The 72,089-nt window shown below is 45.8% G+C and overlaps 3 protein-coding genes and 1 pseudogene across 3 annotated transcripts; 2 read left to right on the forward strand and 2 right to left on the reverse strand.

Moving 5' to 3' along the window:
* Positions 1–887: 887 nt before the first annotated feature.
* On the reverse strand, positions 888–17,724 carry LOC147967901 (uncharacterized; annotated as a pseudogene).
* Positions 17,725–39,612: 21,888 nt separating this feature from the next.
* On the reverse strand, positions 39,613–40,758 carry LOC147967902 (uncharacterized). The gene has a single exon (XM_087523306.1). The coding sequence runs from the start codon at positions 40,756–40,758 to the stop codon at positions 39,613–39,615; it is 1,146 nt and encodes a 381-aa protein (XP_087379432.1).
* Positions 40,759–65,477: 24,719 nt separating this feature from the next.
* LOC125507721 (protein NRT1/ PTR FAMILY 2.11) lies at positions 65,478–71,362 on the forward strand. Its single transcript, XM_048672213.2, has 2 exons — positions 65,478–65,835; positions 69,416–71,362. The coding sequence occupies exons 1-2, from the start codon at positions 65,649–65,651 to the stop codon at positions 71,077–71,079; spliced, it is 1,851 nt and encodes a 616-aa protein (XP_048528170.2). The 5' UTR covers positions 65,478–65,648; the 3' UTR covers positions 71,080–71,362.
* On the forward strand, positions 65,843–68,657 carry LOC125507723 (uncharacterized). Its single transcript, XM_048672214.2, is given in 2 exon segments — positions 65,843–68,379; positions 68,382–68,657. Coding segments are annotated over 2 exon segments (774 nt in total). The 5' UTR covers positions 65,843–67,881.
* Positions 71,363–72,089: the final 727 nt, after the last annotated feature.

Below are 72,089 nucleotides of genomic sequence, written 5' to 3' on the forward strand. Positions count from 1 at the left end.
GCCATCTACAACAGGAAATGTGTCGGGCGTGCGAAGGAAGAAAGATGCCGCCTCCTCCGGTGGCGGCCTGGCCCACGCCTCGGGCCGCGCGCAGCAGAGGCTGTCGGACGAGGAGCGGCAGCGCTCGTCGCCTCACCTAGTGGCGGCCGGGCCCACCGCTCCTGGCCCGTTCCATCCCAACTGCTGCATTGTGCAAGAACCCGTTGTGCCCCGCGCGGCCGCCTCCTGCGGTGGTGGCAGGGCCCGCCGCCTCCTAGCGTGGCGGCAGGTGCCACGTGTCGCCTGCCGTGCCTGCCGCCACTAGTGAGGGGGTCCTTTTTGACGTTTTTATCTGCAGATAGTCCTTTTTGGCAATAGCGTTCGGCAGGGGGTCCTTTTGAACAAAAATCTCATTCCCATCGAGCACCTGAAGCAGTCAAGTAATCTCTAATTTTCTGGGTGGGCTTCCTGATTCTTTGGGAAACACCAGTTGGCCTTGGAGGCAAGAAAGATGCCCTTGCTCCCTTTGCAGCAGCTGAAGATCTAGTTACTGTTGTTTTACCCTTTGCAGCAGATGATGAACTACCAGCAGCTGTCCTCTGTGGTGGTGTAGCAGAAGTGGCCCTCTTATTTGGTGGTCCAGGTGCTGTTGCAGAAGCAGAAGATGCCCTCTTCTTTGGTGGTCCAGGTGTTGTTACAGAAGTAGAAGAGGCCCTCTTCTTTGCTGGTCCAGGTGCTGTAGCAGAAGAAGAAGATGCCCTCTATGCTGGTGATGGTGTAGTAGCAGCAGCACCAGCAGCAGAAGATGCCCTCTGTGCTGGTGATGGTGCAGTAGCAGCAGCACCAGCAGCAGAAGAGGCCCTCCTTGCTGGTGTGGCTGCATCAAGTTCATAGGAGCTGTTGCTTGGCTACAAAAAGATCAAATAGTGCAAGAACAGGAAGATGAATTCAAAGCAGCAGCAAATAGTCAATATTAGGACATTGGTTACCTCATGCCTGTTCTTTCTCATTGCCAGTGATGGATTCAAAGCAACATTACAATTGGTGTATCTATGGCCAACCTTTTTGCAATTATAGCAGGTAATTGAGGCCATTCTTGAGGTGTCTTTGGGAGCTGGCTTCTCATATTGGCCCTTTCTCCTCTTAGTCTGTGCCCTTCCCTTGTGTTCTTTGAAAACTGGAGCCTCAATGTCCATACTGTCTGTCCTTGGCCACATATCAGGTCCAGATACAGGATATACAATGGGACTGTAAGCTGCCAGGTACATCTTTTTTTTAAGAAATCATGAACAAAGTCCTCTGGCTGAAGCTTAGCCTTGTGTATGGCAGAAACATCATGATTGCAAGGAACTGTTGTCATATCCCACTTCTAGCACCCACAAGTCCTATGTTGTAGGTTCACAGCATAAGTTCTCTCCCCACTAGTGACTTGGTAAAGATTGGGCCCAGCCATCAAAGCATGACAGTTCCTTGCAAACTTCTTTGCTTCCTCTAATTTCTCTGCATATGTTGGGCAAATTTCCCATCTTACAGTCTCAGTCTTTGTTCTATTTGCATTGAACTTGACCATTAACTTTGTCCTAATTCCATCCACCATGGTCCTAATTGGTTTAGCCCTGACATCTAGAATCCACTTGTTGAAAACCTCACTTAGATTGTTAACAACTAAGTCTGTTTTGCAGTTCATATCCATTGCATGTCTGGCCCAAGTGTGTTTAGCTATTTTTCTTAGCCATTCCCAAGTAGCCTCACTCTCATTCTTTAATGCAGCCATTGCAGTTTTAAAACCATGTTCACTGTATGAATAACTAGCTGCATCCATGTATTTCTTTAATTTAGGCCCTCTATACCCAGCATTTTGAAAGTTCTGGTAGATATGTCTAAGGCAAAACCTTTGGGGACAATTGGGAAACACTCTGGTAATGGCTTTTAAAAGGCCCTATGTGTACAATAAGTAAATACAAGAAAGTATATACAAGAGAGTAAATAAAGAAAGTAATTACAACTGATTACCTTCTGCCTATCTGAAATTATTGTGTAGTTCCCAAACTTTCCAGATTCTCCACCTAATGCTTGTCTCAACTGGTATAAAAACCAGGTCTAGGAGTTAGTGTCCTCCTTATCAACAATTCCAAAAACAATGGGAAAAATATTATTGTTCCCATCTCTTCCAGTTGCAGCTAGAATTTGTTGACCAGTAGTGAGCTTGATGAAACAACCATCCAGACCTACAACAAATAAATGAAATCACAATTGATTAGCACATGAAATCAAATTTTAGTAGCACTTAGCACAAATATTATTAACTTACCTATGAATGGTCTGCAGCCATTGAGAAACCCTTCTTTGCATCCATTCAAGCATATGAACAGTGCATGAAACCTAGGGTTAGTGCTTGGATGCTCCTTCAGATATCTTGTTGTCACAATGCATCTTGAACCTGGATTTGTATCCAACACAGCCTGTAAATAATCCCTAATCCTGGTGTACTGGGCTGTCTGGTCTCCTAACACAACAGCCTTTGCTGCCCTCTTTGCCCTATATGCCATGTGTGTTGATATGTCCACACCATACTTGCTCTTTGCAATATTAATAATACTTGTTGTCGTGGAATTGTCACGGCAGATGTCCTCTTGCAAGGACTTGATCGTGGAGCCATCGCAACTAGGAAGCTTAAAGGGGTTAATCGAGACAAAGGACACGCGAGGTTTATACTAGTTTAGCCCCTTACGATGAAGGAAGGCCTACATCTAGTTGGGTTGGAATTGCTTGAGGTTTCGATGACCAGGGAGCGAGATACGCTATGCCCGGTTCTCGATCTCTCGTTTCTTGTCCCTAAGCCGCCAGCGGGTCGTCCCCTTATATACACGGGTTGACGCCCTATGGCTTATAGAGTCCCGGCCGGCTCATAAACAGTGTCCGGCTCGGTGACTAGTTATTTCTACCTTACAATACAAGTTGCGCCCTCATGGTGGCTTATCACCATGGGCCCTAAATCGTCTATGGGCCTTTAGACCCTTTACTGAACCGCCATCTTCACATCTTGGTCTTGGGCTTCAGATGGGCTTCTCTTTGCGTAACCCGGCCCCTCCTGGCCGGCTTACGTACATAATTATATCCCCAACATTAGGCCCCAGATTGATTTGAACCGGTTCATGTCAATCTTAAAAAACCTTATAAACTAGCCCTTAGTCCTCTGTTTTGTGCGGAAATTCTAACCCGCCATGACGTCATCATCTGGATCCGGGTCAAATCTCTGTGACGTCATCTTCAATAAATTTCATATTTTAATCCATCATGTCCTCCAACGAATCTTTGCCTTTACTGACCATCCCGAGAATCGAGGCGTCGGGGCCGCTGGATAATGATGCTTTGGTCTCCTCGTTTTTTGCGCCATCTTGGTCGGTCCTTCCTTATAAATAGGCGCGACCTAGGTCCTTTCCCATTCTCCTTCTTCAGTCGTCTTCTTCCTCGCACCTCCTTTCTTCGCTGCTCAAGCTCTGCCGCCACCGCCATCGAACCCCTCGTCTTCATCGACTCAGGCCGCTGCATCACCCTGATTCGGACCAGAAAACAACGGCAACCCTCCGCAGCTCGTCCGCATCTCTGAGTTCTTTTTATCCCCTTTCTTAGATCTGCATTGGTACTGTTTTTAGTTCATCGACATTCACCGCCGCCCGATGCAAACCTCCATTAGCTCTCACCTCTAATCCCTTGCTCAGATTGTAAAAGTAACATAGAACTGCCGCGGAGGATGTTTTGTGCTTATTCTGTATGAAAACGGATCTCATTTCCTTGTTTTTGGAAGCCCTCCTCGAGTATATGAACTTCCCTGTACTGCTTTAGGTCTAGAATTTTTTTTCTTTCCAGAGCATCGTTTGATCCAAAAAAATGATTGCAACTTGTGAAACCTGTTTGTTCCACACTTAACCAAAAACTGCGTCTGTTGACTCTGTTTCAGCCATAGTAGTTCATGTGACCGGTTTAAGATAATACTGACTGTCAGCACTGCCTGCTTTTGGCGACTTAAGACAATTTTCATCATCTTTAATACCTGCAGTTGTTTAAACATTATCACATAACCACCTATATGTCATTAGGCCCCTACTTAAGCTGCCATCTCAGACAACCCAATAATGCTTATTCTCCGGGTTATAATAAACCGAAAAATTTCCTTTATCTTGTTGTAGGCTTCATTTACTCAATGGCACCCAAAGTTGTTAAACCTCCGATTACCTGCAACTGGGTCCCATCCATTGTTACGGAGAGCAAACTGTCAGAGTTTGTAAAGTCCGGCCATCTGCCCAAGAAGGACGTCATGTCTTATCGTGCTCCTGACCCGTCTGAAGAGAAACCTCAACCCAAGGAAAGGGAGGTGATCATTTTTACCGATCACATGAGCCGGGGATTTGCTCCTCCCGGTTCAAAATTCTTTAGAGACGTTTTGCACTTCTTTGACTTAAGACCTCATGACATCGGGCCCAACTCCGTGTCAAATATCTGCAACTTTCAAGTTTTCTGTGAGGTCTACCTTGGAGAAGAACCCAGCCTACTTCTATTCAGGGAATTATTCTATTTGAACCGGCAGAATGAACGGGCCAACGGGCCCAGTCTGGAGCTTGGTGGCATATCAATTCAAAGGCGGAGAGACTGCCTGTTCCCTTATGCTGAATTGCCGAGTCATCCAAAGGACTGGAACTAGACATGGTTCTACTACCAAGATACTTCTCCGGCTGGCGAAAATCCACTGCCCGGCTTCCGCGCATTGCGCCTTGAACCTACTCACCCGCTGCCGGATAAGTTGACAGCTATTGAACGCCTGCCACTCACCCCCAAAATCAAGAGGATTAAAGCTCTTTTAGGGAATAGCTTAGATGGCATTGACTTGGTCCGAGTCTGGATTGCTTGGAGAATAATTCCGTTAAGCCGCCGCCCCGGCTTAATGTGTAATTATTCAGGCGAGAAGGATGACCCTCAACGTCATAACCCTGACGACTTACCAGATGACATAGTGGAAGCTACAACTCAGTCCTTGTTGAAAGAGGGCACAATGAATAGTAACGCCTTCGGCTTACTACCTTTTTGCCAGAAGAACCCGGCCCCTGCAGTAAGTTTCCAGCCATCGGGTTATGTTTCATCATGTTAGGCTGTATTCTTACGCATAACTAGTTATAACCTTTTACAGACAAATGGTAGCTTCTGGAACACGCAATATGATCATGAGGCAGCCAAGAAAGCCAGGGCGGCCAAGAGAGCCGAAAAGTAAACCACCAGGCCCACCACCTCAAGGAAAAGGAAGCCAAGCGCCTCTGAGCTATTTCAGCTTGATGATACTCATGATAATGAGGAAGAGGTAACCTTTGAATTTCCCTTTCTCCTTTATTTCTACCTTACTGATGTTAACCTTCTTTCAGGAAGACATGGGCAACAGCCAACCCGTCGAGGAAGAGGTAATTGTAATCTCCTCCTACTCCGAGCTTCGGCCGCGTCAGAAAATTCGAAGGGTAACCCGGAAAGTAAGATTTTCACATCCTTTGGCTTACCAAGATCCTGACTTTCTTTTGAAGCGACAGATTTATGAGAGCCGGAGGCAGACCCGGACCAGCAAAGACGCGGAACTCTCCTTCGGCTTACCTGATGTGACCAGGAAACGCCCTACTGAGGTTATCTCCAATTTACACCTTCTTTTTCCTTTGGCGGGTTTCATTTGTTAGCCTCTCAATTATTCTGACTCCAACTATCAGGATATTTCACCTTCCTCCAGTGAGTCTATGCAGTCCAACATGCCAGCCTTCAAAACTGCTCCCGGGTAATATAAACTTGTTGTACCTTATGCTTTATTTTACTCATATTTGCTGTATTTAACCTGTCTACCTTTTCCACAGTGTGCAAGTAAAGCCCAGCAAAAGGGCAAAAAAGAATAAGCCGCCCCAAGAGCTGGTTGTGACTGAACCAGAGCTGGGCACAGCTGCTCCTGATGCCTCTGCTCACGAGCCGCCGCCTCAACCGTCTCATGATGTTCCTATATCTTCCTCTGACCCGCCTACTGAACAAACCTTCAACGATTTCGGTAACCCGGAGGCTCTTAGCCCCGCCAAGGAAAATGATCAGGAAGTTGAAATTCTCAAGACTCAGTTTGTTGAGCCGGCACAGCCGTCTGTACTTGCCAAGTGTTCTAAAGAGGAATTGGTGGAACGCCGGAAGGCCAAGCTGGACATCGCTGACTATACCCATTTGAGTATTGAAGAGATTGTCTCCGGCTATATCAATCAAGTATAAAGCAGCCGTGACCTGGAAATTGACATGGTGAAGCAGATACAACAAAAATCTGAGGTATGACTTATGCTAGCTTACTTTCAATCACACTTACTGTACCAGCCCCCAAGTCTATTGCTTATGAATAAATATGCTGTAGACTTAGAAAAATTGTTAGAGCTACTTGCCCGGCTTAAAGAAAAAATAATTAAACCGGATGTAACACAATACCTTTAACTTGCGATATACATTAGCCCCCAAGTGCCAAAAATCTTTGCTTGCAAGGTATTTGGGACTTAATATTCAGGACCGGCTTAATAATTTAGAAAGCTTCGGTATACATTAGCCCCCAAGTGTCAAGTATCTTTGCTTGCAAAGTGCTCGGGACTTAATAGTACTTGCCGTAACTTTTACTACTATCCGGTGCAATGCAGGCCACCATAAGTAAATTTGAATCGGAGATTGCTAATTTGAAGAATCGCCTGGCAACCCAGGAAAGTGAAATTGAGAAGGCCAACTCCAAATTTGAATTCAGCGTCTCTAAACAAGAGAAGTTGAAGCAAAATTTTGAATCGGAGAAGAAAATTTGGGCTGATGAAAAGGCTGCACTGGTGACCCGGGCCGAGACAGCAGAGGCATCGCTTGCGGAAGCAACGACCGAACTATCCGACTTAAAGCGCCAGATATCTCGAATGGTTTCAGCAATCTTCGGTGAGTGACTTACTCAAACTTTAAACACTGCAAAACTCCTTAAATGACCATTTCAGTTGTCTCCTCTGACTCACCTTATGCTTAATAACGCAGGCCCCAGGAGCACAAATCTTAAGCAGAACATGGTGATCAAGCTGAAGGCGGTTTATACTCTGGTGGAACAACTCTACACCGGGTCACAACGTGCTCTGGCCGTTGTGGCTTTATCAAACAATGTTCCTCATCTCCTGCAAGATGTGTTGAAGCGGCTTGCTGTGCTACCTCAGCGAATCCAAGAGTTAAGACGAGCATCTGCAAGAGCCGGAGCTATAGCCGCATTGAGCCAGGCCAAGGCGTGGCTTTCAGAACTAGACCCCGCTGATATTGCTCTTTGGTATCCAAGTTTAAAGGAAGATGGCACCGTGTTTAATGATAAGGATTTCACCGCCTGTGTGAAGGATATACGTCCGGTGGCTACTCTTATTGGGAATGATACTGACCTCACCAAGTGTCAGCCGGGTTATGACAAGGAGAATCGGAGAATCCCCATGCCGCATTACGACGATGTCAACTTGATCCCTCCAACCCGTAAGCACACCTTTGCTCCTGAAGTCGACCCAACCGGTTTAATAGATGATGAAGCTGAGTTTGAAGCCTTGAGTGGCATTGACTGTGCCTCATCATCCTTCCAGGACAAAGCAGCCGGCGGAGAGACGGAGAAGGATAACCCGGGGGCTTCAAGACAACCCCAAGAGTAGCTTGTCAGGCGCCACCTGCTTATGTCATCATAGAAAACAATGCATCATTCAGACTCGGGGAGTCTTGTAACAAAGTAGAAGATACCTTGAGTTTTGCTATGCCTTTGCGCATGCTTATGGCCCTTAATACTTGCATAAGCCGCCGCCATTATTCTCTTTGTAGTTTGTATGAATCTGTTATGTCCTTTGCAAAAATACCTTGCATTGCCCTATAGTGCTCACAGCTGTTTTTTCCGGCTTATATAAACCAACCCCTGAGGGTAAACTTAACTCCTGAAAATTGGCACATATAAGTTCACCTGGTTCTTAACAACCTGATGTAACTAACATTAATTCTAGAAGATTGTAATGTATTCCATTGTATCTTCAAGAGGGTCACAAGATACCTAATGTTGGCACTTGTAAAATATGATGAACAAAATTCAAGGGTTTCTGATTCGAATACGATCAGTGACCCGTTCCAAAGGGGTTGAGCTAAGATTCGGATACGATCTGTTAGCCCCCAGTGGCTGTGGCGATGCCAATCAAGTGGGTATCGACAGCTATGTTCTCTTTGGTTTGAATACGACCTATGTTTGAACAGGAAGCCCCCAAGTGACCATAAGAGTTGTTTAATGACGCTGATTCGAATACGATCCACGTCAGACCCAAAAGGAGTTAAGCTATGATTCAGATATGATCAAGAAGCCCCCAAGTGGGTTTGGCAGTATGCCGATCAAGCGGGTATCGACAGCTATGTTCTCTTTGGTTTGAATACGACCTATGTTTGAACAGGAAGCCCCCAAGTGATCAACGGCTAGATTCAGATATGATCATAAGCCGGACCAAAGGAAAGCCGGATTCAGATATAATCCGCTTCCCCTAGGTTATCTCCACCACCTGATAAGGAAAAACATATAAACCTTTTTGGGAGTGGAAAAAAGGACAGAAGTCCTGCTTTATTGCTTTATATAATATACATAGTATAAGTATATACACATTAGAGCCGACTGCTCAAGTATAATAAGGCCAAAGATGAGCGATATTCCATGGCCGACGGGTCTCCTCCTCCGACTTACGTGAGTCTTTGTGCTCTCGAACGTCGATAAGGTAGTATGATCCATTGTTCAGATTCTTGCTGACCACAAAGGGTCGTTCCCAAGGAGGGGATAGCTTGTGCATGTTAGATTAATCCTGGATGAGTCGGAGCACTAAGTCGCCTTCCTGAAAGGTTCTGGACTTAACCCGGCGGCTGTGGTAGCGACGCAGGTCTTGCTGGTAAATCACTGAGCGGGCTGTTGCCAAGTCTCGCTCTTCATCCAACAGGTCAAGTGCATCTTGCCGAGCTTTTTCATTGTCTTCCTCAACATAAGCCACCACACGGGGTGAATCGTGACGAATGTCACTTGGCAGGACCGCCTTTGCTCCATACACCATAAAGAAAGGTGTGTAACCCGTAGATCTGTTAGGTGTAGTATTGATGCTCCAGAGTACAGAAGGTAACTCCTCCACCCAACAACCCGGCGTCCGCTGTAAAGGGACCAAGAGCCGGGGCTTGATACCCTTCAAGATTTCTTGATTGGCTCGTTCTGCTTGACCATTTGATTGAGGGTGAGCTACAGCTGAAACGTCAAGCCGGATATGCTCTCGTTGACAGAACTCTTCCATAGCTCCTTTGGAAAGGTTAGTACCATTATCAGTTATGATGCTATGTGGAAAACCAAAGCGAAAAATCACCTTTTTCATAAACTGGACTGCTGTGGCTGCATCACACTTACTGACTGGCTCCGCCTCCACCCACTTTGTGAACTTGTCAACTGCCACCAAGAGGTGAGTCTTTTTATCCTTAGATCTCTTGAAAGGCCCAACCATATCAAGCCCCCAGACTGCAAACGGCCAGGTAATTGGAATCATCCTCAATTCTTGAGCCAGCACATGGGCTCGTCGTGAGAATTTCTGACATCCGTCACATTTACTGACCAGGTCTTCCGCATCAGCATGAGCCGTCAGCCAATAAAACCCATGACGGAAGGCTTTGGCCACAAGAGATTTTGAGCCGGCGTGATGACCACAATCACCTTCATGAATTTCACGAAGGATCTCCTGACCCTCTACAGGTGACACGCAACGTTGAATCACTCCATGACGCTGTAATGATGTAACTCGCCATTGACAATTGTCATGGACTTGGACCGGCGGACCATTTGTCTTGCCAAGGTCTCGTCCTCCGGCAACTCTCCCCGGGTCATGTAAGCCAAATAAGGCACTGCCCAATCCGGGGTAACGTGGAGAGCCGCCACCAGCTGTGCCTCCGGGTCTGGTATTGCCAGATCTTCTTCTGTAGGTAACTTAACAGAAGGATTATGCAAAACATCAAGAAAGGTGTTAGGCGGCACCGGCTTACGCTGAGACCCCAGCCGGCTTAAGGCATCTGCCGCCTCATTCTTCCTTCGATCAATGTGTTCCACTACGTAACCCTTGAAATATCCAGCCACATCATCGACTTCACGACGGTAAGCCGCCATGAGGGGAACTTTAGAGTCCCACTTGCCTGACACCTGTTGAGCCACAAGGTCTGAGTCTCCTAAGCATCTTACCCGGCTCAAGTTCATCTCTTTGGCCATCCGGAGACCATGGAGCAGGGCCTCATACTCAGCTGCATTGTTAGTGTAAGGAAACATAAGCCGGAGCACATAACAAAATTTGTCACCTCGAGGGGAAGTTAATACAACTCCAGCCCCCGAGCCTTCCAACTGTCTGGACCCATAAAAGTGAATAATCCAATAAGTGTTATCGGGCTTCTCCTCAGGTGCCTGTAGCTTTGTCCAGTCGTTGATGAAATCCACCAAAACTTGAGACTTAATGGCAGTGCGCGGCGCGTACTTCAGACCATGAGGCCCGAGCTCGATGGCCCATTTGGCGACTCGTCCTGTAGCCTCTCTGTTCTGAATAATGTCTCCCAAGGGGGCAGAACTTACCACAGTGATAGGGTGACCTTGGAAGTATTGCTTCAGCTTCCGGCTTGCCATGAACACCCCGTAAACAAGTTTCTGCCAATGAGGATATCTTTGCTTTGACTCGATGAGTACCTCACTGACATAATAAACCGGCTGTTGAACCGGATGTTCCTTACCAGCCTCCTTGCGCTCTACCACAATCGCCACACTGACGACTCGTGAATTAGCAGCCACATATAACAGCAAAGGCTCTTTGTCAATGGGAGCCGCAAGAACCGGCGGCTCAGATAACTGCCTCTTCAAATCCTCAAAAGCAGCATTAGCGGCATCACTCCAGACAAAGGTGTCTGCCTTCTCTTCATTAATTGGTACAGCGGTAGGGCCTTCTCACCTAACCGGCTTATGAACCGGCTCAAAGCGGCAACACGACCCGCCAATCGCTGAACATCATTAATACATGCCGGTTTAGCCAAAGAAGTGATTGCCTTAATCTTCTCCGGATTAGCCTCGATGCCCCTATTTGAGACCAAGAATCCCAAAAGCTTGCCCGCGGGCACACCAAATACACACTTCTCCGGGTTAAGCATCATTTTGTAAACCCGGAGATTGTCAAAGGTTTCTCTGAGATCAGATATCAAGGTTTCCGCCTCTCTGGATTTCACTACTATGTCGTCCACATAAGCATGAACATTGCGCCCAATCTGATCGTGAAGACAATTTTGTACACACCGTTGATAAGTTGCCTGGGCACTCTTGAGCCCAAACGGCATAGACACATAGCAGAGGGCTCCGAATGGGGTGATGAAAGCCGTTTTCTCCTGGTCCTTAACTGCCGTCTTGATCTGATGATAGCCAGAATAAGCATCCAAAAAACTCAAACGTGCACAACCTGCCGTAGCATCAATGATTTGATCAATACGGGGGAGAGCAAAAGGATCAGCCGGACAAGCCTTATTTAGGTCCGTGTAATCCACACACATCCGCCAGGTGCCATTTTTCTTGAGTACGAGCATCGGGTTAGCCAACCATTCTGGGTGAAAAACTTCAACAATAAAACCAGCCGCCAAGAGCCGGGCGACCTCTTCTCCTATAGCTTTTCGTCGCTCTTCATTGAATCGCCGCAGAAATTGCCTGACCGGCTTATAGTTCGGATCAATCTTAAGAGTGTGCTCAGCGAGTTCTCTCGGTACACCCGGCATGTCAGAAGGTTTCCATGCAAAGATGTCCCGTTTCTCACGGATGAACTCGATGAGCGCGCTTTCCTATTTAGGATCCAAGTTGGCACTGATGCTGAATTGCTTAGATGAATCGCCTGGAGTGAAATCAATAAGCTTAGTCTCTGTAGCCGATTTAAACTTCATGGCCGGGTCATGCTCCGTAGTCGGCTTCTTGAGAGAAGTCATATCTGCCGGGTCAACGTTATCTTGATAAAATTTGAGCTCCTCTGCTGCACAGACAGATTCGGCGTAAGCCGCATCACCCTCTTTACACTCCAGGGCCACCTTTCGGCTTCCATGCACAGTGATGGTACCCTTGTAACCCGGCATCTTGAGCTGTAGATACACATAACACGGCCGTGCCATGAATTTGGCATAGGCCGGCCGCCCGAACAAAGCGTGATATGGACTCTTTATTTTGACCACCTCAAAAGTTAACTTTTCCGCCCTAGAATCATGCCCGTCTCCGAAGGCCACCTCTAGCTCAATCTTCCCCGCAGGATACGCCGACTTACCGGGCACCACTCCATGGAAGACGGTGTTGGAAGTCTTTAAATTCTCGTCAGTTAAGCCCATGCGCCGAAAGGTCTCGTAATAGAGGATGTTGATGCTGCTACCTCCATCCATGAGCACTTTAGTAAACTTATAACCACCAACTTGCGGTGCCACCACTAGGGCCAGTTGACCCGGATTATCAACCCGGGGAGGGTGATCTTCCCTGCTCCAGACAATAGGCTGTTCCGACCACCTCAAGTAACGAGGGACTGCTGGTTCAACAGAATTCACAACCCTCTTATGAAATTTCTGATCACGTTTACACAAACTTGTGGTGAACACGTGATACTGCCCACTGCTTAATTGTTTTGGATGGCTCTGATAACCCGACTGCTGCTGCTGCTGACCTCCTTGACCAGACTGCTGTTGATTATAACCACCCTGGTTTCCCTGAAAACCGGATCCTGAACCACTGTCCGGGCCATGAAAGCCACCAGCTCCTGAACCGCCGCCTGGGCCTTGATTGCCATCAAATGTGTTAGAATTCTTGAAAGCCTTCATGATTGCGCAATCCTTCCATAAATGAGTCGCTGGTCGTTCCCGGGTGTCGTGTTTCGGGCAGGGTTCATTGAGTAGTTGCTCGAGAGACGGACCCGACCCACCAAACCGGGGTGGCTTTCCTTTGCGCTTCTGATTTTTACCCTGTGCATTGGCCACAAATTTCGGGTTACTGTCCGCCTTATGCTTATTGCCTCCTTGACTCACCGGGTTATGCTGCTGACCCTTTCCATTGCCGTTCTTCTTTCCCTTCCCTGTCTTTTCCTCATCAGACGCGGGATCCTTGGTACTATCAGAATCGGCATACTTCACTAAAGCCGCCATCAGCGTCCCCATATCATTGCAATCACGCTTAAGGCGCCCCAGCTTCTGTCTCATAGGCTCAAAGCGGCAATTCTTCTCCAGCATGAGAACTGCTGAGCCGGCATCCATCTTGTCAGACGAATGTATTATATCCTTGACCCGGCGCACCCAATGAGTCGTAGATTCACCTTCTTCCTGTTTACAATTTGTCAGATCCACAATTGACATAGACTGCTTGCAAGTATCTTTCAAGTTCTGGATGAAACGGGCTTTTAGCTCCGCCCATGAACTAATGGAATTGGGTGGCAAACCCTTTAACCAAGAACGGGCCGTTCCGTCCAGCATCATGGTGAAATATTTAGCCATCGCCTCATCACTAACCTTTAGCAGCTCCATAGCCATCTCATAACTTTCAATCCATGCCCCAGGCTGTAAATCGGCCGTATAATTCGGCACCTTCCGAGGCCCCTTGAAATCCTTGGGCAGGCGTACATTATGTAGAGCCAGTACCAGACAAGGAACTCCTACGGTTCTAGTAGCAACTCCCGCTTCAACGGAAGTCGTCGGGTAAGCCGGTGAGTTCTATTGGGTTGCTAGTTGAGCCGCCAGCTGAGCCGCCCGCTCGTCCTCCTGACGTATCCGATTCTGAACTGGGTTATACCCGCCGGGCTGGTTCTGGTGCTGAGTGTTACTTGACAAGGCCTCTGACTCCATGTGTCTACTGTAACTCGGGCTCCGATTTTGACGAGGCGGAGCTAACCAGGGCGGAGGAGTCGAGTGAATCCTATCCCGGCTGTAGGAGTAGGTTTCTTGCTGAGCCAGGGCTGTTTGGACAAGTTCTCTGATCTTCCGGGTTTCCACCACTGTCGGATCATCCCCATCTACCGGGAGAGCCGCCAAACGTGCTGATGCTGCGATTAAGTTCTCCATGGGGATGGAGAAGTGACCCTGCGGTATTGGTACGTAATTGGGCGGTGCCATATTACCGTGAGGCGGTGCCATCCCCTAAGGCCGGACTAGACCTCCCGCTCCAGATGTAATAAGCTGATTCGCACCTGGCGGGTTACTTGGGCCGGCCCCGGGTGTAGCAAAGAGATTCCGAGGATCATAATTCTGAGGTAAACGGGACTGAGTTTTCTGATGTCTCCTCCTCATTACCCCATTAGATGCGTTCAGGCTCAACGTGAGCTGCAAGGCCTCTGCCTGAAGTTGCTGCGCCTGTACGTCCAAAGCCGCCCGCTCTGCTGCTAATCTAGCGTCCTCAGCTGCTAAGGTTTCTTTGACCCGGGCGATCTCGTCGCGAACCTGTGCCACCTCAGCCTCATGCTCAGATTGGTTCGCAGGGATGACTGTAACAGTTAACAAAGTCGTAAGCTTATCCATGAGATCCATCAGCACCTGAGCTGGTGAGCGCACAGGGCCTCCTGCCCCGGCTGCTCCTAACCCGGACGTTATCGCTGCTGAAGCCATAGAATTTTGGCCGGGTTGAGTACCAGCCATGAAGACTCCTGCCCGGTTTGGCGACTCTGAGAGGTCCGGAATAGTGCTGCCATCGGAACAGCCCCCAAGCACGCCATCTTAAACTTGATACAGCTAATCTGTTGAGCCGGCGGATGAATCATCGTCAGAGAGGACGGCTGGCTCACCATCACCTTCAGATCCTTCAGGAAGTTCACCTCCATGGATGCAACCCACAAAGGCACGCTTCACGACGGGTTGAGCTCGGGCGGGTTTCGCACGCTGAGCCGTCTCGACGAGGTCGGTGCAGCTGTCCGGCTCTGGGCCCGGCTCACCAATCCGGCCGATGAAGACGTGAATTCCGCCAAAGGGGGCCCGGTAGCCGTACTCAATTGAACCGGCGTCGGGGCCCCGGCCTTCGTCGTCGATGTAGATCTTGCCGCGACGACTCTTGGTCATCCGGCCAACTACGTATCCCTTGAGCCCTTTGAAGCTGCCCTTCAAGAACTCGAATCCGCCGTGCGCTGGCCCCACGGTGGGCGCCAACTGTCGTGGAATTGTCACGGCAGATGTCCTCTTGCAAGGACTTGATCGTGGAGCCATCGCAACTAGGAAGCTTAAAGGGGTTAATCGGGACAAAGGACACGCGAGGTTTATACTATTTCAGCCCCTTACGGTGTAGGAAGGCCTACGTCTAGTTGGGTTGGAATTGCTTGAGGTTTCGATGACCAGGGAGCGAGATACGCTATGCCCGGTTCTCGATCCCTTGTTTCTTGTCCCTAAGCCGCCAGCGGGTCGTCCCCTTATATACACGGGTTGACGCCCTACGGCTTACAGAGTCCCGGCCGGCTCATAAACAGTGTCCGGCTCGGTGACTAGTTATTTCTACCTTACAATACAAGTTGCACCCTCATGATGGCTTATCACCATGGGCCCTAAATCGTCTGTGGGCCTTTAGACCCTTTACTGAACCGCCATCTTCACATCTTGGTCTTGGGCTTCAGATGGGCTTCTCTTTGCGTAACCTGGCCCCTCCTGGCCGGCTTACGTACATAATTATATCCCCAACACTTGTGATTGTTGTGCATGGGTCATTTCTGATAGCCTCCTCATAGAATTTTGAAACCCACTTAGAAGTGACTTTAGTGTTCTCTGACATAGAAGGGCATGTGTGCACTAAATACACCTTCCTAATTGTAGATGACTTCTCATTTGCAATCTGAGAAGCTGCTATATAGAAGGGACATTGCTCATCTATGCACTGTGCTATCACCCTATCATTGCAGTTTCTATGGTAGACAAAGTTCATGTTTTGAGCAATGTGCATGGTTTGAAGTACAGTTCTAAACTGGTACACATTTAAGAAGCAAAGATGCTTCACAAATTGCTCCTCTGGATGAGCTCTGTGCTCATCAAACCATAACCTCTTCTTCATCTTCTTTGCTCTGCTTTTTCTACCATTAGGCAACGCATATGCCAATGCCTCGGCACCATCATCATCTTCCACACCAAGGTCTTGTGGTTTCTTGTCCTCATCAGATGATGGAATCCAGTCCTCCTCAAACATGTGTTCTATACTCCCATGTGAGTTTCTTGTTGGGCCTTTTCTTTGTCTCTTGGCCCTTCTCTTGTTTGGTACATCTTGCCCTAGCTCATCCTCTTGTTCCTCTTCCTCCAATTCCTCTTCCTCTTCCTCCTCTACATCCTATTCTTCACCTTGTGGCACATACAGCTCATCATCCACCTCTGAGTCACACATTTCCTCAACATCTGTGTCCCCTTCAAAATGAAGTTCTGGGTCATTCTTCTGTCTTCTCATCTCCTCAAGCCTAGCTAAGATATCACCATATTCTACCAGATCATCATCATCACTATCCTCTTCATTGTCCATCACTGCTGCTTTCCTGTTCAAACAAGTTTCCTTCACTCTTTCCTTCTTGTTCAAACAAGTCTCCTTCACTCTTTCCTTCTTGTTCTTCCTAAACATTTCAATTTCATTTCTCCTTTTCTCCTCCATTTCTTGCTCTATTAACAGTTGCTCCTCTAAATTGTCAGTCACATGGTATTCTTCCACTACTGCATCACCTAAAGCAGGTTCCAGGCTCACATTTATTCTGCTCTGCTGTGTGTCAAACTGCAAGGGCATTGGCTCTTGTTCTCCTCCTGCATCACAACTCTCAGCTTCTACATGCACATTTTCAGCATTGAACAACACTCCTTCATCATCAATCTGATACAGTTTGGGCTCTCCAATTTGTTCTATTGGGGTCTGCATCTCAATGACATTAACACTGGTATTTATATTGGGAACTTTCTCTGCACTGGCCCTAACTATTGTCACATTCAATATCTTGTTATTCTGCTCTGCTATGTGGTCTAAAATTTCCTCTAACTTTTCATCATCATCTATTTATCCCATTCCTTCAATCCCTAGCCCAGGGTCCCTCACATAATACATATAATCTCTAAAACCATACCCTTCTGTCTCCATTAATGCTACCAAATTGTAATATGTGATGTCTGACATCATCATACTCCTTTCAATAGTATCACTGTCATGAAAATGCACCCTCAATTCCCAAACCTCATCTTCAAGACTGCAAATAATAATACAATAGTGCACTATAAGTACTTAAGGGAAACTGAATCAAGCTAGTGCAGACCAGAGCAGAACATCATTTGAGTGCAACAATTCATATCCTTTTATTTACAGAAACCCTAGTTATAAGCATCTAATTAAACAACTATATCATTCTAATTACAGAACTATAACACACACAAACCCTAGAACTACATTAACCCTAACCCTAGCAACAGAAGGGGAATGTGATTGGGGAGGGGAATGGGACTGGGATCTCACTAGACGCCGCCGAAAGCTGAAGCAATGTGCTGGCTTCCAACTGGATTTGCCTTCACCACCGCGGCGAAAGATCTGGCCGCCCTGAATTCCACCGAGTACTGCGGGTCCTCCTCCTCTTCTTCTGCTGTCGCCTTCGTAGGGTTCGAGCTCCCGCACATCTCGCCAGTGGACGGCTGGGCGCCGCCGCCAGCATCGCTCGACTTCGCCGGACTCATGGCTGCGACGGGGGGCGGGGGCGGTGCGCCGCACGACCGGGAACAGGGGAGAAGAAGGGGGAAACGGGGGAAGAAGACGGGGGAAACGGGGGATAAGAGGAAACAGAACGAACGGCGCCGTCTAACGGCGTCTAACGGCTGTCCGACCAGCTGACAGCGCCACGTCGGCGAAAACCGGGCCCCACCTGTCATAAATCCACTTATCGGTGCCCGATCCGCCGATCAGTGGTATTTGCAAATTGTTTACGAGAGAGTTGGTGTTTTTTGCCAAGAAACTGTAACGTAGTGATTTCTGCTAACCTAGCCCTCAAACTGGTGGTTTTCTGCAATTTACTCGAGTCGGTGAGATTACTCATCGCTCTCGCGGCTCAGGAATCATGGAAAGTACATCACATGGATGTAAACTCCGCGGTTTTGAATGGCGGGATAGAAGGAGATGCTTATGTGAATCAACCATCAGATTTCATCAAAGAGGGAGACGAGCACAAGGTATTGAAGTCACACAAAATCTTGTATGGGCTATGGCAAGGACCTCAGTAGTGGAACATCAAACTTGATCGGACATTGATTTCTCTTGGATTTGAGAAAGCCCCAGTAGAGCATGCAATGTACAAGCAAGGTGAAGGAAGGGATCGTCTACTAGTTGGCATCTATGTCGACGATCTATTAATTACTAGAGCAGATGAAGAGTTGATTGCAAAGTTCAAGGTACAGATGAAAGAGCTTTTCAAGATGGATGATTTTGGTCTTTTGAGCTACTACCCCAGGATAGAGGTACATCAAAAGACGGAAAGGGATCATACTATGCCAGGAGGCATACACAAGGAAGGTACTTGAAAGCCGTGGCATGAAAGTTTGCAATCCAGTTGACGCTTCAATGAAACCTCGTCTTGAGCTAAGCAAGAAGAGCAAAGCACCTGCAGTTGATGCAATAGAGTATATTGCGGCTGCAGCTGCGATGTGTCAAGGTGTGTGGCTAGGGAGGCTATATGGTGATCTCATGGATCAAGATCCGAAACAAGTGGTTCTCAATGTTGATGGAAAGTCTACAACTTTTCTACGCGAAGAACCAGCGGCATGATAGGAGCAAGCACATTGATACAATGTATCATTACATAAAGGACTACGTGGAAGAAGGTAAGATGGAGGTCAACTATGGTTGCACCGATGATCAGTTAGCGGACATCCTAACCAAGACTTTGGATAGAGAGAAGCACTTGAAGATGCGAACAAGGATCGGCGTCGGAGCTATGACATGATGACGTCGTGTAGGACCACATCATGTTTAGGGAGGTGATTGTTAGACTTAAACATGAATTAGTACACAGCAGGTGTACGTGGTCTTGTAGGATTCCTAGTCCAACAAAGATAGGTAGTTCTGACCTATCCGGTCATGTAGGTAGCTAGTCTAGACTAGTAAATATACATGTACCTGGCCCCTGTAATCTAACACATCAAAATCAATACAAAGCAAAGGCACGACATGAGCCTTTTTTGTGCGATACAACTCGGCGTGTCTCTCCTGCTAGTCTCACGTGTATTGTCTTGCAAAGGATCGATTGCTAGCTTGGCTAGCTTTACATTGAGGGTGGATCTATCATAATCCAGCGCTTAGCTTCATCGTTGTTCGTCGTTGGTCATCGTGCGTTGTCGGAAAGTACTCGGCGACGCCGTCTGGGCCAACAAACTCCTAACCACAACCTTCCAAAAATGTTGTTTAAGAGGACTCTACGAAGACAAAGGCTACATCTTTCTCACCATCAGGATAAAAGAGACTGATACGAGGCTTGTGTAAGGTGTTGACAAGTTCCGCGATGCCTTCCATGCCTACCTACGGTGGAACTAATCAAGTAATGCAACTGTACCCTGGAATCAGTGTAGACTAGTCTGGATATCTTTTTTCTATACATCTGGAGAATTCAGATGGAGATGCATTACTGAGAACACAATAGTCCAATGAGACTGGATAGTAGGAGGATATATAGTTCGAGCAGCAGAAGAGCTGATGAAGCTATGAAAGGTTGCACATGTATGAGCAGAAAATACTAATGGTGTGGAATTTATGGCTAGGGTAAAAAATTGTTTCTTTAATTTATGATTAAGTGGTTCGAGCAGAAGTGGTGTCTTTATCCTCTCGAAGTGGCAGCGGTCATCTCCTCCGCTCCATGCTGCGGTGGTGGCCGTCACCATCACAAGAGGAGAAGAGGGACAACCTCTATATAAGGAGCATCACGCAAGGGACTTCATAAAAGAAAGAAATATGTCGAGGTAGAGGGCGCATCGCTGTATAGGTGGAGGTAGTGATGCCGTGAGGGGAGGAGAAGGAGATATCATATGTTAGGATTACTTGATCCGCCTCAAGTTATAGGGTCGAGTGGATCCAGACTGGCCTAGATATTACAATCTAAGTTGGTCATCCTTCTTGGGCCATTCGCGATGAGCTGGTAATTGCAAGCAAATTTGGACGGGCAATGCCAAAAATCATGTTCAAAATATATGCCTTCTACAACTGATCTACCAAAACATGAATTTCTCTACAATGATCTATTGGTGGCTGTTAGTTTCTATCTCTTCTCTAGGTAATGGTAATCGTCCTTTTCTCCATACTGTTAAACAGGCTACTGCACCTGTCACGGCTGTTCAAGGAGATATACGATCGGCTTAGAGATAGACTTGGTAGTTAGCTCTCATATCTATCTATTGTAACCATCTCTATCCCTTTCTCTCCAAGATTGTAATCTCCTGTAATATCTCAACCTCTCTGTATGCGCATCAGGGTTATTGCGCCCCTGCCTATAAACACGAAGCCGTCTCCTCAAACGAAGGTAAGACGTTTCCGCATCTCGCACATGGTATCAGAGCCTTCCTACTTCCCATCTAGCTTCTCCCGATTTCCAATCGTGCCCTACACCATGTCTTCCTCCTCCGGCGCATCTCACCCTAGCCTCAATGGGCAGGTCATTGAGAAACTCTCCCGCACGAACTACGTGCTATGGCGCACACAAATCACGCCGCAGTTGCGTGGCGCCGGTGTCTTCAACTATGTTGACGGCACCTCGCCGGAGCCGGCCAAGCTTCTCGCCGCCAAGGACAAGGACGGCAAGGAGACTTCCGAGCCCAACCTTCTCCACCCAATTTGGGTCAAGGAGGACCAGCAGGTGCTCGGTTATCTGCTGAGCAACCTCTCCAAAGAGGTGCTCGTCACGGTGACCACGGTCACCACGACGCAGGCGCTCTGGACGATGCTGGCGGGCATGTACTCGTCGCAGTCGCTGAGCCGCGTCAACAACATCCGCACCTCCCTCATCAACGCGCAGAAGGGCAACCAGAACGCCGCCGCCTACTTCACCTCCATGTGCGGCCTCGCGGACGAGCTCGCCGCTGCCGGCAAACCGATCCAGGATGACGAGCTCATCTCGTATATCTTGCATGGGCTGGATATGAAGTACCAGCCCCTCATCTCGGCGCTCGACGCGCGCGTCACACCTGCCTCCCTCGACGAAATCTTCTCCATGCTCAGCAACTTTGAGCAGCGCATGGCGCAGTTCCACGGATCGGGCGGTGGTGGCTTCAAGTCTTCAGCAAACGTTGCTACCCGTGGGCGCGGTGGTGGCTCTCGCTATCGCGCTCCTTCCCGTGGCAAGGGGAGGTCAGGAGGTGCACGTCCCACCAGTGGCGGCGGAGGCGGCCGATCTGGCAACAGAGGACGCCGCGGTGGTGGCTCGGGCAAGACCAGTCCCGATGCTCCGCGGTGCCAGATCTGCGGCAAACCTGGTCATACGGCCAGGGACTGCTGGTACCGCTATGACGAGGATGAGGAAGACTCCCAAGATGATGAAAAGGTTGCGGCAGTGGCAGATGGCTCGTACGGCGTCAACACCAACTGGTACCTCGATAGCGGCGCCACCAACCATCTCACTGGAGAGCTGGAAAAAGTGACTCTCCGTGAAAAGTACCACAACAAGGATCAGATTCACACCGCCGACGGTGCAGGTATGAGGATCAGTCATGTTGGTCATTCAGTTATACATACCCCTCATCGCAAAATACACCTTAGGAAAATCTTGCATGTCCCTAGTGCTCATAAGAATCTTCTTTCTGTCCATAAAATTGCCATTGATAACCATGTCTTCCTTGAGTTTCACCCTTTTTTTCTTTTTGATCAAGGATCAGGTCACGAAGAAAGTACTCTATCGAGGTAGATTGTTCGAGGGCTTTACCCGTTGCTTCCGGAGTTTTCAAGATTCAATAAACAAGTCTACAGTGCCATCAAATTATCTTCCACACGATGGCATGATCGCTTAGGACATGCTTCTTTTTCTTTGGTTGAACATTTGCTTAGAAAGAATAAACTTCCGTTTGTTGGAGAGCGTAATGCTGAAACTATTTGTGATTCTTGCCAAAGAGCAAAATGTCATCAATTGCCATACCCTATCTCTACTAGTGTTTCTACTCAACCTTTGCAATTAATCTTCTCAGATGTTTGGGGCCCTGCCCCTAGTTCTGTTGGTAGACACACATATTATGTTAGTTTTATCGATGACTACAGTAAATTCTCTTGGATTTATCTTCTTAAGAAAAGAACCGATGTTTTCCAAGTGTTTCAGAATTTCCAAGCGTTAGTAGAACGCAAGTTTGATCGTAAGATCATTGCTGTCCAATCAGACTGGGGAGGGGAATACGGAAAAGTTGAATTCCTCCTTCCAAACTCTTGGCATTTCACACCACGTGTCATGTCCACACGCTCACCAACAAAACGGTTCGGCCGAGTGCAAGCATCGCCACATTGTTGAAGTTGGTCTTGCTCTTCTAGCCGGTGCTTCTATGCCCCTTAAGTTTTGGGACGAAGCTTTTTTGACTGCCGTGCATATTATCAACATGCTTCCTAGTCGTGTCATACACAACGAAACTCCCATGGAACGACTTCTCAACACTAAGCCAGACTACAAATCCCTTCGCGTCTTTGGCTGTGCGTGCTGGCCGAATCTCCGTCCCTATAACAATAGGAAGCTTATGTTTAGGTCAAAACAGTGTGTATTTCTTGGGTACAGTCCCCAACACAAAGGTGTTAAATGCCTTGACGTTGCCACTGGTCGTGTCTATATATCTCGTGATGTGGTCTTCGACGAAACAAAGTTCCCTTTTTCTGATCTACACCCAAATGCCGGAGCCCTTCTTCGCAAAGAAATCCTTCTCTTATCTCCTCATCTCACCGGCCTTGATCAAGGGGGTAATAACTGTGATGATCAACTATTGACTAATCCCATGTATGAGCCTTGTGATGATGCAGGAGAACATGCAGAAAAAAAACCAGGGCCAAAATAATGAAGAAATCGCCCCAACACAGCCATATCGCATGTGTCCAGGCGCAGGGAACAAATCTTCCCTGGGATCCGTGCCGTCAGATGCGTCAGGTGCATCGTCTTCGGGATCACCGCCTGCAGGCGCGCCAGGCAGGCCAGGGCGATCCGCCTCCGAATCTGCGCCGGCTCCCTCGTCAGATGCGGTTGGGCCCTCGGGCGGGAGCGGCCCCGGCATTGACACCTGGCGGCCCTTGGGTGGCCCCGCTGGGACACGGTTCCCGGTCCAGCCGTTTTGCTACAAGCGGCGCGAAGCGGCCCGCTCGACAGGCGCGGGGACAGGCGCGGGGACAGGCGTGGAACCCCGTGCTGATGCGCCATCATGCGACAATGATGAGGTGCGCAGGGCCGGATCTTCTGTGGACGTTGCACCATGCAAAACTCGTTCGGCTGCCACAAAAAATCAAGCTCAGGTGAATCCGGCTGGCGCTGCGGCAGAAACCACCTCGGGATCAACTGGAACAGCAGATCCGGTGCATGTCACGGGATCTTCTGTGGCACAAGCTTCAGCAACATCGTCCCAACACCGCACACGACTACAAAAAGGGGTAATCCCACCTGTTAATTATAAGCATGTAACAAAATATGGGCTGGTCTGTTCCACAGGTGAACCTGGTGAGTCACACACGCTTGAAGAGGCACTTGGTGATGAAAAATGGATAAAGGCCATGGATGAAGAATACATGGCATTACAGAAAAATAAGACTTGGCATTTGGTTCCTCCACAGCAAGGTAAAAAACTCATTGACTGCAAGTGGGTATTCAGAATTAAAAGAAAATCTGATGGAACTATTGATTGCTATAAGGCAAGACTCGTTGCAAAAGGCTTTAAACAATGCTATGGTATAGACTATGAGGACACCTTTAGTCCGGTTGTAAAAGCTGCCATCATTCGTCTGGTTTTGTCTATTGCTGTTTCCAGGGGCTGGAGTCTCAGACAACTAGATGTACAGAACGCGTTTCTCCATGGTGTTCTGGAAGAGGAAGTGTACATGAAGCAACCACCTGGGTTTGTGAACAAGAATGCACCTTCTCATGTGTGCAAACTTGACAGGTCATTATATGGACTGAAGCAGGCTCCAAGAGCGTGGTACTCTCGTCTCAGTCACCAAATGCAAACTCTTGGCTTTATTCCTTCTAAGTTTGACACCTCATTGTTCATTTACAACAAGTACAACACGCATATATTTGTTCTCATATATGTTGATGACATTATTGTCACAAGCTCTTCAGATGAGGCAATAACAGGACTTTTGAAGGATCTTGGATCAGAATTTGCACTCAAGGATCTTGGAAACTTGCATTACTTTTTAGGAATTGAGGTAAAGAAACATGATGATGGACTTCATCTCTCTCAGGAAAAGTATGCAACAGATCTGGTTAAGAAAGCTGGCCTGCAAGGTTGTAAACCTTCACCTACTCCATTGTCAAGCTCAGAAAAATTGTCTCTTACAGAAGGACAACCCTTAAACCAAGATGACAGCACAAGGTACAGAAGTCTAGTAGGAGCATTGCAATACTTGACACTCACTAGACCAGATATATCTTTTGCTGTTAAAAAAGTTTGCCAGTTTCTTCATGCACCCACTATAGTTCATTGGACTGCTGCAAAACGTATAGTTAGATATGTCAAGAATACTCTCAATCTTGGTCTCAATTTTAGCAAGTCACCATCAACACTTATTAGTGCCTTCTCAGATTCTGATTGGGCAGGATGTCTAGATGATAGACGTTCAACTGGTGGTTTTGCAGTATTCTTTGGTTCTAACTTGATTTCATGGTGTGCAAGAAAATAAGCTATTGTTTCCAGATCCAGTACAGAAGCAGAGTACAAAGCATTGGCTAATGCTACAACTGAGATTATATGGGCACAATCCATGTTGAAGGAACTTGGTGTCAAAAGTACTCGAGCTCCATGTTTGTGGTGTGATAACCTTGGTGCCACTTACCTATATGCTAATCCTGTTTTTCATGCAAGAACCAAGAATATTGAGATAGATTTTCACTTTATAAGAGAAAGAGTTGCCAAAAAGCAACTTGACATTAGGTTTGTGCATTCCAGAGATCAAATTGCAGATGGATTCACAAAACCTTTGCCTACAAGGAGCTTTGAAGACTTCAAACATAATCTCAACTTGATGAAGTTGTGATTAAGGGAGGGTGTTAAACAGGCTACTGCACCTGTCACGGCTGTTCAAGGAGATATACGATCGGCTTAGAGATAGACTTGGTAGTTAGCTCTCATATCTATCTATTGTAACCATCTCTATCCCTTTCTCTCCAAGATTGTAATCTCCTGTAATATCTCAACCTCTCTGTATGCGCATCAGGGTTATTGCGCCCCTGCCTATAAACACGAAGCCGTCTCCTCCAACGAGGGTAAGACGTTTCCGCATCTCGCACACATACGACAGCTGATTATCATTCTCTCCGTTAGGCAGTAATTAGTGGTTTGCAACACGCCGGAACTCACCCTAGAACAAACCAAAATGGATGCACACAGCCATGATGGCAAGGCATTTGTTGTGGCTTTGACAATCTTCAATTTTCGCGACTTCAACATTCTATAGGCGTTGTGTGAATGCGCTCGTATATGTGGCGATTTGCAGTGTATACACGTACACATAATCAATGTTCCAAAAAATACAATTCGGTGTTATTTATAGCCACTTTTATAAGTACATTTTTCTTTTCACCTCACGTACTGAACTAGTGATTTATGTCCCCTCTACCCATGATCGCTTAACTTAATTATTTTTGTAGTAGCATCTTTGCTCACCCACGTTAACTTCTTATATATACATATCACATTTCGCCGGCCTCCCATGGTACTTTCATGCTAGAATAGATGTTGTTCCACAACAACACCCCAGACACGTCCATATGTATGGGCATCTCGTTCCAATTGATTTTTCTAGATTACAATGGGATTTGGGGGTGTCGGCAAGTTTCCAACAGAAGTAAGTTGTGTACCAGTAACATATGCGTTGGTAGTTTGGCATTAAATTGCTATGAGGTCTACCTCTGTTCTAGATTGATTCACAAAGACCTGCCTGCTGCCTTCCTTCCAAAGGGTTTAGTAACAGTATGTGGCAACGGAGCTTTTGTGCTTACTAATCTTGCAGGCCGTGTCGTGCCACCATTCCGTAAAAGAGACGTTGTAGCTGGCAGGAAGGGTCAGAGCAGCTTCAAACTTGTATGTTGCGAAAGTTGTTGCCATGCATGCGTTGTAAATTGCAGAGGAATAAGCATACGAGAAAAATACTGTGAGGATATATATAATCAAAATGGTAAGTGGTGACCAATCAACGGAAATACAAGGAAAATTGGTGGCGACAGATGGGACAAAGTGGCGAGTCTAGAGCCAGGGTCACTAGATCAGCTCTTGTTGCACATAATCAAAATAGTAGTAAGTTTTTACTTAGTGCTTGCAATGGCTTGTAAATTCGACAAACTTCACGCTTGCCTGATCCGTGGAACTGGACTTCGGATGTTTTACTTTTTCATACATAAGGAGGCATCTGCTTCCCGAATCTGGCTCCATAGAAATGGGCAGTTTATGCCAACTCTACGCGGAGCCAGACCACTTACTAACAGGGGTTAAGTCATTGCATTTTTCATATCTTTTTGGAGAATACGTCAGTGCATTTTTTATTTGGGCGAGAAAATTTGTGGCATCGTAAACACCGGGATCTTCTGGCATATCTTGACATCCGTCTCAGGATAGTAGTGTTGGAAACGTATCTGGGCAGCTGGTCACAGGTTAACTTCGCCAAATTCTTTGTGCTGAATGCCAGAGTGCTGGAGTCAAGGACATTTGAATGTTGAGGCCAGCTTGTACGACGAGGAGTTCTTGCCAGAACATCATAGGAAGGTTCAGCTAGGGAACAAGCCTTCATAGAGGTGCTCGGTTTCATTTTACAACTGATACTTCTCTCGAAGCTGTTTGGGAAAGCAAGCATCTCAATGATGTTCCTGTGTAGATGCTGAAAATGGGTTAGGTCATTCAGGAAATTATCCTTGCCTATCTCATGTATATTTACAATCTTGTGTCATTTGTTTTGTAATACACTTGATGGTATATGCACAATCTCACTGAAAAAATTGGGATTCTTCAATGATGTTGCTACAGTATAAGATGGCGGCTTGTTGAGATGCATGTTTTAATCTTCCATTGGAACATCAGTTAAATGACTTTGCCTGCAGTCTCATTCTTCAGTTGTAATGGAAGGTAGGTATTTTTTTTTCTCGAATACCATTGAAGAGAGAAAGAAGATAAATATTGATGAATTGATTACTTTTGTTTATCTAGCTTCTGGATGGTTTAAGGGTACACCATATCTTGCCACGGCCTTGTACAATAGAAACAAATACGAACCCGTTCTGTTTGTTGATACAACTACATTTGGTTATTTTTATAACTACTATTGCATCTAAATTAGCAAGTGCAATTAACCATTACAATTATGTTCAAGTTTTAAATTGTGTTCTATGCACTGGCTTGTGCAATTACAGATTCAGACACAACTACTCTTAGGTTGCTATTTTATTTTACTAGTGAGGTGGAACGGGACATGGCGTTTTGGTGCCGGGACTTAGATGCTCCGAGAATCCTCTCTGTTGCATCTCATCTAGGGCTCGGTGGGATAGGGACGATTGAAGAAGCGTTGCAGGGATAGGGACGACCGGGCGAGGGTTCAGTGGCCGTCGTCAATGATGGACCAGCTAGGCCCAGGAAACTTGCCGAACCGTCTGCTGTTTGGACGGATCGGCACAAGCGTTACGTTGCCTAACATGAATCCTATATATATAAGAAGTTCATCTCCACTGCATGATTTATCTTAGCATACAAGCTGTCCACATCAGCAGATCAGCCACATCATCATTCCATAACCGGCTTACAGATGGGACCGATGAAAAGATCAGCAGGCCATCTCAGCGATCAGTTACCAGTGTTACCGGAGGACCGAAGGGACGCTCACAGCGGTACAGAGAGTACAGAAGGACCTCCCTCCCGAGTCCGACCCACCACGTGCCGTGGTGCGTGAACCCACCAAGTCAAAAAAAAAACCCGACCTCCTCCCTGACGCCATCAATACCTGCAAGATCCGGAGGAGCTCCCTCAAACCGTTGCTGTGCTCCTAGCCCTCATCGCGTCGGCGGCCTCGGACGCGGCTGATGTGGCCATCGTTGCCGCAGCCCCGGTTCTAGCGGGATGAGCTGGGCAAGGAGAGGCTCGCTTCGCCACCGCCATCAAATCCCGCAAGAGCCATCCCAGCGCAGTCGATTCAGCCTATGCGCATGTTGCTGGTCTGCTTGGCGCCCTTGCACAGCCGGACTAGGACGCACCGAACGCGGCCGTCCCCGCCCCAGCGGTGGCCTCCGTTCTAGCGGGATGTCCTCGGGAATGAGAACCTTGCAGGCATCCCCTTGGCTCCTCGGCGTCGCCATCAATGCCCAAGGTACGTGAATCTTACTCTGTTCTTCAGACTTTTTAGACTGCAGTTTTTTATCCCTGACATTTCTTCAGTTTCATCAGACTTCTACTACTCCCTCCGTCACAGTTTATAAGTCCTATGCGTATACCTAGGTTGCCAATTTTATCACCCTAATATAAACTATATAACACAAAAATTATATCTTTTGAAAATAGAACATCTGAAGTTTATATTGATATATTTTTTATAATATATGACTTGTATTAGGTTGGTCAAATTGACAACTTAGGGGTACGCGCATGCCCTATAAACTAAGAGAGAGGGAGTACCTACCGTCAACCATCGTGTGTCACACTTGCAGAGTCCTGAAGTGTAATAATTTCTTGGCGCTTACTGGTAGCTCTGAGGTGCTTTCTAGCTTCAATAGGGCGAGGACGGTGACCTACGGACTGGACTACAGCAACAACGCTTCTGCAATTGAAGCCTTGTTGTCCTTCTATAGATTTTACTTTCCTCACACCAACCGTACACAGTCCACTGCTTCAAGCCCTCTACGGCCCAATTCTAGAATCATCCTACACTGTTTATCTGCTCCGTTGCCATTTGGACCAGGGAAAACCTTTCTGCTGCAGGTAATTAATGCATGACGCTCCACTTCCACTCCCCACTATATATCTCAACAAGAAACTGATGGTGCCCCATATAAAGTGCTTACCCCGCTTTGGTACATCCTCCAGTATAGTTGGATGTTTGCCATGGGCACTCATACTTGCCGCTGGTGAACAACTCCCTCCCCTGTCCTCTACATTCGGACATTCCCGATGACATATTGCCGGTTGAATCACAAATCTGGATTTATTCAGGTACTAGATGACTTGAACGCCCGAGCCATAATCTTAGTTGTTCTTCCCTCGCTGCATACCCAAGCGTGTCAGGTACACATTGTTCCCATCCAGGGCTACTTCTTCATCTTTGTGTACTTGATTAATATTTAAATCTAATTTAGCTTGATCGAATACATAGCCTTGCATACATTGCCTATTCTGGATTTTATTGCTTGATCCAGATCTGAATTTCATTTTGCTTGATTGAAGAATATATCCTGGAATTGTATCTCCTTACCCTATCATGTCCATGGTGCTACTAAGGCCACAAGCTGACTACTATTGCCTTCAGACCCGCATTTCTCCTTTTATCTCATATATGCATGTGCGTGTCATCAAATATTTGGTTCTCCTTTCTGTTTTGCGACTCATTCATATCAACGGTTATCAGTTTGATGCTGAACAATCTATTAATTTGTGATGCTCCTCCTGGCCTATAGGTATTCGACTAAATGTTGTTGCGTAAATTTATCTCGAGGTAATTTGTGTGTCAATCAATTTGATACTTTGTATGCCTCCTGTATTTTTATCGAATCGAAGGTTAACATAGTTTCCTGACTTTTATTTGTTGTTTGTTGTCCCCTTACAGGAATCCTCTCTGTTTTATTGTAGGTTAATTGGCTGCTACCTTCTGACCGACCAACGCTGTTATTGACTAGCCTACAGGTAATAATATCAATGTTGGGTTACAAAGTTTTTTCCTACTAACGTGTCTCTAGACCCCCTGTAGTTCAAATACTCTATTTTTTAGACATTTGTGTTGTATTGTTGAAAGGCAAACTACTTGAGATCATCCCTTGCCTTTCTAAGAGAATTACCGAATGTACAACATGGTTGTTGTACTGTATCAGAAATGCAGATTGTATGTACCAGTTGTTCTACTGATGTGCATGTGATCTCACTTTTAGAATCGTAAATGCAATCATCCTTACATCATTTATGCTATTCGGAAATATACTGGAGGCACTTGCTAATTCGCATGGCAGGCTATTATATGTACCAATGTATTTGCTACACCATCAACTACCTTTTTCCAGTGACTATATATCTATTTTTGAAGGGTTCCCGCAGCAATGCGCGGGGAATCATCTAGTAAATGCAGTGGCCCTATTCCTGTCTTTCCCACGATACGTAAGAGATACACCAAAAAATACGGGACAGTGCAGCAATCACGAGAAGAAAGGATGGCGAGGATTCCGAGAGCATCTGAGCTCGGGATCAGAACCGAATTTTCCGGAGGAACGCTATTTTCCTGTTCTTTGTTTTATGTCGCCTTTAATCTTATTCATTGTTGCCACTGGTTTTTTTTCATAATATCTGCAAAACATTCTGTGAGCAGGGGCTCAGTGATGTACAGCGGTTACCATTCGTATTCTTGGCCCTTGATGATTCAATATTTTCTATGATGCCTTGCTCCAGGGGAGCCGCAAATACTTTGCATGGCTGATTGCTATGTCAGCTAGCAGGCATTATGTGAATTCCAATATTTATCTCATATCGCCATAAGTATTATTTCATATTGTTTCATGAGTCATTGTTTTGCATTTTTGTTGTTGCGGCTGGAATCTCCTCTTATTTTCAATGTTGAGAATATCACTTATCTTTAGTGTTTCGATTGGCTGGGGAGTAGAGATTAATCAAAAATCAGCCAATTAATCAATTTTATCAATCGACTATTAATCAGGCCTTTTTTTGCAAATCTCATGTTCCCATCACTAAAATGTGATATATTCAACACAAAAACAATACTAACAATACATATTACATACCAAGGTCCAACAAACACAAATAAACATAGTTCTTGCGCACATAATGCTAGGAATAGGCTCCATTTATCGGTAGATTCCCGATAAATCGCTTGGCAGAGTGATAACGGCTTAACCGATAAATGGTGATGATATGGCATAATCTTATCGGTCACTCCCCGAGTAGTGATAAATCGGGCGATAAATCATTGAATCGGCCAATTTTTTGAAGAGTGCTTATTTTAACTGAAATTATCATGTGGATGGTGGTTCAGCAACTAATGTAGAGTTAGGCACAGTTCTCAGAAATCTCTGGACTATATGCTATTTGTAGATAATGTTAATACCTTGGATGCTCACTTTCAGGATTCCAACTGTGCCTAACTCTAGCCCCCACCCCCCGCGTCGCTCTCGCGGGCGGCGGCAGGGGAACCCTAGCCCCCACCCCGTGCCCGTCTCCTACACCATCCCCTCCCCTCGCCGCCGCCAGAAGGCGCCGTCGGGCGAAGCCCGGTGCGCGTCCGCGGCGGCGGGGCCCTTCTTCTCCTCCCGGCGTGCGGCTGTAGCGCGAGATGCGGCGGCACGGCCGGGTCTTGCCTGGCGAGGGCGCGTCGTGCTGCGCGGCGGCCAGATAGCGGTGCGAGCGGGTGGCCAGGCCATGGCGGCTGCGCGAGGGGTTGGCTTCGGGGCGGCGGTGCGGTCACGGATCCATCATGGATCTGGTCCTGCGGGCACGGTCTCGGCCTTCCCTGTTCGGCCGGCGGGTCTCGGTGGGGGGACTTCTCTTTGCTGAGATCTGGCAGCGGCGGCCTGGATCATCCAGATCTCGGCAAGGATGGCGGCGGCCCGTGCACGAGAGATGGAGGTCTTCGATCAGATCTGGGTGAAAACCTGCTATTGGCTATTTCTAAGACCGACGATGGCGACGCTGCCCGCGTCGTTCCCTTCCTGAAGGCATCGCCGAGGAGAAGTTCAAGGCCACTCTCTGCTACCTCCGGGGGAAACCCTAGATCAGTAGATCGGATGACGGCGGCTCTCTGGTGTCGTTTCCCCCTTGGGGGCGTCATTTTTGGAGGTGCACACGGGCTCGAGGGACCAGAGGATGGCGTCTTTGGTGGAGCGGTGCTTCATCTTACACATCGATGGTGGCGGAACTTGGCGGCGTGGCGCTGTGGAGATTCGGTGTCTGATGCGTGGAGATGGACTCGCGCAGGAGGAGGAAGTTGTCTGGCGTCATGGTGGCGTTGATGGCAAAGAGGCCTGGCAAGGTCGGTGCTTCAGTTCTGCTCTGAGGATGGACCGAGGGATGATGGAGGTGACGGCCCTTGCAGCGTGCGGTGCTCACTGCGAGTGTGCCAGATCGGCGTGGGACCCAATCCAGGTAGTGGCTTGGATGAGACACCCGGCTTTAGATGTTAGGCTTTGATGCGGTGTCTGTTTGGTATTAGGCCCGGACATTCGGCACGCCTTCATCAAGGGGATAGGAGTAGCAACGATGTTGCCAAGATGGTGGTTTTAGGCTTATTGATGTATTACCTTATATGGTCTTTGTGAATAATTAATAATATGGCTGCATGCATCGTCCAGATGCAGAGGCCGGGGGTACATCCTCCTTTTCTAAAAAAAACTGTGCCTAACTCTACATATTGCGTGTTGTGAAGATTTTGAGCACCACTGTTTATAGGAGCACAAGCTACTCGATACAGGTTCAGTTGTTGCTGAAATGGAATATGAAACTCTTAACTGTTTTTTTTTCTTAACTGACTGAAATATGGCATGATGCTTTTAAATTTTATACTACAAGGGACGATACAGTTTTCTAACTCTTTATTGGATAATGAGGTGTCCGTTTACAGAGCTCGGTTCGAGCAGTTGGAACAATAGGTAGTGGCAATAGATGGATGAGCCCGTGACCTTGAAGTCACCGTATGTGTACCCACAAGTCAAAATTTCGGATCCACATTCTTAGGGATTCATTTCTGCAGCTATTTCCTAAAAATAAATAAATTCTGCAGCAATTAGCGAAGCTCCTATTTGCGGCTTACTACATGTAGTAGGCAAGCACCGCCGAAATGACTCTAGATGAGCCAATTGCTCCTATGTCCAATCAACACATATATTTTTATTAATCATTCGACAAAATTGAAAAATTGGTTATTTATTCAATAACCTTTAAGTTATTCTTATGAATTAGTTTAATAATTGGAAAAAAATAATGTAGAGTAGAAAAAAAGTAAGTATTTATGAGTTGAACTAAAAGGATCAGCTCTTGGTAAAAAAAGTTCCTGGACGCAGAAAATATATTCATGTGTTTTAAAAGATTCATAAATTTGATATAAATTGTTTGTATGAAGTCTTTCATAAGTATAAGAAATAGATGTTCATAATTCATACACCTTTAAAATATATTTTGCATTTTCCCGAAAAGAAAGGTAAATAGAATAAAAATAAGTAAATAAAAATTAAAAATCTAAATAGAGTAAGAAAGTAAACAAATAGACATAAAATAGGAAAAAAAGGAAAAACAGCAAAAACGAAAAAAAAGAAAAAAGGAAAAAAATCTATTGTAGTGCATGCATGTATTCTAATTCTATCAGTACCGCATGATCATATCAGAACTTCATCTAGTCTATCTTATCATTAAATGTCTATTTCTTTGCTTTGCATTGTTTTTGTATTCAAACATGAGTATGTTGCTTTCAATTTATAGGACTTGAACCCACAACTTATTACTTATGGAAAGCCTATTTGCCGCTTATTTGCATGCGATAAGCAAGCTCCAGCCTGAAACGACTCTAGATGGTCCGATCGCAGGTGCAGCCCATCAACAATTATTTAATTTTATTCTGAAAATTCATAAAATATTATATATTTAGTAAATACAAATAATTTTAATAATTTGGAAATATAATATAGATAATTATATGTTTGAAATAAAATGTACAACTTGTAGTTTAAAAGGGTTTCTATGGACTAGAGAAGTATCATACAAAAGAGTCCATACATTTACAAAAAAGTATGATACAAAGTCATTCATATATGCCACAATATATGTTTATGCAATTTAAAATGTTTTTGTTTTCTCAAAAAAGTACCATACAAAGTCATTCATATATGCCAGAATATGTTTATGCAATTTAAAATATTTTCTCTTTCTCATAAAGAAATAGAATCATTAAAACATTAAAAATTGTAAAAGGGAAGAAGGAAAAGAAAAATGGACAAAGGGAAACATAAAATAGAGGGGGGAAAAGGTCACAACCTGTTGGACCCGGCGCGGGTTGGTTTTCTTTTTTTGAGTAATGGACCCGGCACTCATAGCATGCTCCTATACCAAATTACCATGCCATCATTCAATGGAAAACACCCATATCATCATGCACTGTGCATGTTACTCATATCAAGAAATATTCTACAACTTGGAATAATCAAATGCAATAAAGTTATAGTTTACTTTCAGTCCACATATACTAATGTTTGATACACCCAATTCTCACTTAAATAATTGCAACATAGTCCGGCAGCAATGCGCGGTGTATAATATCTATTGTTCTGAAAGACTATGAAAACAAAACATCGAAGAATGAATTTTATGCCTCTGCCATTCAACTTGTAGCCTGTAATGTATGAGCAAGGAAAGAATAGTGGTGAGATCAGCCGGCAAGTGTGGTTCAATCTGGTTCGTTCGTTTGGCTGCATTCAGTCCAGGCCACCGGGGTCACTTGGATGCATATATATCGTGTGACAATTCATGTAAGTCAACATGCGCTGCCATTTTTTTTAAAGTCCTATATTGAGCTGACGTAGAGTTCCAAAGATCTAGTATCATTCTACGGGCTGCTCTTTACATTGTGTCCACATCTTACACCACTCATTATACTCCCTTGACCATGCTGAATAAATCTTAGTTAACTCAGGACCTCATATCTTCTTAATCATATAAAGAAGTGCCGTAGCTTAATTGTGTGTAGATATTATTTCTCCACCATGAATCCATGTACTGCTACTACTCAATTGATTGATCCATCGATGTCTACAGATCCACGATCGATATTTTACTTGACTTGTTAACTTGTAGCAAATCTGAATCAACTAGTACAATTCAAGTTGTCGAAACCGATTGATCTGTAGAAAAGTTGATACCATATACTAGCGAGAATAGTACTAGATCGATTGATACATGCAATGCAATTAAGGCATTCTGGTATGCATATCGATCAGCGCATCAAAGAATCGTATGACCGTCTTTATCATTGTAAGTGATGACTATTACTAGCTGATGAGTACATGATTGATGGATGGACAACCTACCTATAGAATGCACACATGTATATACATTTTGTTTATGTATATCCATAATTTAGTTTATGTGTGTGTGAATGTGATGATGAGTAGATGCGCACACAGTAGATGGTTGCATATATCCATGATTCATTCGATTGCTACATGCGTGAGATGAATGGAGTGAAGTGAATGAATGACAGCTCTGCTAGGAGGATCACGAGCACACACGTGCGGTGAAAGCAAACACACATTCACTCTACTCTCTGGATCACATGAGTACACGGATACGAACAACGAGTAGTACACGTAACTCTATCCAACTCCGAGTGCAGCCGTATAATAATTTTAGAGGCCCGTTTATAAACATGAAGAGGCTTTCGAGTGCACTACCACACCCAGACTTGGTAAAACTGCAACTTTATATTTTTCGGTCATCTCGAGCCCATTTGATGGTGAGAGACACAAAAAAATTATTTTGTTTTTGTACATTATTACCCCCCCCCCCCCCACCTCCCCCAGACACGATCTCATCTTTTTTTCATGGGACACCCACATCGGCGTTGCAACTCGTCACCACATCGATCGTGCGTGGCTAGAGGTTTTCATCTCTGTTCGATTCCCCTCCAAGGCACTGAGCCCTTGGTCACACAGGGGGTCCCATTCGTGGTCGTTGGCGGAAGCACAAAATACGGTGAGGGGGATAGTTGAGAACTCGCCAAACATTATCCAAGCGGGGTCGGTGCAGGCGAAAAGACGAGTGGCGGACGCAGGGGCGCCAATGCAAGGGAAAATCGAAGAGAAAGTCCAAGAGAAGGTACATCAGTCGTAACCCATAGACCCGCAGTCGCCAGCCCGCCACTTCTCCAATATCTCTATTTTGGCAGTTGCTCTAATAGATTACTAGAGTACCTAGTGTATGCATGCAATTTATTAGGGCGGTGACAGGCCTAGGGCAATTGGGGCTATAGCCCTAGGCCTAGCAATAATAGCCTTTGCAATTCTTACAAAACATACAATCACTGAGTGCATCAGATAAGCTAGCTTAGCTCTAGGCATAAAACGATGCTAGTTCGGCCACTGAATTTAGGTTTGACAACTGAATATTTTATTTATTTATTTTAAAGTAAGCTTAGATAAGTATTCCTTTTTTTTATCGGGGTCATCTTGCAAATCACATCAACAAGACTTAACTGCTAGTAATACTTACACTAGTAGCCTACCACATGACTTAATGCCTTAGCTAGGTTCTGGTTCATGTACTTCTATGCATACTTTCTAAGTTTCAAATTAATTAAGGTATTCACTTTGGTTTAAGTCAAATTTGCTTAAGTTTGACCATGCGCTTCATACCGATGCTTCGCTTACGACCTGGATTGGCTCTTGGCACACTACCATATTTGGAAATGTTCGTTTTTGTGTAGATCTTTATTTTTGCCGTTTCCCCCTTTTTATCATCAAACCTGCAACAACTTGCTAAAACAATGTGATTTGTGCATTTATTGGGAAACTTGAACTACATTTCTAAGAAAAGCCTTAGAAATATAAAGATTAAACTTTAGGAAAATATCTATGTAAAATACACTCATCAATCACACCACATTGCGAATATACAACATGACTATAGAAACAATATACTCATAAATTTGGAAATATGGTGTGGGTGATGGAATATCAATATAAATTTGGAAATATTCTTGGAAGAATATTTTTTGGCTTAACGGTGCAGATATACATGTCAATGCATGTATGAGAACACTAGTGACATATTTCTGAGGCTTGTCAGGCCTGGGGCTTGGGCACGGTCCTTTAGTATGACGATTTTTGGCCTACAATAGCAATTATCTTCATAGATGCATTTATGTAACTACCAACCTCTTATATAACATTAATTTCCAAGATTTTCTCTACCCCCTCTTTTTATCTACTATCACTAGTAGAAAAGAGGGCCTTGTTTCAGGCCGGGTCAGCCCATTAGTCCCGGTTCAGTCTAGAAGCGGGACCCATGGGGGCATTGGTCCCGGTTCATGAGGCCAGGGGCCTGCCGGGCCTCGTGGGAGCATTGGTCCCGGTTCGTCTGGCCCCTTTGGTCCCGGTTGGTGGGACGAACCGGGACCAATGGGCCTCGCTCCTGGCCCACCACCATTGGTCCCGGTTGGTGGCTTGAACCGGGGCCACAGGCTTCCCTTTGGTACCGGTTCATGCGACAAACCGGGACCAATGAGGTGCCTATATATACCCCTCGCCCACGAGCAGAGCACCGCAGTGCTCTGTTTTTCTCTGGCCAGCGAGGGGAGGGCTTTGTGGTGCTCTAGCTCACCTGCACATGAGCTGTTCGATGAAAGGCCCGAGCCACAATAGTTAAGCTTTCTCCTCTCGAAGCTCGACCTCAAAGCTCCATTTTCCTCGAGATTTGTCTAGGTTTAGCGGCCCGTCACGTCCCATTCCCGTCTTCACCGTCGTCGATCGCCCGCACCGATCTCGTCGCCGGCACCACCGTGGTGAGCCTCTTGTTCTTATCTTCTTTCTGAAAGAAAAAAATTCTTACTTTACATAGATACTTGTCTAATTTTCTTACTTTTATTATTGCTTGTTATTATATAGTGCGATGGTTTTGGTATCCGCCCCCGTCGGCCCTCGTCCTGGCTATGATTCGTATGTGGTATATATTATCTTTTTATAACTATTTGGTTCATTTATTGTTTATGACAATTATGCCGACCACCCTGACATAGATTTTATTTATCTAGGAGGTAGTTGAACCGGAAATTCCAACCGACCCTATTGTCGAGAGGTTAAATTTAGTTGAAGAAGAAAACAATTACTTGAAGGAAAAAATAAAAAATATTGAGGAGGAGAAGATGATATTGGAGTTGCATGTTGCGGATGTCGTCGATGATCACAAGATCAAGATGGATGCAATGCGGTTGAAGATGAGAAAGATTAGAAAATATGCCATTCATACCAAGGCTTGGTATCATTATACCGTTGAATCAATTGTTACCTTGGTTGCGATTATGATCGCATTTGTTTTCGCATTGAAATGTTTTACATAGTTTCAATGTATGGTTTAATTAATTAGATGCTCTGGAGAGCTATATGTTGTTAGATGAGAACTATGTATGTACTTTGGTTTTAATGTGATGATGAACTTCTATTAATTTGGTCACTTAATTATCTATTCATGACGTTCTGTAATGGTTTTTGACACACTTAATTATATATAATGCACGCAGATGAACCGGTAATGGATGTACGGTGACAGACACACCTGCGAGTACATTAAGGGCGTGCATGAGTTTCTCGATGCGGCTGAGGCAAACAAGCAGAATGGTTTTATGTGTTGTCCACGCACTGAATGTGGGAATACGAGGTCTTACTCTAACCGGAAAATCCTTCACTCCCACCTGCTTTACAAGGGTTTCATGCCACACTATAATGTTTGGACGAGGCACGGAGAAATAGGGGTTATGATGGAAGACGACGAAGAAGAAAAGTACGATGACAACTATGTTCCCCCTGAATACGGTGATGCTGCAACAAGGGGAGCTGGTGAAGATCAAGAGGAACCAGACGATGTGCCCAATGATGCTGCAACGGGTGAAGCTGCTGAAGATCAAGAGGAACCAGACGATGTGCCCGATGATTATGATCTCTGCCGGGTCATTGTCGATGCAAGGACGCAATGCGAAAGTCAAAAGGAGAAGCTGAAGTTCGATCGCATGTTAGAGGATCACAAATAGGGTTGTACCCCAATTGCGAAGATGGCAACACAAAGCTCGGTACCGTTCTGGAATTGCTGCAGTGGAAGGCAGAGAATGCTGTGGCTGACAAAGGATTTGAGAAGCTACTGAAAATATTGAAGAAGAAGATTCCAAAGGATAACGAATTGCCCGACAGTACATACGCAGCAAAGAAGGTTGTATGCCCTCTAGGATTGGAGGTGGAGAAGATACATGCATGCCCTAATGACTGCATCCTCTACCGCGGTGCGTACAAGGATTTGAACGCATGCCCGGTATGCGGTGCATTGCGGTATAAGATCAGACGAGATGACCCTAGTGATGTTGACGGCGAGCCCCCCAGGAAGAGGCTTCCTGCGAAGGTGATGTGGTATGCTCCTATAATACCACGGTTGAAACGTCTGTTCAGAAACAAAGAGCATACCAAGTCTTGGGCTTCAGATGGGCTTCTCTTTGCGTAACCCGGCCCCTCCTGGCCGGCTTACGTACATAATTATATCCCCAACACTTGTGATTGTTGTGCATGGGTCATTTCTGATAGCCTCCTCATAGAATTTTGAAACCCACTTAGCAGTGACTTTAGTGTTCTCTGACATAGAAGGGCATGTGTGCACTAAATACACCTTCCTAATTGTAAATGACTTCTCATTTGCAATCTGAGAAGCTGCTATATAGAAGGGACATTGCTCATCTATGCACTGTGCTATCACCCTATCATTGCAGTTTCTATGGTAGACAAAGTTCATGTTTTGAGCAATGTGCAGGGTTTGAAGTACAGTTCTAAACTGGTACACATTTAAGAAGCAAAGATGCTTCACAAATTGCTCCTCTGGATGAGCTCTGTGCTCATCAAACCATAACCTCTTCTTCATCTTCTTTGCTCTGCTTTTTCTACCATTAGGCAACACATATGCCAATGCCTCGGCACCATCATCATCTTCCACACCAAGGTCTTGTGGTTTCTTGTCCTCATCAGATGATGGAATCCAGTCCTCCTCAAACATGTGTTCTATACTCCCATGTGAGTTTCTTGTTGGGCCTTTTCTTTGTCTCTTGGCCCTTCTCTTGTTTGGTACATCTTGCCCTAGCTCATCCTCTTGTTCCTCTTCCTCCAATTCCTCCTCCTCTTCCTCCTCTACATCCTCTTCTTCACCTTGTGGCACATACAGCTCATCATCCACCTCTGAGTCACACATTTCCTCAACATCTGTGTCCCCTTCAAAATGAAGTTCTGGTTCATTCCTCTGTCTTCTCATCTCCTCAAGCCTAGCTAAGATATCACCATATTCTACCAGATCATCATCATCACTATCCTCTTCATTGTCCATCACTGCTGCTTTCCTGTTCAAACAAGTTTCCTTCACTCTTTTCTTCTTGTTCAAACAAGTCTCCTTCACTCTTTCCTTCTTGTTCTTCCTAAACATTTCAATTTCATTTCTCCTTTTCTCCTCCATTTCTTGCTCTATTAACAGTTGCTCCTCTAAATTGTCAGTCACATGGTATTCTTCCACTACTGCATCACCTAAAGCAGGTTCCAGGCTCACATTTATTCTGCTCTGCTGTGTGTCAAACTGCAAGGGCATTGGCTCTTGTTCTCCTCCTGCATCACAACTCTCAGCTTCTACATGCACATTTTCAGCATTGAACAACACTCCTTCATCATCAATCTGATACAGTTTGGGATCTCCAATTTGTTCTATTGGGGTCTGCATCTCAATGACATTAACACTGGTATTTATATTGGGAACTTTCTCTGCACTGGCCCTAACTATTGTCACATTCAATATCTTGTTATTCTGCTCTGCTATGTGGTCTAAAATTTCCTCTAACTTTTCATCATCATCTATTTATCCCATTCCTTCAATCCCTAGCCCAGGGTCCCTCACATAATACATATAATCTCTAAAACCATACCCTTCTGTCTCCATTAATGCTACCAAATTGTAATATGTGATGTCTGACATCATCATACTCCTTTCAATATTATCACTGTCATGAAAATGCACCCTCAATTCCCAAACCTCATCTTCAAGACTGCAAATAATAATACAATAGTGCACTATAAGTACTTAAGGGAAACTGAATCAAGCTAGTGCAGACCAGAGCAGAACATCATTTGAGTGCAACAATTCATATCCTTTTATTTACAGAAACCCTAGTTATAAGCATCTAATTAAACAACTATATCATTCTAATTACAGAACTATAACACACACAAACCCTAGAACTACATTAACCCTAACCCTAGCAACAGAAGGGGAATGTGATTGGGGAGGGGAATGGGACTGGGATCTCACTAGACGCCGCCGAAAGCTGAAGCAATGTGCTGGCTTCCAACTGGATTTGCCTTCACCACCGCGGCGAAAGATCTGGCCGCCCTGAATTCCACCGAGTACTGCGGGTCCTCCTCCTCTTCTTCTGCTGTCGCCTTCGTAGGGTTCGAGCTCCCGCACATCTCGCCAGTGGACGGCTGGGCGCCGCCGCCAGCATCGCTCGACTTCGCCGGACTCATGGCTGCGACGGGGGGCGGGGGCGGTGCGCCGCACGACCGGGAACAGGGGAGAAGAAGGGGGAAACGGGGGAAGAAGACGGGGGAAACGGGGGATAAGAGGAAACAGAACGAACGGCGCCGTCTAACGGCGTCTAACGGCTGTCCGACCAGCTGACAGCGCCACGTCGGCGAAAACCGGGCCCCACCTGTCATAAATCCACTTATCGGTGCCCGATCCGCCGATCAGTGGTATTTGCAAATTGTTTACGAGAGAGTTGGTGTTTTTTGCCAAGAAACTGTAACGTAGTGATTTCTGCTAACCTAGCCCTCAAACTGGTGGTTTTCTACAATTTACTCGAGTCGGTGAGATTACTCATCGCTCTCGCGGCTCAGGAATCATGGAAAGTACATCACATGGATGTAAACTCCGCGGTTTTGAATGGCGGGATAGAAGGAGATGCTTATGTGAATCAACCATCAGATTTCATCAAAGAGGGAGACGAGCACAAGGTATTGAAGTCACACAAAATCTTGTATGGGCTATGGCAAGGACCTCAGTAGTGGAACATCAAACTTGATCGGACATTGATTTCTCTTGGATTTGAGAAAGCCCCAGTAGAGCATGCAATGTACAAGCAAGGTGAAGGAAGGGATCGTCTACTAGTTGGCATCTATGTCGATGATCTATTAATTACTAGAACAGATGAAGAGTTGATTGCAAAGTTCAAGCTACAGATGAAAGAGCTTTTCAAGATGGATGATTTTGGTCTTTTGAGCTACTACCCCAGGATAGAGGTACATCAAAAGACGGAAAGGGATCATACTATGCCAGGAGGCATACACAAGGAAGGTACTTGAAAGCCGTGGCATGAAAGTTTGCAATCCAGTTGACGCTCCAATGAAACCTCGTCTTGAGCTAAGCAAGAAGAGCAAAGCACCTGCAGTTGATGCAATAGAGTATATTGCGGCTGCAGCTGTGATGTGTCAAGGTGTGTGGCTAGGGAGGCTATACGGTGATCTCATGGATCAAGATCCGAAACAAGTGGTTCTCAATGTTGATGGAAAGTCTACAACTTTTCTACGTGAAGAACCAGCGGCATGATAGGAGCAAGCACATTGATACAATGTATCATTACATAAAGGACTGCGTGGAAGAAGGTAAGATGAAGGTCAACTATGGTTGCACCGATGATCAGTTAGCGGACATCCTAACCAAGACTTTGGACAGAGAGAAGCACTTGAAGATGCGAACAAGGATCGGCGTCGGAGCTATGACATGATGACGTCGTGTAGGACCACATCATGTTTAGGGAGGTGATTGTTAGACTTAAACATGAATTAGTACACAGCAGGTGTACGTGGTCTTGTAGGATTCCTAGTCCAACAAAGATAAGTAGTTCTGACCTATCCGGTCATGTAGGTAGCTAGTCTAGACTAGTAAATATACATGTACCTGGCCCCTGTAATCTAACACATCAAAATCAATACAAAGCAAAGGCACGACATGAGCCTTTTTTGTGCGATACAACTCGGCGTGTCTCTCCTGCTAGTCTCACGTGTATTGTCTTGCAAAGGATCGATTGCTAGCTTGGCTAGCTTTACATTGAGGGTGGATCTATCATAATCCAGCGCTTAGCTTCATCGTTGTTCGTCATTGGTCATCGTGCGTTGTCGGAAAGTACTCGGCGACGCCGTCTGGGCCAACAAACTCCTAACCACAACCTTCCAAAAATGTTGTTTAAGAGGACTCTACGAAGACAAAGGCTACATCTTTCTCACCATCAGGATAAAAGAGACTGATACGAGGCTTGTGTAAGGTGTTGACAAGTTCCGCGATGCCTTCCATGCCTACCTACGGTGGAACTAATCAAGTAATGCAACTGTACCCTGGAATCAGTGTAGACTAGTCTGGATATCTTTTTTCTATACATCTGGAGAATTCAGATGGAGATGCATTACTGAGAACACAATAGTCCAATGAGCTGGATTGTAGGAGGATATATAGTTCGAGCAGCAGAAGAGCTGATGAAGCTATGAAAGGTTGCACATGTATGAGCAGAAAATACTAATGGTGTGGAATTTATGGCTAGGGTAAAAAATTGTTTCTTTAATTTATGATTAAGTGGTTCGAGCAGAAGTGGTGTCTTTATCCTCTCGAAGTGGCAGCGGTCATCTCCTCCGCTCCATGCTGCGGTGGTGGCCGTCACCATGACAAGAGGAGAAGAGGGACAACCTCTATATAAGGAGCATCACGCAAGGGACTTCATAAAAGAAAGAAATATGTTGAGGTAGAGGGCGCATCGCTGTATAGGTGGAGGTAGTGATGCCGTGAGGGGAGGAGAAGGAGATATCATATGTTAGGATTACTTGATCCGCCTCAAGTTATAGGGTCGAGTGGATCCAGACTGGCCTAGATATTACAATCTAAGTTGGTCATCCTTCTTGGGCCATTCGCGATGAGCTGGTAATTGCAAGCAAATTTGGACGGGCAATGCCAAAAATCATGTTCAAAATATATGCCTTCTACAACTGATCTACCAAAACATGAATTTCTCTACAATGATCTATTGGTGGCTGTTAGTTTCTATCTCTTCTCTAGGTAATGGTAATCGTCCTTTTCTCCATACTGTTAAACAGGCTACTGCACCTGTCACGGCTGTTCAAGGAGATATACGATCGGCTTAGAGATAGACTTGGTAGTTAGCTCTCATATCTATCTATTGTAACCATCTCTATCCCTTTCTCTCCAAGATTGTAATCTCCTGTAATATCTCAACCTCTCTGTATGCACATCAGGGTTATTGCGCCCCTGCCTATAAACACGAAGCCGTCTCCTCAAACGAAGGTAAGACGTTTCCGCATCTCGCACATGGTATCAGAGCCTTCCTACTTCCCATCTAGCTTCTCCCGATTTCCAATCGTGCCCTACACCATGTCTTCCTCCTCCGGCGCATCTCACCCTAGCCTCAATGGGCAGGTCATTGAGAAACTCTCCCGCACGAACTACGTGCTATGGCGCACACAAATCACGCCGCAGTTGTGTGGCGCCGGTGTCTTCAACTATGTTGACGGCACCTCGCCGGAGCCGGCCAAGCTTCTCGCCTCCAAGGACAAGGACGGCAAGGAGACTATGTCGATGCAAGGACGCAATGCGAAAGTCAAAAGGAGAAGCTGAAGTTCGATCGCATGTTAGAGGATCACAAATAGGGTTGTACCCCAATTGCGAAGATGGCAACACAAAGCTCGGTACCGTACTGGAATTGCTGCAGTGGAAGGCAGAGAATGCTGTCGCTGACAAAGGATTTGAGAAGCTACTGAAAATATTGAAGAAGAAGCTTCCAAAGGATAACGAATTGCCCGACAGTACATACGCAGTAAAGAAGGTCGTATGCCCTCTAGGATTGGAGGTGGAGAAGATACATGCATGCCCTAATGACTGCATCCTCTACCGCGGTGCGTACAAGGATTTGAACGCATGCCCGGTATGCGGTGCATTGCGGTATAAGATCAGACGAGATGACCCTAGTGATGTTGACGGCGAGCTCCCCAGGAAGAGGCTTCCTGCGAAGGTGATGTGGTATGCTCCTATAATACCACGGTTGAAACGTCTGTTCAGAAACAAAGAGCATGCCAAGTTGATGCGATGGCACAGTGAGGATCGTAAGAAAGACGGGAAGTTGAGAGCACCCGCTGACGGGTCGCAGTGGAGAAAAATTGAGAGAAAGTACTGGCCTGAGTTTGCAAGTGACCCAAGGAACGTATGGTTTGGTTTAAGCGCGGATGGCATTAATCCTTTCGGGGAGCAGAGCAGCAATCACAGCACCTGGCCCGTGACTCTATGTATGTATAACCTTCCTCCTTGGATGTGCATGAAGCGGAAGTTCATTATGATGCCAATTCTCATCCAAGACCCTAAGCAACCCGGCAACGACATTGATGTGTTCCTAAGGCCATTAGTTGAAGAACTTTTACAGCTGTGGAATGGAAACGGTGTACGTACGTGGGATGAGCACAAACAGGAGGAATTTAACCTGCACGCGTTGCTGTTTGTAACCATCAACGATTGGCCCGCTCTCAGTAATCTTTCAGGATAGACAAACAAGGGATGCCACGCATGCACGCACTGTTTAGAAGAAACTGAAAGTATATACCTGGACAAATGCAGGAAGAATGTGTACCTGGGCCATCGTCGATTTCTTTCGACCAACCATCAATGTCGAAATAAAGGCAAGCATTTCAAAGGCGAGGCAGATCACCGGAAGAAGCCCGCCATGCGTATCGGTGATCACGTACTTGCTATGGTCAATGATTTATACGTAATCTTTGGAAAGGGTCCAGGCGGACTAGCTGTTCCGAATGATGCTGAGGGACACGCACCCATGTGGAAGGAGAAATCTATATTTTAGGACCTACCCTATTGGAAAGACCTAGAGGTCCGCTCTTCAATCGACGTGATGCACGTGACGAAGAACCTTTGCGTGAACCTGCTAGGATTCTTGGGCGTGTATGGGAAGACAAAAGATACACCTGAGGCACGGGAGGACCTGCAACATTTGCACGAAAAAGACGGCATGCCTCCGAAGCAGTATAAAGGTCCTGCCAGCTACGCTCTTATGAAAGAAGAGAAATAAATCTTATTTGAATTCCTGCTCAGTATGAAGGTCATGACTGGCTTCTCGTCGAATATAAAGGGAATAATAAATATGCCAGAGAAAAAGTTTGAGAACCTAAAGTCTCATGGCTGCCACGTGATTATGACGCAATTTCTTCCGGTTGCATTGAGGGAGCTTCTACCGGAAAACATCCGATTAGCCATTGTGAAGCTATGTGCATTCCTCAATGCAATCTCTTAGAAGGTGATCGATCCAGAAATCGTACCAAGGCTAAGGAGTGATGTGGCGCAATGGCTTGTCAGTTTCGAGCTGGTGTTTCCACCATCCTTCTTCAATATCATGACGCACGTCCTAGTTCATCTAGTCATTGAGATTGTCATTCTGGGGCCCGTATTTCTACACGATATGTTCCCCTTTGAGAGGTTCATGGGAGTCCTAAAGAAATATGTCCGTAATCGCGCTAGGCCAGAAGGAAGCATCTCCATGGGCCATCAAACAGAGGATGTCATTGGGTTTTGTGTTGACTTCATTCCTGGCCTTAAGAAGATAGGTCTCCCTAAATCACGATATGAGGGGAGACTGACTGGAAAAGGCACGCTGGGAGGGGCCTCAATAATATGCAGGGACGGATATTCTTGGTCTCAAGCACACTACACAGTTCTACAGAACTCTACCTTGGTGACCCCGTATGTCGATGAACACAAGAACAGTCTGCGCTCCAAACACCCGGAGCAGTGCGGCGACTGGATTACATGTGAACACATCAGGACTTTCAGCAGTTGGTTGGAAACATGTCTCAGAGGTTATAACACTGTTTGTGATGAGTTGTACTTGTTGTCCAGGGGACCATCTTTGACTGTATTGACTTACAAAGGATACGAGATAAATGGGAATACATTTTACACGATCGCCTAAGATCAAAAGAGCACTAACCAAAACAGCGGTGTCCGCTTTGATGCAGCAACCGAGAGGGGAAAGGACACATATTATGGTTACATAGTGGACATATGGGAACTTGACTACGGACATGATTTTAAGGTCCCTTTGTTTAAGTGCAAATGGGTCAATCTGTCAGGAGGCGGCGTACAGGTAGACCCACAGTACGGAATGACAACAGTGGATCTGAAAAATCTTGGGTACACTGACAAACCGTTCGTCCTAACCAATGATGTGGCACAGGTTATCTATGTGAAGGATATGTCTACCAAACTGAGAAAAAGAAAAGATAAGGAAGCGAATACATCATACGATGAGCCAAAGCGCCACATAGTTCTTTAAGGAAAAAGGGACATCGTAGGAGTGGAGGGTAAGACAGACATGTCTGAAGATTATGAAAAGTTTCATGAAATTCCTCCCTTCAATGTCAAGGCTGACCCAAGCATCCTGATAAACGATGAAGATTATCCATGGTTATGGCGCAATAAGCAAATGACACAAGCGAAGAAAAAGTGAAGACTTTCTCCCGCAACTATTATGATGATATCATGCCAACTTTGTAACAAACGAGTATGATACCATTGTCCGTTTTGTACATGCACATGCTATGTGGGTGAAATTATGATACCATGCCAACTTTCAACTTTTTCAGAGTTCATTTGAAATGCTTTAATGTCTTATGGTTCGGCCCTCGTAATACCGGGACAAAAGGCCATTATTCAAATTTTAACAATTCAAATTTGAAAACTAATGGCACTAACAGAAAGTTTATAATTTTTGTGACCTAAAAGAAAAATAATTAAAAATAAACTTTAATAAAATAAATAAAAATAAAAACAATAAATATTTTGTTGTAAGTAGAAACAAAATAAAATAAATAAAGCAACAAAGAAAACAAAAAAAGTGCCACCTACTAGGCCCTCACGGCCTGAATACGACTAGAAACCCTATCATGGGCCAGGATTCAGGCCCGCAGGTGGCCCAATAGGCCCATAGGCACACAGCGTATGGTTAGGCCCGAAAGCCTACAATTGAGAGGAGCTCCAGAGGGTGGGCGCAGCAGTTCTTATAAACCACTCTCGAGCTCTCTCAGCTAGCGAGGTGGTACTAAACTTTTGACGCGAGGCTGCACAAGGCCTTTGGTCCTGGTTGGTACCACCAACCGGGACTAAAGAGGGCATTGGTCCCGGTTTGTGGCACCAACCGGGACCAATGCTCCTCGCCCCTGGCTCATGACCATTAGTTCCGGTTTGTGCCACAAACCGGGACTAAAGGGTTGGTCCTCGTTGCGGTCAGAGTTTAGTCCCACCTCGCCAACCGAAGGGGGCTCACACCGGTTTATAAGCCCTTTCCTCTCTACCTTGTTGAGCTCCTCTCAAAGTGAAAATAGATGCCCTTATACAGGAAATTTAACCTAAATTCAGAGTGAATTTCTCTGAAATTCATAGAAATTTACTATGAATTTAGTTTGAATTTTCTCTATAAGAGCATCTATGCTCATTTTTTTAGTAAGTTAATCACAAACTTGTGATTCACACAAATTTCAAAGAATTCAAATTTTAACTATTCAAATTTGAAAACTAATGGCACTAACAAAAAGTTTATAATTTTTCTAAAACTAATGGCACTAACAAAAAGTTTATAATTTTGCTAACCTAAAAGCAAAAAGAATTAAAAGTTAAAGCAAAAAACAAAAGAAAATAAATAATGCAAAAAACAAAACAAAAAAACTGGAAAAAAACTATTTTTATAGTAAAGTTAATCACAAACTTGTGATTCACACAAATTTCAAACAATTCCAATTTCAACTATTCAAATTTGAAAACTAATGGCACTAACAGAAAGTTTATAATTTTTCTAAAACTAATGGCACTGATAGAAAGTTTATAATTTTGGTGACCTAAAAGCAAAAAAAAATTAAAAAAGCAAAAAACAAAAGAAAATAAATAATGCAAAAAACAAAACAAAAAATGGAAAAGAACTATTTTTATAGTAAAGTTAATCACAAACTTGTGATTCACACAAATTTTAAAGAATTCAAATTTTAACTATTCAAATTTGAAAACTAATGGCACTAAAAGAAAGTTTATAATTTTTCTAAACTAAAAGCAAAAAAGAATTAAAAAATAAAGCAAGAAACAAAAGAAAATAAATAATGCAAAAAACACAAAAAACTGGAAAAAAATAAAAATAGCAACATTAAGTATTTTGTTGTAAGTAGAAACAAAATAAAATAAATAAAGCAACAAAGAAAATAAAAAAAACAAAAAAGTGCCACCTACTGGGTCCCCACGGCCTGAATACGACTAGAAACCCTACCATGGGCCAGGATTCAGGCCCGCAGGAGGCCCAGTAGGCCCACAGGCAGATAAAGTGACTTTAGGCCCATAAGCCTCCATTTGAGAGGAGCTCGAAGTGGTCAGCGCAGCAGCGCTTATAAACCACTGTCGAAGCCTCTCGGCTAGCGAGGTGGGACTAAACATCCAGCAGAAGGCCATTGGTCCCGGTTCGTGGCTCGAACCGGGACAAAAGGCTGCCTTTGGTACCGGTTGGTGGCACCAAACGGGACCAATAGCCCCCCCCCCCTTTAGTCCCGGTTGGTGCCACCAACCGGGACCAAAGGCCTCTGCTTCCCGCCCTTTGGGCTGCTGAAAAGAGGCCTTTGGTCCCTATTGGTGCCACCAACCAAGACTAAAGGGTGGCATTGGTCCCGGTTGGTGCCACGAACCGGGACCAATACTCTTAGTATATAAGAAAGCACTTAGCGTTTTTCAGATTCATCTGCATCAGTTCCCCCGCCCCGACGACGCCGCCAGGCTGCCCGAGCTCGCCCCGTCGACGCCGTCGCCGCCCTCTGCTGCCTCGTTGACGTGCAGCCGCCCTGCCCCGACCACGCCGGCCCGCCCCGACCACGCCGCGCGCCCCTGCCCCGACCACGTCGTCGTCGCCCCAGCTGCCCCGTGCCGCCGTCGCCTCTGCCTCACCATGCCCCGACCATGCGGCCGTCGCCTCTGCCCCTTCCCCGACCACGCCGCCATCGCCTCTACCCCGACGCGAACCGTGCCCCTACCCCGATCATGCCGCACCTCTCATCCCTTTGGTCAGGGCCGGCACCGCCCCCCCTCTTCCTCCCTGTTTTTTTGCACATATATAGATGTTTTTTTCCTGATTATATGTATATGTATGAGTATATGTATGTGTGTATATCTGTTTATATGTCCTTTTTTAAGATTTTTTTTTTTGCATTTTTATAAAAAATGTATATATGTATGTATATATGTTCTCTCTGTGTGTGTGTGTGTGTCTATATATATATATATACTAGATCATTGATGGCGCGCGTTGCTGCGCCCATCCATTTTTACACTTTAATGTTAGGGGTTGATGTAATTATATGGAATCATAAACAAATACTTATCATGTTGAATTAAGTTAACAGGGCTACTTCCATGTCGTAGCCTTACGATGCCAAATTTCAAAATCGTAATGCTATTTATAGAGAACTTCCCCTTGAATTGAAGATAGAATAGACCAATGAAATCAGGAAAGAAAATCAATTATCAATATGATTATTTACTCCGATAACAAACTTGATGGCATCACTTGTGATACAATTTGCAATAGGTTAGAAATCAAATGCCTAACTCAAACAGAAATTTCTCATGCCCTATATCATACATTGGTAGCTTTATGTCACACATGAGCATATTTTCCACAACTACATGATACGCAGGGCAGGGAAGCAGATTTATTACTGGGAATTCACTATGTTGAGACTCTATGTATATGCATGCATGTATATGTATTTGTAATGATATATTTCCATATGTTAATGGTGGAGACATTAGCTACTTGGGCAAAGAATTGCAGTTCAAAAGTTATGGTGAGCGTTGAGTAAACACAAGATACATGTGCGTAGATATACTTCTGGCAACATATGTATGTTGTAGGTATATTTGAAAACCAAAACTATTACCTCTAGCGACTCCATGTTTGAACATAGATATGATAATAGCCCTCTCAGTGTGGTTTCTGAGCATCTCAACAAACATGGGAGTAAGTAAGTCTCTTCTTGTATTAAAAGCTAGATCGTTTGAATAAGTGGAAATTGAACGTGCCATTGTGGCCATTATATATATTAACGCATTCGAAGAAGATATGGATTTATAGTGAAATTTAAATCATCATGCCCATTCCTGTTTACAATATTAAAATATCTAAACTGCTATGCTTAAAAGCTAAAGAGAACAAATGGGAGACATGACCTGCCAAGATAATTTTTTTTTGCAAATTACTGCTGCAGAAATGAAAAGGTAACACATCTGTTCTGGATGTCCTTGAATAAACCAACAAATGAGATGAGTTAGTGACATGTATACAAATTTTACAATTTTCTACAAGCAATATTAGAAACATTCAAGAGGCAGTCGGAAAAAAATAAAGGTATCCTCTCTTTGTAACTAATTCATGATGTGCAACGTGTGCCATATCATGATGATCAGATGATAAGTAGAAAAAATAACTTGAATGTCAGGACCTGCACAAGAGTGGGTCATTCAGAATCTTGTGCGGAGGAACAAGTCGTTGATAAGTTAACATGAAGAAAGTGAGATTCTAACATAGAGATAAAGGAAATCAGTCGACGAAAAATAGAGAACTATCTTTTATTTTTGATAACACGAAAAGTAGATAAGTAAATTCAAAGCCTTCACCTTATTTTGTTCAATTTATAGGAAAAGCTGAACCAGTTGACCTATTGATAGTAATAGTGCAATTCTATAATGACCGAGAAGAATACCAAAAACATATACTCTCTTTTTTGTGAACATAATATCCTCTTATATATTATAATCTCTTCAATAAAAAAGATCCATCTTCATTACTCATTATATATTGATAGATCCACTGTAGTAGTTGGACATAATAATTTTCCTATAAAGAACACACGTCTGTGATTTTGTGCTCAAAATTCCAATCAACTGGGTGACATCCTGATTGTTGTCGAATGCTAATCCTAGGCACTCGGAAAGGACAAATCCAAACCAGCAGAGAACACTGATTATATGCAAGATAAAGGGAAGGGAATGATCTGTACCAGCGGGCTCCATCGAATGTTGACATGTACCCCCATTTCCCTTGTCGAATTGTTCTTGTAGAGGCAAACCCTAGGTCGCTGCCAATGATCATTCGTTAAGGCTCGAGCCCCATGCAGCCACAAAGTGGAGACCATTCTTGCTGCACCGGTCTGAAAGCCAAGTAGTTGACGATCATGCCGCTAGATCTAGGAGAATTCAGATGCTAAAGTAAACAATATCAACTTTACTACAGGATCCCGCCTCAAGGAGACAAGAAGGAAAATATTATTTCATTTATCTGAGGATGCTGATTGCTGAAGGAGCTGTACGTACCCTTGAGGGATAGAACCAGTAGAGGATTGATTCGCTGAATTGATCAGCGTTGGCATGGGAGTCGTTGCTGCCCCACCGCCACCTGCAGCGCTGTCCACCGCCCGAACACCAACCCGATGGCCTCTCCAAGCGCCGCCTCCACATCGGTGGAGATCTGGGCCATGGCGCTGTCGGATGTGGCAATGGTGTCACGCCTCACTGGTCTGAGAGTTGAGCCCCTCTCTGCTGCAACTGGAGAAGGAAGACAGACGGTGGCTGGTCAACCTCGTGGAGGCACGATGATTCGTCGGCGGCCGCGAGGGAGAATGAAGGGAGGGATTGCCTCCCCTTCGATGTCCTTGACCTGACCTGAACTGAAGCGACGTCGCACACCATCTAATTGGTGGGCTGTTCTTTCACCAACCGCTAAACAGGCTTCCTGGCCCAATCAACCAGAGGCCACCGATTTTTCCACTGGAATAGCCTCCCTAGGTCACCCGGCCCATTGGTTAATTACGGGATTAGATAGTCATCTGACGGCCAGCAATGACCCGGAACAAACATCCGATGGCCAGAAATCTTGATGGTCTGGGAGGGCAGGGAATGTGCTCAGTTTTAATGTATCTAAATGTTCATGTATACATGCAAAAGATAGATTTTTAGAAAAATTAGGATTTTTTTTCTGTTCATAGATTTTTTTGGTGATATTAATTATTGTAAATATGCAAATGTTTGTATATTCATATGAACAATGAATTAGGCAAAACCTTTACTTTTTTCTAAAATTTCTATTTGAACATTATTTTAAAAAAAGCAAGCAATACTACTTCATGTATTTTTAAGAAGGAAGAAGAAGAAAAAGAATGAGAGGAAAAAGGAAATAAAAAGAGGAAGAAAGGAGAGGAAGAGGAGAGGAAGAAGAGGAGAAATAAATAAGAAGAGGAAAAAAGAAAAAGAAAAAAGAGGAGAAGAAGAAAGGAATAGAGGAGAAGAAAAAAATAGACTATATTCCTTTCTTCTTCTCCTCTTTTTTCTTCTTTTTTTTTCTTTGATCTTCTCCTCTATTCCTTTCTTCTTCTCCTCTTTTTTATTTCTTCTTCGTCTTCTTATTTTTTTATCTGGTCTGTCGTCGTCGATATACCCCGTGTCCCGATAATTTCAACACGAGGGGGGGGTCGACTTACCCCCTCCCCGATAATATTATACCACGGGAGCACCCCTCGGTCCTCTCGCTTGACCAAAACTCTCGAGGACACCCAAACCCTAGAAAAGAACGGTGTCGGTCTCCTACCCCCTCCCGCCGCGCCCCTACCCTTGAAGCGTCACCGAGGCCACCCCAAACCCGGAATAAGCTAGGTCTACGTTTGCCACTAATATATCCACATGCTGTCATGTTTGTGTAATAATTGCCATGTTGTAATATTTGCAGAAACAATGGAGTTCAGATGAGACGAGGAACAAGAACAGGTGTTGGGGGACATAATCTTAGTCGGAGGTGATGTCATGTCGTATCTTAACGACAATGATGGTCTGGAAGCAGAACAGGGTGAAGAAGAAGCAGGCTACGGTGATCGAAGAATGGAGGAGGAAAGACATGATTATGATGGCTTCGGTGACCCAATGCTGGTGCAAGAAGGAGCCCGTGGTGACGGCTCCGGTGACCGAACAGAGTCCGGCCAGGTAAATATATTAGTTAAGCCTGTGATGACTAGCTAATTGATGCATTCATTGTTTTGGTATGTACACATATTAATTAACTCTCGTCTAATTCTTCTTTTTTCTAGCCCTCCGGATCAAGCACAACTTCGCTAAAGAGACGAGGCCCGAAGAAAAAGTTGCGCTCGGATGAAAGGTTTGAGATCACAGCAATCGCGCGCGATGGCATGCCGATTGAACCCATCCGGACAAAGGAAGCATTTTCTGCTCAGTGCGGGGTTCTTGTTAGGGACAAGATCCCGATCAGCATCCAGCAATGGTGTAAGCCTAAGAACGAAGACCCTGAGGTGTCTTATGTCAATGATATGCAGAAAGATGATCTTTGGGCTGAGCTGAAGGCAAATTTCACCCTACCGCCAGAGGAGGATCCGGAGAAGCCAGTTAAAGAGCAATTAATCAAGTCTCATGCTCTTAAGAAGATGGCAGACCTATTCAGGAGGTGGAAGAATGAGCTGAAAACGTTTGTCGACAAAGAAGAGACACCAGAATTCATCGGCAGATATGAGAAGATCAGAGATCACTGGCCCGCATTTGTGGCCTACAAGACATCGCAAAAGAGTAAGAAGATGTCGGCGACAAACAAGAAAAATGCTGCAAAGAAGAAGCTTCACCATCGCACGGGATCAGGTGGCTACCTCAAAGCCCGGCCTAAGTGGGCCAAGGCTGAGAATGATCTGCTTGATAAAGGGATCGAACCAGAGACAATGAACTAGCCAGACCATTGCCGGACTTGGTTCTTCGGGGCTGGCGGAACCTTGGACCCTATATCAGGGAAATGCGTTTGGACGGACGAGCAAATGAACATACCAGTCAAGAAGCTAAAGCACTATATCGATGCAGCGCAGCAAGGGACGTTCGTTCCAGACAGAGAGAACGATGAGCTCACAATGGCCCTCGGGAATCCTGAGCACCCTGGACGGACACGAGGCACGCCAGGCTCCGTTTCGTGGAAGGCTGGTTTTTCGGACGCAGGCGGTTACAAATGCCAGGAGAGGAGGAAAAAATGGAGCATGCCCAAATTCAGACGCTGCACGAAAGGGTTCAAGCGCTAGAGGAACGAGAAGTAGCTCGCAGCAAGAGACCTACCGAAACTACCACCGAAGCTACCCCGCCATCTCAGCGGAGAAGCAGCGTGGCTTCCACCGAGCTGCTTCAGCCGGAGCATGTCTTGACGGCTCCTGCTAGCTACCCCGTGGATGCTATCACGGAGTCTCAACATTGCCACCTTATGACGCAATGGCAGAACTTCAAAGTCAAGGCGGCTGTCGGCTCTGTTCGACCTACTGAACCCGGCGCAACTTTTCACTATAGTCCGATTCCAGAAGGATATGCCAGGGTGACGGTGGACGAAATAACAGAGGGATTTGAGGACCTCTAGCTTGACTACCCTACCGGTGAAGGGGAGACTTGACTGGGTTCTTGTCTATTGACTCCATGCTTATGGCGGAAGGAGCTCATCAAGCTTCTGAACTGGACGCCTCCACCTCCTCCTCCTCCTCCGGCGAGTCAGGGCACTCGGACTCCTCCTCCGGCGAGTGATCAGGGCACTCAGCCTCCTTCTCCGGCGCGTGGCGGCACTCCGCCTCCTTCTCCGCCTACGCCGGCGTGCCCGAGCAGCCAGCCTCCTCCTTCTCCGCCTCGTAGCAAGGGCGGAAGAGACCCGCCGCTGCTCCGGCTGCTCCGGCGCGTCATAGTCCTTCTCCTCCGTCTCGTAAGCAAGGAAAGAAGACAGCCGCAGCCGCTCCGTCTGCTCTGCCGGCGTCTAGTAGTACAGCCAGAGGCGGGAGGCAATACAGATTCGGTCCTTCTCTGAAGACTCCAGAGAAGTTACCATACGAGAGGGCCCCGGAGGAGAACGCCAAGATCGCGTGAGCCGAAGTGAGGAACTTCTTTGAAGGGGTGAAAGCAAAAAAAACATCCACCTCCGGAGGAGAAGGTAGGTCCGGTGAAAGCGAAGCGCACTCTAGCTGCCCTAAAAAAACCAGCAAAGTCTTCGCCGAAAGGAAACTATGACCGCATTATTGCAAAGTCTTCGCCGAAAGGCAACTAGGAGCGGTCGGGAAGTACTGTCAGTGATCAAAGGTTAAAAGAACGACGAGCTGGGAAAAAAATTCCCCAGCTCGGCAAACAAGCGAACCAATCGTGCCCCCCGCTCAAGGTGCCTACTAATGATCCGAGGATGGTGCCCGGTTATAGCAATCTTGGAGATTACCTGCCCGACGATGTACATTATGAGTTCTTGGAGGTGGAGGAACACAAATACCTGTACGGGAAGCCTCTCATCAAAGATGAAAGATCTCTAACAACGATGATGCGAAGATTCCATAATTGGTACATAAAATCCCGCAGAGAGTCTGGGAGGAGGAATACTTTGACGCTGAGAGTTAGAGAGGAGCATGACCTCGTTGGAATTGAACTGTTGAATTTTCCATTTGAGGAGTTCTTCCAGTTTTTCAATCAAAAGGCCCTCGATAAAGCAATGGTCACTTGCTACTGTCTGTAAGTAGTACTACTTCTGTCATTAAGTCTCTCTATATAGGTCAGCTCTTTCATTGCATGTATTTATAATTATTCTCACTATATTATGCAGATTGAAGATCGCTGAATTGAAGAAAAGACAAATCGGTGATATTGGGTTCATTAACACAAATCTCATAGATGCAACGGAGGTTAAATATCGTGCCGAAGATACCAAGGCCAACTTGCTACGATCGTTGGTAATAAATGAAAACAAAGATATAATACTCTTTCCTTACAACTTCAAGTGAGTGTTACTATCTTGTGCATATTCAGTTTCCCTTATTAGTCCAGGTTATAGTAATGTAATTGATGAGTTATGCATGCGTGCGTAGCTTCCACTATATTCTCCTAGAGATTAAGCTTGAGCAAGGACTAGTAACCGTCTTAGACTCGAGACGAAAAGATCCCCAGGGCTATGCGGACATGACTCAAATGCTCGAGAAGTAAGTTAAATCGATCATTATCCACCATATCAGCAACTTTGTTCATTTCCTAATATATCAAGTAATTGTTTTCTTTGTATGGCAGGGTTTGGAGAAAATTCACCAAAAAAGCTCTGGGACTGCCGAAGAAGCTGCAATTTAGGCACCCGAAAGTAAGTACTATAGTAACATGTTCCACGCATCTCCTAGTGATTCAAGCGCTAGTTTCATCAATACCATTTATAGCATGCTTGCTTATCAGTTTGATTGACCTCTATTTCTTGTAAAGTGGTTGTGGCATGAAGCCGGGAATAATTACTGTGGATACTACGTTTGCGAGTCCATCCGCCACATGACCTGTGAACGAGGGTACTCTGACGAACAATATGAAGTACGTAAGCAATAATATTCACAATTTTATTTTATTACCATCATTTGTGTTGAGTTTCATTTATTCATATATATATATATTACCCCCTTGTTCAAATTAGATGTTTCGGATGCGGGATGAACTCCTAGCACCAGATCGTATGCGAGCAATTCAAGAGGAATTGGCGGCATTCTTCCTTGACCACGTGATCGCTGAAGGCGGAGAATACTATGTGAACCCTGTGTTCATATATAATTAAGAGATTATATTGTAAGAGATAATTATTGTATATATGTAGCCGGTAGTGTTGGATAGATATACGAGAACTTGTTGTTCGATCAATCTCTCGGAGAAGGAGAGGTGGTCGATATCACTTCTCTCTGTATGCATATGTTCATGACGATCTTCTGTTTCTTTTATTTGCTTACTAGCTAGCGTGTCTAGTCCTCTCTATATATACGTATATATAGCGTCGTCCAAGCACGGACATAAGAGAGGCCACTTCTCTCTATTAATTAGCTAGCTAACACAATATATGAAACATCTAAATTAAACCCCCAAAACCCCCAACCCCCCCCCCCCCCTTTAAAAAAAACAAAAACCCCAGCCCCTGAAATGCTGACGCGTGGATGCCTATTGGTCCCGGTTGATGCCTATTGGTCCCGGTTGATGCCACCAACTGGGACCAAAGGCCCTCCTGTCTGGGCTCGGCGCACCAGCCACGTGGAGGCCCATCTGTCCCGGTTCGTGTAAGAACCGGGACTAAGGGTTAGGGCATTAGTAATGACCCTTTAGTCCCGGTTCACAAACCGGGACAAAAGGCCCTTATCAACCGGGACGAATGGGGGTTTTTCTACTAGTGTATGCATGTTAGCTTTGTCCTAAGTCAAACATTATAAATTTTGATCGAGTTTATATAAAATAATATGAATATTTACAATAATAAATATATATTATGGGGAAAAAATATTACTCATGGTATTGATTTGGTACTGTACATGTTAATTGTTTTCAATAAACATAGTCATCGTTTACAAAATTTGACTGAAGTCAAAGCTAATATGCATGGTAAGTAAAAACAGAGGGAGAACTAAATTTGCATCACCCAAAGTTATTTGTTCAATCGATGGACACATGCAACGTAAAATGTGCTCCACACTCTTTTGACAGCATATGTATTTTTTATTACAAAATAATTCTTACATTTATCAATAAATATCAGTAGAAATTCAAGCAAAAATAGTGGGTGGGCGTGTAACTAATAGGGGTTGACTATTTGTTCCTCAAACTATATGATGCTAACTAGCCATGGACACTCCGATTAGTATACTAAGTGTGCTATCAAATGTCACAACGTAACTGGGTGATTATAAAGATGCTCTACAGGTGTCTCCGATGGTATTTGTTGAGTTGGCATAGATCGAGATTAGGATTTGTCACTCCGATTGTCGGAGAGGTATCTATGTGCCCTCTCGGTAATGCACATCACTATAAGCCTTGCAAGCAATGTGACTAATGCGTTAGTTGCGGGATGATGCATTATAGAACGAGTAAAGAGACTTGACGGTAACGAGATTTAACTAGGTATGATGATACCGACGATCGAATCTCGGGCAAGTAACATACCGATGACAAAGGGAACAACGTATGTTGTTATGCGGTTTGACCGATAAAGATCTTCGTAGAATATGTACGAACCAATATGAGCATCCAGGTTCCGCTATTGGTTATTGACTGGAGACATGTCTCGGTCATGTCTACATAGTTCTCGAGCTCGTAGGGTCCGCACGCTTAACGTTCGGTGACGATCGGTATTATGAGTTTATGTGTTTTGATGTACCGAAGGTAGTTCGAAGTCCCGGATATGATCACGGACATGACGAGGAGTCTCGAAATGGTCGAGACATAAAGATTGATATATTGGAAGGTTATGTTTGGACGCCAGAAAGGTTTCGGATAGGTTCAGGCATTTTCTGGAGTACCGGGGGTTACCGGAACCCCCTGGGGGGTTAATGGGCCTTCATGGGCCCTAGTGGAAGAGAGGAGGCGGCGGCCAAGTGGAGGTGCGCGCCCCCGAATCCCAATCCAAATTGGGTTAGGGTTTGGGGGGCTGGCCCCCCTTTCCTTCTCTTGTTCCATCTCCTTCCTTCTTCTCCTACTAGGACTAGGAAAGGCGGAAACCTACTCCTACTAGGAGTAGGATTGCCCCCCGTGGGCACGCCCCTTGTGGCCGGCCCTCCCCCTCCTCTTCTCCTTTATATACGGGGGAGCAGGGCACCCCATAGACACATAAGTTGATCTTTAGCCGTGTGCGGTGCCCCCCTCCACAGTTTTATACCTCGGTCATATTGCCGTAGTGCTTAGGCGAAGCCCTGCGTCGGTAACTTCATCATCACCGTCAACACGCAGTCGTGCCGACGGAACTCACCCTCGGCCTCAGCTGGATCAAGAGTACGAGGGACGTCACCGAGCTGAACGTGTGCAGATCACGGAGGTGCCGTGCGTTCGGTACTTGCTCGGTTGGATCGCGAAGACGTTCGGCTACATCAACCGCGTTACTAAACGCTTCCGCTTTCGATCTATGAGGGTACATGGACACACTCTCCCCTCTCGTTGCTATACATCTCCTACATAGATCTTGCGTGATCGTGGATTTTTTTGAAATATTGCGTTCCCCAATAGATAGTTTATGTGACAAAATCATCAACATTTGTCCAAAGGCAATCAATGGAAGTGTAACAATCAACCTTTTTGGTGTCTCGACATACATAATCATTGGCTTTTTTCGGCCTCTTAGGTGTGCTACTCAACCTTTCTAGTCAATGGACATATAAACTATATATAGATCATAGAGACATATTATTCTATGTATCTCCACTCACGACTGCCTTATTGTAGATTGTGGCACTGTTGCTGCTCATATTGAAGTGGGCAAGAATTGCCCCATTGAGACATTGTTCTAACATTTGGAAACCTACAATATCCATCACACATATGGTGCTCTCCCCTCTGTGTTTTCAGTGTCCAAAATTAAGGAATTCATATCCAAACCTGGAGAGCCCGAAATTAGTGCCAACCATTCTAGTCTTTTATTGGACAATTATTTGTCAAGGGCTTCTTTACGTGTATGTGCCAACCAGGAGAGCCTGTTTACTCACCACTAGATTACAGAAGTACAAAAGTTTGGATAGAGTTGGGATGAAGAAGAAACAACGGGCCGTCAATTAATTCTAGTTGATTCCATTCTGATCAGCATCACATTTGTAGAAGAAGTTTAGTCAAACATCCCTCCAACAAGTTTAAATTAGTTGGGACCATGTTGGTTCGCATAACTTGAATTCCTATATGTAGTCCCGGTGCGTTGTAGTTATGTAGCCCTACTTCTTGTTTAAGTTAGGTTAGTCTGAATAGATTACGTATGAGAACAAAAGTTTAGAATTTTATTTGTCTCTTCCAACAACATTGAGGGCTCGTAGAAGAATCCATGCTAGCCTTGAAATCACCACTCCTTGCTTGTAGTACATTTTTGAGTTCATGTTTTTGTTGTTCCAAGTTATTACTTCCCCGTCCTGGTTTATCGGCCCTCCTAGTATTTGGGTCAAATTTTAACCATCTATGTGACAAACAAAATATGATATATATGCTATAAAAATTATTATTGGATTTGATTCAAAAGATGGATCACACTACATAATTTTTGTGACATATACTTTATATTTCATTAGTTAAATTGATAGTCATAGTTTGACCCTAAATACAAGGGGACCCAAAAAACCCGAGAGGGAGTAGCTAGGTTTCAAAAATGACAAAGGATTCAAGTTAGGGTCACAAATGTTAGTTTTTATTCATATTATTTTCACATCTTCTCGTTCGAAGAAATGTCCACACAATAAAAGCAGAAGGTTAATTCTTTACTCAGTCATTTTCAATGAAAAATAACGCACTATTTCTATGCTAGCATATGGGGAGAGCCCACGCTAAATTTTGCCAATTTTGCTCACTATGGCGCTATTCGCGAAATAGCATACTATATCGTGCTAAAAATGGATAGCGCGTAGCGCTCTAATTTCTTTGGTTGCCTATCAGCCCGAAGACCCGAGGCTGACCAAGCCCAAATAGGCAAAATACCTAATTCGGCCCGTCTTCCTCCAGCTCAACCGGCATTCTTTCATCCCCGCCGGTTTTCCCCTGTTTGTGATGGCACGATGTTGCAGCCAGCTGCGCCGCATGCAAGTGAGACAACATGCAAGTTCTTTGTGCTTCACAGATTCATGATGTGTGTGTTGGATCAGAATGTCTGCTAGATGTTAGTGTGTTTGGTCCGTCTGTGTTGCAAACTTTCAACTTGCAAGTTAGCCACGTTAACTCGTAGCACCTGATAGGTCATCACTCTATTAACTAGCTAGCTGGCTGAAGTACTTCCATGGGTGACAGGGAGAGATTATTACTTATTAATGGAGATTCTAGTGGCACCTATTTCTGAGTAAGTAATTTTCCTATGTTGTTGCCCATGGGTTGTTGATGTTAGGCTACCTTAAAATCGTTTGGTCCTTTATTATTGAACTATATTCTCTATTGTTGTTGAAATCCTTATTTTTGGGCTATATCTGGCATTTTTTCTTCACAAAATGCTATTTGAAATATAGCACGATATAGCGTGTGTGGCATCTGCAGGAGGCCAACGCTATTTTTGTTAGCACACTATTTTATAATTGTTCCTCTCATGCTACTGCTTCTATATATTGTCGGCTGTCTATTAAGTCGAACGCCAATAGCCAATGCTAACCCATGCATGCCACATGAAGGAGGCAGCCTACTTCTAGGAGCACATATAGACACTGTCTGTGTACATGGTTGCCGCTTCAATGCCCAATTGTGGACAACTTGCCGTTCACCCAATTGTGTTCTTTGAATCCACCCTCTACTCCTCATTGTGCTTTATGGTCAATTAAAGTGTGGATCAAAGAAATACCATGGCTTTAAGCTGCAGTCCTATATATTTCATAGAATCAACATGATATCGTAGTTGGTTTATTCAAATCTTCCTAAGTGATTGGACACACGTGTGTGATAGTTATGTGAAAATTCCCCTTTCCATCAAGGCTTCAGCCTTGCAAAGTAACTCAGGGGCCTCGAGCGTCAGTTCAAACAATAAATAATCTTAAAATAACCCGATGTCAAGTGTCTAGTAACAGATGAATGGTTTTAAAGAGCAATTATGAGATTTGGTTATATTTTTGCATGGACTTCACACATAATCTTTCATATGTTTGTGTCCAATTTTTTGCGAACTCAATCATGTACAAAATTTGATGTGTACTCCACTTAATTTTTGTCAAAATTGAATACAACGACAGAGCACTTCCGCTTGTAGTTGACTGTGAACCTACTATTGTCCTAGAATCATGCGAGGTGAATACTTCCTGCTGTAAAATTAGATGCTTTCAAACATAGACAATTTCGAATCAGACTAAAAAGGACCATGCTATGGTGCGAGAGGATATTCTGCTCCAGCCATGGCCAGGTATATGACTAGTTCCTCAAGTACCCAAGGCCTATCATTCCTGAATGAGTTGTGTTTTGAGTATAAGACATGATAGAGAAAGCTAGAGAGATATCTTATTGCATACAAGCCAGTCAAGTAGTTGAGGAGGATATTATAGTATACAGGTGTGTGCTCAATTGAGCAAGACAGTCAAACGAGACATGGTAGATGAATCCATGAAGATGAAATGGGATGGTAAAGGAAGAGATGACATGCCATCGTGAATGAGGATTCTTTTGTGATGATATATAATGTGAATCTTAAAGTGGTGAGTAGAGGCGATCTAAACTCATCAATGTAATATGCATAATAGAAGATATCTGCTATGGACCCACAATGGTACTAAACTACCAATATGAGTGACTGCTTCACTAGTAAAAATAAGGTTCGTTGGCCTACATTACTGATATTAGTATGCCCACCAGTGAAAAGAAATGTGCTAACTAAGATTCGTGGCTATCCTCATGAACCCCTTAGTAAGTTTTGAAGACTGCACAAGCAAAAATGTAAAGCAAGTTTGTGTGCTGTGCGCATTCATCAAGCTCTCCTTACAAATGTTCTATTGTCGTAATAATGACCTCAATGCCTTGACTCAACAACATTACTATCATCCGATGATTCATTTTTACTAACGGTGTGCATCAAATCATTTTACTTTAACAATCAGAACACACATCAAAGTTCTGCATCCATTCAAGTCCATCATTGCCATAGTGCAACTAATGCATTTTCAAAGATTGTGCCACTTCGTCCTTGGCACCCCACATTCACCCAACCGACATCGCTGACATTGCCAAACAAAAGCTAGTGTAGTAGTGCCTCTCTAACCATTGACATGTGCACCGTACTAACTATGATCTATTATGTGAGTTATGGTAATATCCATGAAACAAAAATAACTTATCTCGCAAGCGTCATTAACTATTTTTGGTTGCCCCTATTGGCTAACATAGAATCCTATTTAAGAACAATCAACTAAGACCATGGACAAGCAAAACTGGTCCATCTTGGTGCATAAAGTTGATAGGCCACACAATCTTTCTACTCGTGACACCTCCATTTCGGAGACCACCAACTGGGAGACACATTCTTCCCACCCATTACACATTCTTTCTACCCCTGACACAATCGATTTAATTTTTTTTGCTTTGAATGGTGTTTCCTAGTCGACACAGTCATATGGATGAGCCTCGCGGAGAAGATATCAATGACCCCCAATTGATGGAGTGTTGTCTTGGGAGGGAGTTCAAAGTTGAACTTCGAAGTGCGAAAGAAGGTCCAGCTCCTGTCATGGATCCATCACTTAGGGGCGACCAAATTAAACCGTCACTCATTGGACATAAAGCGGGATTTCTAAAATGAAATTACTGTCATACATCTATTAAACAAATTGTCTAAGGGGCAAGTATCTTTTACACTTATCACAACAGGAAACTGTTGGTGACAGCGATTTTTTTGGCGTCTAAAATGGGTAGTTGTGTATCATTATTCCTTACTTTAATGAGTTTTGCTCCAGTACCCCCTCCCCACCACCCCTGAAAGTTTACACGCCTCTTAAAGTTACTTTTAAAGGTACTCTCACACATTCATGTTTATCTAATTCTAATCCCTATTTTCTCAATGGATCAAACAAGAGGTCGAAACAATCTAGTAATCCTTTTTATTGAAGGGTTAACTTCTAATATTCACCTTTAATCTACATCCAAATCTGTAAACTTTTCTACGGGGTGTACCGAAGCAAAACTCTAATTTAATACACCTATATCTATTTGATCAAGTAAGTCATTAATTAATTACACCTACGCCCGCATACTTCTTGTGACTAATTTCCTTGATTGGACATTGAGTGCACAACACTAGTAGTGGTGCACAGTGGGTGGATGACTCAAGTGCAGGCAGCACGACTGGCGCTTCACCGATATAGACATGGAGCTGCCCCGGGTGGCCCGGGCTCCTTTATTTGTGGTTGGTTTGGTTTCAATTAGAGTAATAATCATCTGCACTTTGATTTCTGCCCGGTTTTCCGTTAGTTAACTGAACAGTTCTTTTCTACTTAATTAATTGATTTTTGTCTCTGTTTTGAAAAAAAAATAGTAATCATCTGCATGGATGCTTCTCACTCACATGTAGAATACAGAAAACATCTCATATTTATGAAGAGCACAAAGATAATTTATCGCCCTTAATTATTTGCCTCCAGCTGCAGTTATGGTCTCTCTCCGCTCATGCCGTTGCTTTCTACAGTACTACATCTGTATGTATACGGTTAGAGAGGGGGAGGGAAATTTCATTCCTCCGTGTATACGCCTCTTTATCTTTCTCTCTCAAAGCAAGATCCCATACTCAGCAGCTGGCTTATTTATACGGCCAGCCTCTCCTTCTCTGCTTCCTGCACTACTGCAGCCGCAGGCACACAGCCTGACTCCTCAAATTTTATATGTGTGCCAGCTACTTGGTGCTTGCCTAGTGATCGATGGACGCAAACAAGCCTCAGCGGCTGCAGCAGGAGGAGCAGAAGCCCATGAGCGAGCACAAGACGACGACGATGAAGGTCTTGTCGGAGGACGGCGGTGGCGAGGCCGAACCGTCACCGGAGCCCGGGGACAGCGAGGCCCCCGACCACAACCACCGCGGATGGAAGGCCATGCCGTACGTCATAGGTGATTGTCACTACATCCCAGCTATCTTAGCTCTGTCTGTTTTCCCTACATGCACATGTCACATCTTCTATTCGATCTCCCGCTCTGAATTCATTGTTGCTCCTATTGTTTTTCTTGTCCTGGATCTCAACAAACTCTGTTCATGCCATCGTAAATGAACCTAAAAAGACGTGCAGGACAAGTAGGGACGGATGGTGATAACAATTCAGTTAGTTGCCCACATGAATCGGGCGCCATGCCATGCCATGCCGTGCCGTGCCATTCAGTTAGTTTACCTCTTTCTCTTTGCGTTGCTTCGCTGAGACGATGGGTGAGTGCCCACAAATCAGCAACCCAGGCCATGTGTGTGTGGTACCGTGATTTGCACCCAGCACGTCCAAAAAGGCTGCTATGCAGTAGTACATGTCCATGCCATGTATACCCCCTCCTCGTTCTTGACAACGAAATGCAAAGTACTGTAGCCCCTAGTTTTTCTAAGCAAGAGTTCAAAACAATATTTAAAAACGCTACCAAAATCCAAAAAGATTTTATATGTACATATATAGACATGCACTGTATTTTAGTAAATAAAATCATCAATACATAGCTTTACGTAAAAAAAACACACCTAGTAAAAATGAATATATGCATGATATTATGGATCGACACATTTGCCTTTTACTGTAGCTTACAAATTAGAATATTTTAAATAAAAGTTTACGCACATGTAGAACCCAACTATATGTATGTGGGATGTTTTCAGAGTTTCTGTAACTCCTAAATATTATTCGCATATTTGAAAGGCACTGGCCTCCATGCCCCTATATACGAAATAGGTGATTTTGTTTCCAAAATACTACTCTCCCACGACAAGTCACTATCCCAACAATTTTACTTTCATTCCTTGTTTATCTTGTGCAATTTTTTTTGGGCAAATTGCATCTTTCATGTGGTAGTCGAACCTCCTTTTTTCTGAAGAACTTTATGTGGTGGAATATTACACTTTTCCCCTTCTCCCGGGGTGGTGATTTTGGGTTTTCTGTTTTCTACATTAATATTGTAGACTCGGAATGGGATTGTATCAGTTTATCTATCTCTTTGAAGGCAAGACATAAGTTCTAGAAATTATTCACAACAACTATTTTAACGATTTATATTAGCAGCACATGTGCTTTGTTAAAAAGAAATTCATGATCATATTTTCTACATAAAGTCAATCAAAGATTTTTAGTCAGAGTCCGCCAAATTATGGGAAAGACAGATGTCTACAAAGCCTTTTAGTCTCCAAACAATTAGCAAGCGGAAACCTTTATAGTCAAAGTCGACAAAACTAATTGACATTTGTTTGTAACTTGATGCAACTTGTGCTGGCGCCGCATTCTCACAGCGCCTCTATTTCTTCCTCTCTCAACTATCTCTTGTGGTTCTCTCACAACACAAGAACACACACACATGAAACTCAAACACACACACACACACACACACACACACACACCAAGGAAGATCACAAACGGCTTTGCAATGATGCACCTTCCTTGGCTCCATAAAAGCTACATCTTTTCTCCAGCCACTTTTTCATTGACTCAAAGGTGATATATATACACATAGGAGATTTGCCTCACGCATGCGCTAACCAGCCACCATACTCGGCCCCACTAACATCACGTACGTGCACGACCCGGCTAAGCAGCTAACATCTCATATGCATCCACTAATAATTAACTCCACTAACCAACTTCTGGACTCACTCACGTAGATAACTAACTCAACGACCTAGCCATCTCAGATCACTAAGGCTGGCTATAGTGGGGTATCTTAGGCCAACTCCACCGTACGACCCCAAACGGACGTCCGTTTTGTCCGAATTTCGTCCGTTTGGGGTGGCAATGGGGACGAAATCGGACATGCGTGTCCGGCTTGGGTTCGAGGCGCCCACCGCGGGAGAGCGACCCAAAACGTCCGTCCCCCTCCCCGCGGAATCTCGTCGCGGCGCCGCGCTCGCCGAGCCCGCCCGCCCGCGCCGTCCCGCTCTTCCTCTCTCCCCCGACCACCGCTCCCCAGGGCGCCATGCTCGCCGAGAGCCCGCCCGCCCGACCGCGCCGTCCCGCCCCTTCCCTGCCCCGACCACCGCTCGCCACGGCGCCACGCTCGCCAAGCCCGCCCTCCCGCGCCGTCCCGCTCCCCCTTCCTTCCCGAACCACCGCTCCCCACGGTGATGCGCTCGCCGAGCCCGCCCGCCCGCGCCGTCCCGCTCCCCTCCCTCACCCGACCACCGCTCCCCACGGCGCCGCCCAGCCGCTCGCGGCCCCGTCCCCGCCCCCGCTGCACGAGCTGGAGCGCGTGCGCCGCGTCGGCAACGGCGCGGGCGGGACGGTGTGGATGGTGCGGCTGCGGGCCACGTCCCGCTGCTACGCCGGCGACATCGCCATCCTGCGCACCGCCGAGCCCCCTGCCGTGGTGCGCTACTACAGCATGTACGAGCGCGGCGGCGAGCTGCAGATCCTGCTCGAGTACATGGACGCCGACGACATCTGGAGCTTCGGCCTCAGCATCCTCGAGTTCTACCTCGGTAGGTTCCCTTCGGTGAGAACCTCGGCCGGCAGGGCGACTGGGCCACGCTCATGGTCGCCATCTGCTACTCGGACCCGCCCGAGCCGTCGTCGGCAGCTGCTGCGCCCGCGCCCGCGCGCGCCGCTGCTCGCCACCCTACCGCAGCCCCGCGTGCTCGCCGTCTGCCAGTCGCGGCTGCCGTGGTCGGGACGCTGGCGCTGGTTGGCCCTCCGGCGGGGAGGCCGTGCCCATGCCCTGCTCCGGCGGCCGTCGACGCGGTGTGCAATGAATAGTGGAAATAGAGGAGAGAGAAGGGATGGGTGGGTGGGTGGGTCCCTCAGGTTTCAATGACAGGTGGGCTAGACCCATGTGCAGACGGACACAGCGGACAGAAGGGACGCAGAAAACGTCCGGCTCGTGTCCGCTTTTGCCCCAAAACGAGACCAACTTTGGTCCAAAGATGGGGTGAAACGGACACGAAACGGACGAAAATGCCAAATGGGGTCTGCCGCTGGGCTGTCTGGTTTGTCCGTTTTACCCCAAACAGACAGGGACGGACAGGATAGGGTCGCGCGGTGGAGTTGGCCTTAGCCGGTATCATGCACTCGGGAGTAGTAAACATGCCGATGTGGCAGAAAATTAAAGAAGAGAGAGAGGGTTAGAGTAACATATATAGGTAGATACCGTAAGATAATAAATACTATACTACTTTGTGTCATGCAGGTCCATCAATAAGATCATCTATGATACTATGCATTAGGTAGTATTATACACTAGTATCTTTAGTATATGATACTCCCCACTATGAGTAGCCTAACATGCAACGCACACATGCAGGTGCACACATGTCAAGATTAATTCCAACAACTTGGACATGCTTCTCTAAATGGCAGTTGAATTTGAAAAAAATAAATGTTATTTATTTTCAAATTTAATTTTGGAGTAGCGAGTATAGCGTGTGATGGGTTTGTTGAATTACCTACCAAGCCAGTGTATACACTAAATTGAAGTGAAATAAGTTAGTAACATTGAAATGGATTGTCTGTTGCAGGGAATGAGACATTCGAGAAGCTTGGTACAATTGGGACGTTGTCGAACTTGTTGGTGTACCTGACGACGGTATACCACATGCCCAGCGTCAAAGCTGCCACCCTCCTCAATGTCTTCTCCGGCACCAGTAACCTCGCCACTGTCTTTGGTGCCTACATCAGCGACACCTACCTCGGCCGCTACACCACCATCACTGTAGGCACCGTCTCCTCCTTCATCGGCATGCTCATCCTCACCCTCACAGCTGCCCTCCACTCCCTCCACCCTCCAGCGTGTAGCTCATCCAAAGGGAAACAATGTCAAGGCCCAACTGACTCACAACTTGCCGCGCTCCTGGTGTCCTTCTTCTTCCTTGTCGTCGGCGCGGGCGGCATTCGACCCTGCAACTTGGCCTTTGGGGCCGACCAGTTCGACCCACGGACCGCCGACGGCCGTCGTGGCATCGCTAGCTTCTTCAACTGGTACTACTTCACCTTCACCATCGCCATTATGATCTCCGCCACCGTCATCATCTACCTCCAGAGCAACGTCAATTGGGCGCTGGGCCTCGCCGTGCCCGCCGCGCTCATGGGCCTCTCATGCGCCGTATTTATCATGGGAACGCGCCTCTACGTTCGTGTTCGGCCCGAAGGCAGCCCATTCACTAGCTTCGCCCAGGTCCTCGTCGCTGCCACTCTCAAACGCCACCTCCGGCAAGCTCATGGCGCTGAGGCCGAGTTGTTCGACCCGCCTCACAGGAGCAAGCTGGTCTCCAAGTTGGCGTACACCGACCAGTTCACATGCCTGGACAAGGCGGCCATGCGGACCCCCGAGGACTTGCTATGCGCTGACGGGAAGACGCCGGTGCACCCGTGGCGGTTGTGCACAGTGCAACAAGTGGAGGAGGTGAAGTGCCTGGCGCGCATCACCCCAGTGTGGTCGGCAGGGATCGTCTACTCTGTGGTGCTCACCCAGTTGGGCACGTACGTCGTGCTCCAGGCGGCACAGACCGACCGTCGGATTAGTAACTCCAGCAGCTTCCAGATCCCTCAGGGCTCATTCGTTATCTTCCAGATGCTAGCCCTCACTCTCTGGATCCCCATGTACGACAGGCTCGTGGTGCCGGCAATCCGGCGCTTCACCGGGCGCGAGGGTGGCATCACCCTGCTCCAGCGAATCGGCGTCGGGCTGGTGCTCTCTGTGGTCACGATGCTGGTGTCAGCGGCGGTGGAGCGCCGACGACGGAGGATCGGCTCATTGATGCCTTGGTTTTGGTTGGTGCCACAGCAATTGCTGGCGGGGCTGTCGGAGGCATTCGGTGCCATCGGACAGATCGAGTTCTACTACCGGCAGTTCCCGGAGAACATGCGGAGCGTGGCGGGGGCGGTCAGCTTCCTGGGGATCGCGGTGGCGAGCTACGCGAGCGGTCTGATGGTGACGGTGGTGCACAGGGCAACGCGACGGCGGGACGGACGGCCGGACTGGCTGGCTCAAGACTTAAACGAGGGCAGGGTGGACCTGTTCTACCTTGTCACGGCTGCCATCGCCGCTGTAAACCTGGTCTACTTCGTGGCATGCGCGAGGTGGTACAAATTCAAGAAGGCCAGTGATGACACCCACGCCAGCGATGAAGTCGAGCTCGATGAAAGCCCCAAGAAGGTTGCCAGTAATATGACGCAGGTTTAGATTAGTGCACGATGATTAGTAGTATTATGTATACTCGTATGCATGTACAGATTGGTAGGTTAATGGAAAGGTATATGTGTATGATCGACTGATCATTGATCTTAGTGGTGATTGTTAAACCGTATAGTTAGATATGGCTAGTATCTAGGGATGTAGTTATCTTGTATAACAACATGTACTTATCCTCTGTAAACCCTAGCGGCAGCCCTAGAGGCGTCCTATATAATGATCACGAGACCACCGTGCTAGGTGTGTCGATCCAATCTATTTTCTCTTTGTTTCACATGGTATCAGGCCATCTCGCATAACTGCACGATGGGTTCTCCCTCCTCCGCCGCCATGACCTCCTGACCCTTGCTTCTCTGCCCATGCCGACTGGTCTCCAGGCGCCGCCGTCTTCCGCTGTTCCCCAACCCTCTGCTAGCCTCATTACTGCCAAACTCACCTCCTCCAACTACCTTCTCTGGAAAGCTCAGATCCTTCCTCCCCTTCGCATCGCTGGCGTCACCGGCTATGTCGACGGCACCACCCCTACCCCAGATCGCCTCCTCCCGCCTGATGGCAAGGGGGAGCGCGCCCCTAATCCGGAGTATGCTACCTGGTTTCGTCAGGATCAAATCATCCTGAGCTACCTGCTCGCCTCGCTCACCGACGATGTGCTTCAGCAGGTCCACCTCTTCGACACCTCCCGTGCCATCTGGGCGCACCTCGAGGAGATGTACGTCACGCACTGACGCGCCAGCGTGGTGCAGATCAAGATGGACATGATGAACTTCCGCAAGGGCAACCTCTCCATGGTCGACTACTTCGCCAAGATCCGCTCCAACACCGATCAGCTCGCTGCTGCGGGCCGTCCCATGCGCGAGGAGGACATCATCACCGCCTTCATCACCGGCCTCAACAGCGACTACGAGCCCGTCATCACGGCTATCACGACCCGCATCGACGTCATGACGCTGGGCGAGCTCTACTCCCATGCCATCTCCTTCGAGTGTCGCCGTGAGTATCAC

This window comes from Triticum urartu, chromosome 5A (genome assembly GCF_056163025.1).
Source record: "Triticum urartu cultivar PI428250 chromosome 5A, HENAU_Tu73, whole genome shotgun sequence".
Lineage (NCBI taxonomy): Eukaryota > Viridiplantae > Streptophyta > Magnoliopsida > Poales > Poaceae > Triticum > Triticum urartu.

Bases quoted from the DNA above. Each gene is read 5' to 3' on its own strand.
- LOC147967902 (XM_087523306.1), bottom strand. From the start codon at position 40,758: ATGCCCTTGCAGTTTGACACACAGCAGAGCAGAATAAATGTGAGCCTG.
- LOC125507721 (XM_048672213.2), top strand. From the start codon at position 65,649: ATGGACGCAAACAAGCCTCAGCGGCTGCAGCAGGAGGAGCAGAAGCCC. The intron at 65,836-69,415 runs GTGATTGTCACT...TGTCTGTTGCAG, and splicing joins GGCCATGCCGTACGTCATAG to GGAATGAGACATTCGAGAAG.